General features: G+C 35.6%; 1 long non-coding RNA gene across 1 annotated transcript, besides 2 other annotated features; it reads right to left on the reverse strand.

Annotated features, from left to right (window-relative positions):
• Window positions 3563–4133: an enhancer, noted in NCBI's record as "H3K27ac-H3K4me1 hESC enhancer chr6:142066906-142067476 (GRCh37/hg19 assembly coordinates)". NCBI's record gives its function as "activates a minimal SCP1, AML or CMV promoter by ChIP-STARR-seq in primed H9 embryonic stem cells {active_cell/tissue: H9 hESC(primed)}" and the evidence as "EXISTENCE:reporter gene assay evidence [ECO:0000049][PMID:30033119]".
• Window positions 4134–4703: an enhancer, noted in NCBI's record as "H3K27ac-H3K4me1 hESC enhancer chr6:142067477-142068046 (GRCh37/hg19 assembly coordinates)". NCBI's record gives its function as "activates a minimal SCP1, AML or CMV promoter by ChIP-STARR-seq in primed H9 embryonic stem cells {active_cell/tissue: H9 hESC(primed)}" and the evidence as "EXISTENCE:reporter gene assay evidence [ECO:0000049][PMID:30033119]".
• LOC105378030 (uncharacterized) lies at window positions 21373–59739 on the reverse strand. The gene is made up of 3 exons (XR_001744392.2): window positions 55877–59739; window positions 31280–31381; window positions 21373–30813 (listed from the first exon to the last, which is right to left on the reverse strand). It is a non-coding gene; the product is annotated as an uncharacterized LOC105378030 (long non-coding RNA).
• Window positions 59740–65943: the final 6204 nt, after the last annotated feature.

A 65943-nucleotide genomic window follows, 5' to 3' on the forward strand; every position in this document is an offset into this window, starting at 1 on the left:
GGATGCCATTACCCTCAGCAAACTAATGCAGGAACAGAAAGTCAAACATCATATGTTCTCACTTATAAGTTGGAACTGAACAATGAGAACACACGGATACATGTGGGGGAACAGCACACACTGGGGCCTGTCATGGTGGAATGGGGAGGAAGAGCATCAGTAAGAATAGCTAATGGATGCTGTGTTTAATACCTAGGTGATAGGTTGATCTGTGCAGCAGACCACCATGGCACACGTTTACCTATGTAGCAAACTTGAACATCCTGCACATATATCCAGGAACTTAAAATAAAATTTGAAGAAAAAAGTTTGTTGTGAGTAGTATCTCATCGTTGTTTTGATTTGCAATTCCCTAATGACCAATAGTGTTTAACATTTTTCCATATGCTTATTTGCCCTCTATATATTTTCTCTAGTGGGCTATCTGTTCAAATTTTTTGCCCATTCTCAATTGTTTTTAGTTTTGTTCTTAAATTGTTGGCTTTAAGAGTCCTATTTTTTTAGATTTTAGATAAAAGTCCCTTATAAGATACATGGTTTGAAAATATTTTCTTTGTTGATTTGTGTTTTGATTCTCTTAATAGCATCTTCGGCAGGAGACCAATTTAAATTTTATGGTTATTATATAATAAATGGATAAATTACAAGTTAATAATTAATGATTAATACATTATTTATTAATATTAATAGTTATGTTGTTTTTCTCTTCTTGGATAATGCCTTTAGTATTGTTTTAAAAATTTATTGCCAAACCTAAGGTCACTTAGATTTTCTCCTATGTATCCATTTAGATATGTAATTTAATCTAATAATTTACTTTATTTAATCTGATGCATATCACCATACAAAAAACACACAGATTACTACTACTATTGTAAGTGTTCATAAATATTTCAGTTAGATATTTTAAGTGGAATAAGTAACTTACATAATGTTCAGCAATACCTGAAGTCCATAAGAGCTTACTGCTTTTGGAAGATACCAAATAATAATATTTAATTAAATTGTTCACATTATTTTTACATTTTTATACCTTTAAACCATTTGTGGGGAAAAAATACCACAACCAACAAAACTTAGCCAAAAATTTAACTGGGGAAATTGACATAATTTAAATTAATTTGATAAGAAAATAAATTGAAGTTTATTTGTAAATTATACTATTTACCTTTGTAAATTATAGTATTATGCTAATACTATTTTTTTTTTTTTACATTTTATGCAATCAGGGAAAACTTACCTACTTGATTTTAAGAGAAAATGTTTAAACTCATTTAATTTGTTCAAGGGTTCACACATATTAGGATATATAGAGACAGATCAACACAGATAGACAGATAGATAGATAGAATTTACAATTTTTAAAATAATTGTCATTATTGTTTTGATTAGCAACCACTGTTTGCATTTTCACATTCCACTTACTAGCCTAATATCACTTCAAATGTACTTACTCCTTATTACTTAACAGCCATGTTCATTTAGCTATTTCTCTGCGAAACTGCCATTTGCTCTCTGAGTTACTGCTTCAGCAAGTGTCTAAAGCGTTCATAACAATCCAGAATTTCCAAAGCAAGAGGTGTTATTTTTCCTTTCCTCAAAATTCTTAAATTCTTATATTTTAAATTTATGGATGCACTTTATCATTTTCTGTTATCTAATCAGAGGTTTTTTTACATTTAAAAGGCTTTGTAATGTGTAATAACTATTAGTTTTATTTTTATAAAAGAGATAGATTGAAATGGTCATAAATTCATTGTTACTCTGTTTTCTTTTACTTTAAATCAGGCCAAAAAGTTTTCATGCCACATTTGCTGTATGAAATCTGAGAGTAAGTCACCAACTGTTTTTCAGTTTCCCTCCAAGCCTCTTGAAATATTTGTTCTTAGGATGTCCCCTGCTTGTGCCACCTCTTCGAAGTTAGCTGCCATGTAATAAATAAGACTACCCGGAGACCAAAACATTATGAAAAATTCAAGTTTTACAGGACAAAAATCAAATCCAAGGGGTCATCAGTAAAATGTGGTTTTGGATAAATCCCTGATCCAAGTGTGGCTGTAACATGTTTTGTTAAGGTTTTAGAAAGATTTAAGGCACTCTTAGACTATGACAATTAACCAAAAAATTTCTGAGACTCTTGTATACCCTCTATTCCTTCTCAGCTAGTTAAAAGTCTCCTAAGAATATGAACTATGTGCCCTCTTGACTTTTGCTAAACCAAAGGTCTTCTAAAAGTTTTTAAGGCTATGATCTCACAGCACCCTCTCTCCCAAGACACAGAACTGTCTCAGAGATTTATGGCAATGGCTTTTATAAAAGAGAGTGAATCCCAATAAGATCCTTAGGAAACTCACAACCTTTCTAAGAGTGTTTTACTTGTAGAAACACTGCCTGTCAGCTTAGACTGAAAAGAGTCAGAGATAGTTCAAAATGAAAACATGCTCCTGAACCTTCAACACGCAGCTGTGAAAAGTCGACCATTTCTTATAAATAGAAAGGATGACTCACAGTGGAGAGTAATCTGGTTCAAGGATCTGCACTTGAAGAACCCTACCTGAGGGATTGCATCCATATCTGGGCTTAAGATGATGAGCTGCTGGCCCTCAAGTCTGGTCTTAATATTATAGATGAAGCTTCTAGGGACTGTGAGAGGAGATAAGTGTCCTCCATGCATGAGGAACACAAATAATTTGTGGCTGACTGTGGTTTATTATATATGACCACAACTGATTTGCAACATCTGCATTGGGAAGTGGAATCTATTTCCCCTCTCCATGAAACTGGGTTGGGCTTGTGAGTTGATTTGACCAATAGAATGTGGTGGGAGAGACTCAGTGTGATTTCCATGTCTGGGTCACAAGCCTTCTGACTTCCACTGCGCCTCTTGGAACACTTGCTTTTCAGATATTCCCTCTCAGAACCCAGCTGTGAAACCGTAAGAAGCCCAAGCCATTTGATAGGCCAAGTATAGATGTTCCTGCCAAAAGCCCCAGCTGAACTTCCAGATGTCAGGAAGCTTCAACTGCCAGCCATGTGAAAAAACTATTCAGTTGAGCCTTCTGCTATTTGCAGCCCTAGCCACCATCTGACCTCGATTTCCTGAGACACCAAAAATTTGAACTACCTGCCAAGTCCAGTGAACATGCAGACCCAACAAACATAATAAATTGGTGTTTTTAGCTGCAAAGTTATAGAGTGATTTGCTAAGTAGCAATAGATAAGTAAAACAACAGAGAAAGTTACAGTAATTTGCTCAGAAAATATTTTCTATTCATAGGATAGATGAATCTTAAAATTTAGAGTAAGCTGTGGAAATCTGGGGAAGTTTAGAACTGAATTTCTATAAACTGCATTATACTGTAGTTGTTTTCTTTAGTAATTGTTCATTTACATTGTAGGTCAAGCTGAAGTTTCAAAATTAAATTTATTTACATCTTATTTTCAGCACATAAAACATTTCCTCACATATGTATTTGCTATATTTATGTATTTCTATGGAGATTTTCTATTTACTTTGGAGATGAGAGAGAGGAAATCTTGTGCACTCAGAGCCCTTCAACTGTCTTGAGAGATGATAAAGCTCTTGGCAGGCCAAAAGCAATCAATTTTGTATCATTTAGGTTCTTATTCAAAAACACATTCAGCCAGATCCTTACAATTGCTATTTTAATCAGGCAGATTCTTATGTTAGAAATCAGAGATCTCCATTTTCAAAGCTAAATTTTTTTAAAGTTACAAAGTTTCCCTCTGTTAATAATAAATATGGATCTTTGAATTAGGTGCGCTTAAATGTAGTAAATGTATTAAAAGTGTTGACCAGAGGAGCCAAGATGGCGGAATAGGAATAGCTCCTGTCTACAGCTCCCAGCGTGAGCGACGCAGAAGACGGGTGATTTCTGCATTTCCCTCTGAGGTACCGGGTTCATCTCACTAGGGAGTGCCAGACAGTGGGCGCAGGTCAGTGGGTGCACACACCGTGCGCGAGCCGAAGCACGGCGAGGCATTGCCTCACTTGGGAAGCGCAAGGGGTCAGGGAGTTCCCTTTCCCAGTCAAAGAAAGGGGTGACGGACGCACCTGGAAAATCGGGTCACTCCCACCCGAATACTGTGCTTTTCCGACGGGCTTAAAAAATGGCACACCACGAGATTATATCCCACACCTGGCTCAGAGGGTCCTACGCCCACGGAGTCTCCCTCATTGCTAGCACAGCAGTCTGAGATCAAACTGCAAGGCGGCAGTGAGGCTGGGGGAGGGGTGCCCGCCATTGCCCAGGCTTGCTTAGGTAAACAAAGCAGCCAGGAAGCTCCAACTGGGTGGAGCCCACCACAGCTCAAGCAGGCCTGCCTGCCTCTGTAGGCTCCACCTCTGGGGGCAGGGCACAGACAAACAAAAAGACAGCAGTAACCTCTGCAGACTTAATGTCCCTGTCTGACAGCTTTGAAGAGAGTAGTGGTTCTCCCAGCAAGCAGCTGGAGATCTGAGAACGGGCAGACTGCCTCCTCAAGTGGGTCCCTGACACCTGAGCAGCCTAACAGGGAGGCACCCCGCAGCAGGGGCACACTGACACCTCACACGGCCCGGTACTCCAACAGACCTGCAGCTGAGGGTGCTGTCTGTTAGAAGGAAAACTAACAAACAGAAAGGACATCCACACCAAAAACCCATCTGTACATCACCATCATCAAAGACCAAAAGTAGATAAAACCACAAAGATGGGGAAAAAACAGAACAGAAAAACTGGAAACTCTAAAACGCAGAGCACCTCTCCTCCTCCAAAGGAATGCAGTTCCTCACCAGCAACGGAACAAAGCTGGATGGAGAATGACTTTGAAGAGCTGAGAGAAGAAGGCTTCAGACGATCAAGTTACTCTGAGCTACGGGAGGACATTCAAACCAAAGGCAAAGAAGTTGAAAACTTTGAAAAAGATTTAGAAGAATGTATAACTAGAATAACCAATACAGAGAAGTGCTTAAAGGAGCTGATGGAGCTGAAAACCAAGGCTCGAGAACTACGTGAAGAATGCAGAAGCCTCAGGAGCCGATGCGATCAACTGGAAGAAAGGGTATCAGCGATGGAAGATGAAATGAATGAAATGAAGCGAGAAGCGAAGGTTAGAGAAAAAAGAATAAAAAGAAATGAGTAAAGCCTCCAAGAAATATGGGACTATGTGAAAAGACCAAATCTACGTCTGATTGGTGTACCTGAAAGTGATGGGGAGAATGGAACCAAGTTGGAAAACACTCTGCAGGATATTATCCAGGAGAACTTCCCCAATCTAGCAAGGCAGGCCAACATTCAGATTCAGGAAATACAGAGAACGCCACAAAGATACTCCTCGAGAAGAGCAACTCCAAGACACATAATTGTTAGATTCACCAAAGTTGAAATGAAGGAAAAAATGTTAAGGACAGCCAGAGAGAAAGGTCGGGTTACCCTCAAAAGGAAGCCTATCAGACTAACAGCGGATCTCTCGGCAGAAACCCTACAAGCCAGAAGAGAGTGGGGGCCAATATTCAACATTCTTAAAGAAAAGAATTTTCAACCCAGAATTTCATATCCAGCCAAACTAAGCTTCATAAGCGAAGGAGAAATAAAATACTTTACAGACAAGCAAATGCTGAGAGATTTTGTCACCACCAGGCCTGCCCTAAAAGAGCTCCTGAAGGAAGCACTAAACATGGAAATGAACAACCGGTACCAGCCACTGCAAAATCATGCCAAACTGTAAAGACCATTGAGACTAGGAAGAAACTGCATCAACTAACCAGCAAAAGAACCACCTAACATCATAATGACAGGATCAAATTCACACATAACAGTATTAACTTTAAATGTAAATGGACTAAATGCTCCAATTAAAAGACACAGACTGGCAAATTGGATAAAGAGTCAAGACCCATCAGTGTGCTGTATTCAGGAAACCCATCTCACGTGCAGAGACACACATAGGCTCAAAATAAAAGGATGGAGGAAGATCTACCAAGCAAATGGGAAACAAAAAAAGGCAGGGGGTGCAATCCTAGTCTCTGATAAAACAGACATTAAACCAACAAAGATCAAAAGAGACAAAGAAGGCCATTACATAATGGTAAAGGGATCAATTCAACAAGAAGAGCTAACTATCCTAAATACATATGCACCCAATACAGGAGCACCCAGATTCATAAAGCAAGTCCTGAGTGACCTACAAAGAGACTTAGACTCCCACACAATAATAATGGGAGACTTTAACACCCCACTGTCAACATTAGACAGATCAACGAGACAGAAAGTCAACAAGGATACCCAGGAATTGAACTCAGCTCTGCACCAAGCAGACCTAATAGACATCTACAGAACTCTCCACCCCAAATCAACAGAATATACATTTTTTTCAGCACCGCACCACACCTGTTCCAAAATTGACCACATACTTGGAAGTAAAGCTCTCCTCAGCAAATGTAAAAGAACAGAAATTATAACAAACTGTCTCTCAGACCACAGTGCAATCAAACTAGAACTCAGGATTAAGAATCTCACTCAAAACCGCTCAACTACATGGAAACTGAACAACCTGCTCCTGAATGACTACTAGGTACATAACGAAATGCAGGCAGAAATAAAGATGTTCTTTGAAACCAACGAGAACAAAGACACAACATACCAGAATCTCTGGGATGCATTCAAAGCAGTGTGTAGAGGGAAATTTATAGCACTAAATGCCCACAAGAGAAAGCAGGAAATATCCAAAATTGACACCCTAACATCACAATTAAAAGAACTAGAAAAGCAAGAGCAAACACATTCAAAAGCTAGCAGAAGGCAAGAAATAACTAAAATCAGAGCAGAACTGAAGGAAATAGAGACACAAAAAACCCTTCAAAAAATTAATGAATCCAGGAGCTGGTTTTTTGAAAGGATCAACAAAATTGATAGACCGCTAGCAAGACTAATAAAAAAAGAGAGAAGAATCAAATAGACGCAATAAAAAATGATAAAGGGGATATCACCACCGATCCCACAGAAATGCAAACTACCATCAGAGAATACTACAAACCCCTCTACGCAAATAAACTAGAAAATCTAGAAGAAATGGATAAATTCCTCGACACATACACTCTCCCAAGACTAAATCAGGAAGAAGTTGAATCTCTGAATAGACCAATAACAGGATCTGAAATTGTGGCAATAATCAATAGCTTACCAACCAAAAAGAGTCCAGGACCAGATGGATTCACAGCCGAATTCTACCAGAGGTACAAGGAGGAACTGGTACCATTCCTTCTGAAACTATTCCAATCAATGGAAAAAGAGGGAATCCTCCCTAACTCATTTTATGAGGCCAGCATCATTCTGATACCAAAGCCGGGCAGAGACACAACCAAAAAAGAGAATTTTAGACCAATATCCTTGATGAACATTGATGCAAAAATCCTCAATAAAATACTGGCAAAACGAATCCAGCAGCACATCAAAAAGCTTATCCACCATGATCAAGTGGGCTTCATCCCTGGGATGAAAGGCTGGTTCAATATATGCAAATCAATAAATGTAATCCAGCGTACAAACAGAGCCAAAGACAAAAACCACATGATTATCTCAATAGATGCAGAAAAAGCCTTTGACAAAATTCAACAACCCTTCATGCTAAAAACTCTCAATAAATTAGGTATTGATGGGACGTATTTCAAAATAATAAGAGCTATCTATGACAAACCCACAGCCAATATCATACTGAATGGGCAAAAACTGGAAGCATTCCCTTTGAAAACTGGCACAAGACAGGGATGCCCTCGCTTACCACTCCTATTCACCATAGTGTTGGAAGTTCTGGCCAGGGCAATCAGGCAGGAGAAGGAAATAAAGGGTATTCAATTAGGAAAAGAGGAAGTCAAATTGTCCCTGTTTGCAGACGACATGATTGTTTATCTAGAAAACCCCATTGTCTCAGCCCAAAATCTCCTTAAGCTGATAAGCAACTTCAGCAAAGTCTCAGGATACAAAATCAATGTACAAAAATCACAAGCATTCTTATACACCAACAACAGACAAACAGAGAGCCAAATCATAAGTGAAATCCCATTCACAATTGCTTCAAAGAGAATAAAATACCTAGGAATCCGACTTACAAGGGATGTGAAGGACCTCTTCAAGGAGAACTGCAAACCACTGCTCAATGAAATCAAAGAGGATACAAACAAATGGAAGAACATTCCATGCTCATGGGTAGGAAGAATCAATATCGTGAAAATGGCCATACTGCCCAAGGTAATTTACAGATTCAATGCCATCCCCATCAAGCTACCAATGCCTTTCTTCACAGAATTGGAAAAAACTACTTTAAAGTTCATATGGAACCAAAAAAGAGCCCGCATCGCCAAGTCAATCCTAAGCCAAAAGAACAAAGCTGGAGGCATCACACTACCTGACTTCAAACTATACTACAAGGCTACAGTAACCAAAACAGCATGGTACTGGTACCAAAACAGACATATAGATCAATGGAACAGAACAGAGCCCTCAGAAATAACGCTGCATATCTACAACTATCTGATCTTTGACAAACCTGAGAAAAACAAGCAATGGGGAAAGGATTTCCTATTTAATAAATGGTGCTGGGAAAACTGGCTAGCCATATGTAGAAAGCTGAAACTGGATCCCTTCCTTACAACTTATACAAAAATCAATTCAAGATGGATTAAAGACTTAAACGTTAGACCTAAAACCATAAAAACCCTAGAAGAAAACCTAGGCATTACCATTCAGGACATAGGCATGGGGAAGGACTTCATGTCTAAACCACCAAAAGCAATGGCAATAAAAGACAAAATTGACAAATGGGATCTAACTAAACTCAAGAGCTTCTGCACAGCAAAAGAAACTACCATCAGGATGAACAGGCAACCTACAAAATGGGAGAAAATTTTCGCAACCTACTCATCTGACAAAGGGCTAATATCCAGAATCTACAATGAACTCAAACAAATTTACAAGAAAAAAACAACCCCATCAAAAAGTGGGCGAAGGACATGAACAGACACTTCTCAAAAGAAGACATTTATGCAGCCAAAAAACACATGAAAAAATGCTCATCATCACTGGCCATCAGAGAAATGCAAATCAAAACCACAATTAGATACCATCTCACACCAGTTAGAATGGCAATCATTAAAAAGTCAGGAAACAACAGGTGCTGGAGAGGATGTGGAGAAATAGGAACACTTTGACACTGTTGGTGGGACTGTAAACTAGTTCAACCCTTGTGGAAGTCAGTGTGGCGATTCCTCAGGGATCTAGAACTAGAAATACCATTTGACCCTGCCATCCCATTACTGGGTATATACCCAAAGGACTATAAATCATCTGCTATAAAGACACATGCACACGTAAGTTTATTGCGGCACTATTCACAATAGCAAAGACTTGGAACCAACCCAAATGTCCAACAATGATAGACTGGATTAAGAAAATGTGGCACATATACACCATGGAATACTATGCAGCCATAAAAAATGATGAGTTCATGTCCTTTGTAGGGACATGGAAGAAATTGGAAATCATCATTCTCAGTAAACTATCGCAAGAACAAAAAACCAAACACCGCATATTCTCACTCATAGGTGGGAATTGAACAATGAGATCACACGGACACAGGAAGGGTAATATCACACTCTGGGGACTGTGGTGGGGTGGGGGGAGGGGGGAGGGATAGCATTGGGAGATATACCTAATGCTAGATTACGAGTTAGTGGGTGCAGCGCACCAGCATGGCACATGTATACATATGTAACTAACCTGCACAATGTGCACATGTACCCTAAAACTTAAAGTATAATTAAAAAAAAAAAAGTGTTGACCAATTAATAAATATAAATTACCCAAAAATGAAAGAGAATAAAGATAGAAAAAAATAGCAACATATAGATTCAGAAAGAACTAAAAATATAAAGATTGTTGTAAGAAAGAGGAAAATTATCTTCCTTTTTTGAGAAGAGCAAAATATTATTTTTTTCCAGTTTAAGCAAAAAGTACAGAGAGAGAAGTTGGTAGCCTCAGTGTTCAAATTTCATCAATGGTTTGAAAAAATATATAGAACATAATTTGTTGTACATCAGTAAAATTGACTGATTGGGTACATCAGTTCCAGAACAGAAGGTCAGAGAGGCACAGACCATCTCAAAGGCATACTTACCCTGATAACTTCATGATTTAATGGCTGCTCTTTATTCTCGTGAATGTTAATTATTTTTGTCTTGTTTTATTGTTGTGAATTACTTGAGCTTATAGTGGAACAGAAGAAACCTAATAACAAAGAATTTTATTGATAATTGGAAGGAAACTAGGCAGTGCTATAGGCAGTGACAGGAGCTTGTCTTTCCACTTGACTAAACCATAATTCAATGACATGGTAAAACAGAGGCAGGTGACTCAAAGGTTAGGAAAAATCAGAATGTTCAAGACAAACAGGAAAAAAGAAACCTGCAAATATTGAAAGGTAGAGATGGTTGGATTGTACAATCAACAGCACCAAAACAAAAAGTGGGAATTAAAATGATGGCCAAATAAAAGCCAAACTAAATTTAGAACCTTGGGGAAAAACTAGAGGTCATCCAAAACAGTCAGTGAGGGACAAAGCACCTGGTTTGGAAACTGAAACTGAATCAGAAACAAAGTGGAGGCTTTCTAGTAGAATGATGAAATCCACTATGTAAACTGAAAAATGTGCATCTTGGTGCAAGAGACTAATGGGAGGTACTGTTAAAGGCAAAGCAATATCATCAGAGCTGTGGCTAGATCCATTTTCGTGCCTCAATGGGAATGTATCTGTAAAATAAAGATTAGAAAAAAATGATTCAGGAAAAAAATACTTTTAAATGTTTATTGCAGGAAGTACAAATTTCAGAAATTTGTTATTACCAAATTACATGCACACACACACCCACACAGGAACACACACAGCAAGTACTTTAAAGTAAATGAGTTTACCAAGGATATTAGTAATCTGTTCATAATGAATCAATACTAGTTTTATAAAATTAAGTCTGTCAATGATTGTCGGGGGTTACAAAAACCAGGGATAAAGTTGTTTCTCCTAGTCAACATACAGAAAATGACTCAATCTTTCATCTGTTTTGTTATCTTGATTTGAACATTCCAGGAGGAAATCTCCCTCTCACTCTGTAATGCTCTAATAATGCTACGTGATGAAAGAGATCAATTGGGTTGGTTAGTGCAAGTTGTTAGTTTGCTTTTCCAACAAGCTCTGCCACTATTTCTAAATCATGTCACTCTGTCAGGGTGCTAGATCTGCAGCATTAACATATGATGTGCCCAAATCTTCCATTTCAATCCAATCCGTCTGTCTATGTGTTGAGTTCTGTTCATCAGTTCAAAACTTAGCCCCCATCTTGATGAGTTCTTGTTGGGACCACTGATGTCCATTTTCCCCTTTTCTTCCAATAAGCCTTATCCAGGGCCACCCTTTGTTTTTCAACATAAAGCATTGGGTATCTGGTTTTGATCACTTCCTTCACAAAGAGTAAATTGGCTTCTTATGCAAAATGTTCTATCCCCTTCCCTAAGAATATCATGACAGGCAATTTTTACTGAACACCAGAACAAGTCCTAATGTAACACTCCCTCAAGATGGAATGTTTTAGGTACCTTACATATTTGCACAATGAGGTCCAATAAAGTTGTTCTATTCAAGTCAAGAAGATCTGCTCCATTGTAACTATCTTCTGGACAGCTCATAAAATTTAATACATGGTAACAAGTGAGGTTGCAAAGTTAGGCAGAGACAAGAATATAACAATCACTTGTGCTAACAAAAATAATGATGGAAAATCAAATAATTATGAGAAATCTGTATCAATGGTTACTAATGCTGGATATATATTACGTGGCAAAAATTTGCATGCATAATCACATTTTTCCTTACCATGACAACATGAATTATATGTATGATTTTAAGTTATCTCACACTGCTGATAACAAACTCTCCAATATTCAATTTGCCAAGTGACCAATTTGCTGAAGACCCAATTAGCTAATGATTAGTTTGTAGATTTTCAATTTTCCAAATTTGTTAAATTAAAATATTTACTACTTTACCAAAAATGGTCTTAACAAAAACTAGAGATACAACAGCAAGAATATGAAATATAATTATAAGCAATATGAGATATTGAAATAATAAATTTAAGAATATTATTTATAATAAATATATTTCATCATTTTTAAAAATCACTTTTATGGGAATTTTTAGTCAGTAATTATGTTTAGTCCTCTGTATCACTTAGTCTTGCCAAACTTTATCTACCAACTTTGTCATTTTTATGATTTAACTGCATTTTTATTATTTTATTTTCTATCTGTAATTAAATTATATCAAATTTGAACTAGAAAACAGATAGCATATTGCCATTTTTTTACCTGCATTTAACAGTTTCTTTTTTACCTGTAAAAGGCTTCTAGTTGGCATATTCAAACTGCACTCTGATAGAGGCATGAAATTTTAATACATCTGGTTTATCCCAGGTAATTTAACTTAATTGTGATGTATATTTTTACTTATGAGAAATAAAATTAAGGATGGTACTAAACATCTCAGATTTGAAAAAATAGAAAGGGGCATTAAACCATTTAAAGTTAATGAGACATAGATAAACAATCCAATTATATCTGTTAAATCATCCATGTAATGGTATTTTTGCAAGTTGATTTTTCCCAAATTAATTTTAACAAATTTTCTCTTTGGAAAATGTTATTTTCAGGAGTTGGCTTTTAGCAAATTCTTTTAAAGGAATCATTTTGCTTACAATTTTTACCCACTCTATAGAAGTAAAAACTGAGTTGCAAAGAGTTTTGGTAGCTTGTCCAAGGTAACCCAAGAAGTAAAGGGCAAATCAGATTTTCTTATCTGTTTGATTAACATCTGTGTCCTTAATCACTACTCTATGTTGCTTCTCATATTATTAAAATTCTGATTTTTAAAAATTAATTCATCTCAGTTTTCACTTTATTGTTTAGAATTCGTGGATTTAAATGGCATCATGAAGTTAAAGAATGTGCTGCTTCCTAGTGAGGAATTATTCAAAGACAACCTGAATATATTCATTAGGTAAGCAGACAGCCAGCAGAAGCATAAGTTCACCTTGGAGATGTTTGATTAAAGAGCTGGTACTAGTTGATCGAAGATGACTAATGGTGTTAGATTTTATCCTAAAAGTGACAAACACTGAAATATGCATATAGACATAATAGCATAAATGCATTTGTATTTTAGAAAAATCCATTTGGTACCATGGTAAAGAAGGAAGGTAAGGCTGGATACAAAAAGGCCAGATAGAAGATGTTGACCACATCAATGACAAGGGCCAACATAAGGTATGATACACAGTAATGGAAAAGGGTATTAGAGAGGAAAAATATAAAAATAGGATTTAGTAATTTTTTGGAGATAGGTTTTAGGAAAGGGAAAAAGGATATAGTCTTATTATTTAGGTAAATAACCCAGCTTTCCATCAGGTTAGTAAATTGAGATGGAAGGACTGTAAGATCAGTTTCATATAAGCTGAATTTGAATGTTTTGTGATGTAGGTAGTGGAAATGCACAGAAGGTAATACCAGTAGGTATCAAGTGTGTGTGTGTGTGTATGTGTGTGTGTGTGTGTGTGAAAGAGAGAGAAAGAGAAAGAGAGAGAGAGAGAGAGAGAGAGAGAGAGAGAGCATGTGAGCTCAGAGAGAAAAATCTCCCTATAAATGTGTCATTGAATGATTTGAATCATTGACATATACGTAGTAATTAAAGCCATGGACATGGATGAGATTGCAAAAGGACAGGAAGAAATTTAAGCCTAAAGAGAACTTTGAAAAATCAAATATCTAAAGCACAGAAGGAACTGAAAGATCCTGAAACACTGAAAATAAGCAGAGAAAAAAAAGGAAATTGATGATGAAGTGGAGACTTACATGCCAAGCAATAAGAATGAGCTATTTCTCAGTTTGAACCCAACTGACAAAATAAATTTCCACTGTTTAGTGGACAACTGTATGAAATGATAGAGAAAAGTCAAATAAGAGAGACACAGAGAAATGTTCAATGTGTTTCTCTATAAATCATTGGTAATATTAGCAAGAGTAATTACTTCCATAGGGTGATGCTAGCTGTGGATTTCTAACTAAATCCTAAGAGTCTTCTTTTATGCCCCACCTAAGCAGAAACAGGTTTCCAATGAATTTCTTTGACAGAAATTCTGATTTTTAAAAAATATTTTTGATAGAAAGATACAGAATGGATCAGATAAATACTGGATATTTCAAAGCTACTGAATATTTCTTTGTCCTAGATTTTGAAGTTTCAATGTCATATATTCCTGAGAAATATAATAGTTAACTAAAAATATACCAAATGAATATCAGGAAATTATTAAGTATGAAATAAAGAATTATTGCACTTTGGTAAACATAAATGATGAAGAGTAAAATAGACTTATTTCCCTGCCAATTGATTCTTTATAATAAGCATTTATATAGCTCTTGCTAATAAACCACTAGTTGTTAATGATGAATGGTCATCTATAGAAGGTATAAATTTATGTCTCTATTTCCAATGTGAGCAACCTATATTTTAAAATAAAAAAGCATTAAGAAATATATATGTAAGAAATAAGCACAATTGGCATCACGTGATTTTTAAACGTTTATAACAAAACTGTATTTTAAATATACTGTGTAAAAATCTATCAATTTCACAATATCAAGGGTTTCTTGAGTTGCTAAGCTTAAAGCTTAACAGACAATAGGTTTCACCTTCTTCCACTTAGACTTTAAGCTAACTTATTTTGTAAATGACATTGCACCAATACTTAGAAAAAAGAATAAAAAGATGCTATGTTTCTCCTTTTTGTAAAATTTGCTAGTAACTTGAGGAGAAAATAGAAAGACATATATTTATAAATATATACAATTCAGTGTGATCTGTGCTGTATTAATAGGCAACTATAAACTGGAGTTTTATTTACTTTATCATATTTGTCAAAATAAGTCTAATACAGACAAATATTTTATCTGTTTCATAGATGAGGAAACTGAAACACACAGAGGTTAAGAAGCTTCTTCAAGATTGTTAAAAAGTCTTCAGGGTTTATATTTTATACAACACTATTCGACAAGAAAACCAACGCTCCCAACCACTAATCTATGGTGCAAATTGGAGAGAAAAAAAAAAAGGTTAATGGTAAGTTGATGTATAACTTATACCCCAAAGGAGGTCCAAGTGAATACATCATCTGAACGTCCTCCCCTAAGAGTCTTTGTAAACATGCTAATGGCATAGATAACAGAAAGTTTCTATATGTAAAAGGATTTGGGTAAAACATACCAAATGTGTCCAAATTCTTTATTGTAAATAAGTCTGGAATATGAATATATGGGGCACAGCAGTTTGAAAAAATAAGTTAGTCATGTAAGCAATTTTCTGTCTGTGCAGTGGACAGTAAAAACACCAAAAAGGCAGAATAATATTTCTATATATGTTACACAAATTCTCAACTTGTCTGTTATTCAAAAACCAAAATACACTTGGTGCAGAAGAGAAAGGGTATTTCCAAGGAGCCGTGGATGACCGTTTTACACTCCTTAAGAAAATAAATGTTTTATTTATGGCAATTTTCCTATATTGTTTGAGTCATTAGCAGGTTGGGTATGGGCAAGATTTGTGATTCCTGTGGTTTGATTTGATATCTGAAGTAGCCTTGGAAGCACATATGAGACAACCTCAGTTGTGCCTGAAGCAGATTTACAAATAACTTCACAGATTCATGGCTATTTATTAGATTGTGAAGCATGAGTACAGTTTGCCAACTAAGGAAGCAGATATGGAGTGCAGGTGGTAGGGAAAACCATGGTAAAGAATCCTTGATTATTTGTGATGAAATAATACAATACAACTTCAAATAAAAACATGCTTAATAGTCTTTTTCTTTCCAAAAAAAAATATGTTTCTAAGTGATAAAGATGGATGGTTCTCTCAGGTTGAAATATTCATCCATGGAAATAATTTGTAAACATGATCAAGGTCTAAATGTAAAACAAAATAAAATTAAGTGATGACCTCAATAGCACTTATAATTCATCACCATTACAATTATTATGTGCTGTGGTTTGAATGTGTCACCCAAAATTTTATGTGTTGGAAACTTTGCCATTTTAATAGTATTAAGATGTGGGGTCTTAGAGGTAATTTGACCATGAGGGCTATGACCTAATAAATGGATTAATGTCATTATCACGGGAGTAAGTGAGTTCTCACAGGAGTATGCTCCTGATAAGCCTGGCCCTGTTCCTCTCTCTCTCTCTCTCTGTCTCTGTCTCTGTCTCTCTCTCTTCCTCTCTCATTTCCTCTCTCTCTCTCTCTCTCTCTCGCGGGCATGTGCCCATGCTTCCTCACCATGTGATGTCTTCTGCCATGGGATTACACTGTCCAGCTGCTGGTGCTATTTTTTTGGAGTGAGACAAATTAACTTCTGTTCTTTGTAAACTACCCAGTGTGTGGTATTTTCTTATAGTAGCTGAACTTGGACTTGAACACCAGTTTAACTAATATTAATTACATAACACTTAATCTTTAAAATATTTATGTGCATTTGTGATACTTTTAGACTGTATTTTACAAGTGAAAGAGAAAGTCATTTAATAGAATCAAACATCCATTAAAGGCAAAAACTATTCACACTATCAACAGAAAAGAACGTTCTCAAACTCAAAGTCTAGCTACAAAACAAAACAAAACTTACAGCTAACATCTTAATAGTGGAACATGAAAACAATATCCTTGAGCATGGAATGTTTTTCCATTTGTTTGTGTCATTTCTGATTTCTTGGAGTAGTGTTTTGTAGTTCTCCTTGTGGAGGTCTTTCATCTCCCTGGTTAGCTGTATTCCTAGGTGTTATTATTTTGTAGCAATTGTGAATTGGATTGGATTCCTGATTTGGCTCTCGGCTTGACTGTTGTTGGTGTAGAGGAGTGTAGTGATTTTTGCATATTGATTTTGGATCCTGAGACTTTGCTGCAGTTGTTTATCAGCTTAAAGAGTTTGTGGGCTGAGACTCTGGAATTTTCTAGATATAGGATCATGTCATCTACAAGCAGGGATAGTTTGACTTCTCTTCCTATTTGAATGTCCTTTATTTCTTTCTCTTGCCTGATTGCCTGGCCAGGACTTCCAATACTATGTTGAATAGGAGCAATAAGAGAGGACATCCTTGTCTTGTGCTGGTTTTCAAGGGGAATGCTTCCAGCTTTTACCCACTCAGTAAGATGTTGGCTGTGGGTTTGTCATAGATAGCTCCTATTATTTTGAGGTATGTTTCTCCTATACATAGATTGCCGAGAGTTTTTAACATTCAGGTGTTTAATTTTATCAAAAGCAATTTTTATATCTATTGAGATAATCATGTGGTTTTTGTCTTTAGTTCTATTCATGTGGTGAATCACATTTATTGATTTGTGTATGTGGAACCAAACTTCCATCCTAGGGATAAATCCTACTTCACTGTGGTGGATGCTTTTTGGTGTGCTGCTGGATTCAGTGTGCCAGAATGTTGTTGAGAATTTTTGCACCACTGTTCATCAGGATATTGGCCTGAAGTTTTCTCTTTGTTTGTGTCTTTGCCAGGTTTGGGTATCAGGATGATGTTGGCCTCAAAGAATGAGTTAGGGAGGAATTCCTCCTCAATTTTTGGGATAGTTCAGCAGGAATGGTACCAGCTCTTTCTTGTACATCTAGTAGAATTCAGCTGTGAATCTGTGTGGTCCTGGGCTTTTTCAGAGCCCATTATTGGTCTGTCTAAGAATTCAATTTCTTCCTGGTTCAGTCTTGGAAGGGTGTCCAGAATTCTTTTCATTTCTCCTAGCTTTTCTAGTTTATGTGCATAGAGGTGTTTGTAATATTCTCTGATGATTATTTGTATTTCTGAGGGTCAATAGTAATATCCGACTTGTCATTTCTGATTGTGTTTATTTGGTATTTGGATCTTCTCTATTTTCTTCTTTATTGGTCTAGATAGTGGCATATCTTTTTTTTTTTTTTGAGACGGAGTCTCATTCTGTCGCCCAGGCTGGAGTGCAGTGGTACGATCTCGGCTCACTGGAAGCTCTGCCTCCCGGGTTCATGCCATTCTCCTGCCTCAGCCTCCTGAGTAGCTGGGACTACGGGCGCCCACCACCACGTCCGGCTAATTTTTTGTATTTTTAGTAGATACACAGTTTCACCGTGTTAGCCAGGATGGTCTCGATTTCCTGGCCTCATGATCCGCCCACCTCGGCCTCCCAAAGTGCTCGGATTACAGGCATGAGCCACCACGCCTGGCCTAGTTGATCTTTTGAAAGTTTTTTGGTGTCTCAGTTTCCTTCAGCTCAGTTCCTATTTTGGTTATTTATTGTCTTCTGCTAACTTTGGAACTGGTTTGCTCTTGATTCTCCAGTTCTTTTAGTTGTGATGTTAGGTTGTTACATTGAGATATTTGCAACTTTTTGATCTGGGCATTTATAGCACTAAATTTATAGTGCTAAACATTTGTAGCACTAAATGCCCAGATCAAAAAATATAATTCCTCTTAACACTGCTGTAGCTGTGTCCTAGAGATTCCAGTATGTTGTATATTTGATCTCATTAGTTTCAAAAAACTTTTATGTCTGCTGTAATTTCATTATTTATCCACAAGTCATTCAGGAGTGGGTTATTCAATTGCCATGTAATTGTATTGTTTCGAGTGAATTTCTTAGTCTTGATTTCTAATTTGATTGCCTTGTAGTTTGAGAGACTGTTCATGATTTCAGTTCTTTTGCATTTGCTGAGGAGTGTTTTACTTCCAATTATGTGACTGATTTTAGAGTATGTGCCATGTGATGATGAGAAGAATGTGTATTATGTTGTTTTGCATTGGAGAGTTCTGCAGATGTCTATCAGGTCTATTTGATTCAGTGCTCGGTTCAGGTCCTGAATAACTTTATTAATTTTCTGCCTCCATGATCTGTCTAGTATTGTGAGTGGGGTGTTAAAATCTCACACTATTATTGTGTGGGAGTCTAAATCTTTACAAAGGATAAGAAAGCAAAGAAGCATTATTGCTGATATGGAGAAAGATGGGTGGTCAGCACAGAAGATCAAATCAGCCACCACATTATCTTAAGCCAAATCCAGATCCAGAGCAAGTCCCTATCTCTTCAATTCTATGAAGGATCAGAGAGGTGAGGAAGCTGCTGAATAAAAGTTGCAGGCTAGCAGAACTTGGTTCACAAAGTTTAAGGAAAGAAGCCATTTCCATAGCATGAAGGTGAAACGTAAAGCAGCAGGTGCTGATAGAGAAGCTGCGGCAAGTTATGCAAATCTAGTAGAGATAGTTGGTGAAAATCTAAACAGATTTTTCATGCACATAAAATTGGCTTCTTTTGGAAGAAGACGATTTCTAGGACTTTCATAGCCAAAAAGGAGAAGTCAATGCCTTGCTCCAAAGCTTCAAAGGATAGTCTGATTCTTGTTTGGGGCTCAGACAGCTGGTGACTTTAAATAGAAGTTAATGCTCATTTATCATTCCAAAAATTCTAGGATCCTTAAGAATTATGCTAAACCTACTGCACCTATCCTCTATAAATGGGATAACAAAGCCTGTATGACAACACATCTGTTTTTAGCATGGCTTACCGAATATTCTAAGCCCACTGTTGAGATTTAATCCTCAGAAAAACAGGTTTCTTTCAAAATGGTACCATGTAAAATAGAAAACCAAATACCACATCTTGTCACTTATAAGTGGGAACTAAACATTAAGAATATATGGATATAAAGATGGGAACAATAGACACTATGGACTACCAGAGGGGGAGAGTTGGAGAGGGGTGGGGGTTGAAAAACTACTTATCGGGTATTATGCTCACTACCTACATGATGGGGACATTCCTACAGCAAAACTCAGCAACATGTAACTTACTCATGTAACAAACCTATACAGGTACTCCCTAAACCTAAGATAAAAGTTGAAAAAGAAATGCCTAAAAATAATTACTGCTTATTGGCAATGCATCTAGCCACCCGAAGATATACAAGGAAATTCATGTCGTTTCCATGCCTACTAATACAACATCCATTCTGCAGCCCACAGATCAGGAAGTTTGGACTTATAAGTCTAATTATTTCAGAAATACATTTCTTAAGGCAATAGCTGCCACAGATAGCATTTCTCCTATATCTGGGCAAATTAAATTGAAAATCTTCTGGAAAAGATTCACCATCCTAAAGGCCATTAAGAACATTTGTGATTCATGGGAGGAAGTCAAATATCAACATTATCATGACCTTAAAAGAAGTGAATTCCAACTGTTATGGATGACTTTGGGGGTTCAAGACTTTAGGGGAGGAAGAACTTCAGATGTGGTGGAAACAGTAAGAGAACTAGAATTAAAAGTTGAGACTGAAGATGTGACTGAATTCCTGCAATCTCCAATAAAATTTGAATGTATGAAAAGTTGCTTCTTATGGAAGATCAAGAAAGTGGCTTATTGAGATGAAATCTACCTCTGGTGAAGATGTTGTGAATGTTGTTGAAATGACAACAAAAGATGTAGGATATTACGTAAACTAAATTTATAAAGCAGTGGTAGGGTTTCAGAGGATTGACTTCAATTTTGAAAGAAGTTCCACTGTAGGTCAAATGCTATCCAACAGCATCACAGGCTACAGAGAATTTTTTTGTGAAAGGAAGAGTTAATTGATACAGTAGAGTTCATTCTTATCTTATTTTAAGAAATTGCCACTGTTACCCCAACTTTCAGCAACCACCACGCTAATCAATTAGCAACCATCAACATTGAATCAAGACCCTCCACTAGCAAAAAGAAGGTTCAGAAGATTATTAGCATTTTTTAGCAATAAAGTGTGTTTAAATGAAAGTAAGAGCATTGTTTTTCAGACATAATGCTATTGCACACTAAATATAATATCTTGTAAACATAACTTTTTTGTGCACTGGGAAGCGAAAATATTTGTGTGACTCTCTTCATTTTGATATTTGCATTATTGCAGTGATCCGGAGCTGAACCTGCAAATCTCTGAGATATGCCTGTATTAAAAATAAGTAATATAAAAAGTAATGACCTACACTATCACATTAAGAAAGGGTAAAAAAACCATTAAACCCAAATTCAGTAGAGAAAGAAAATATAAAAATGTAACATATAAATAAATGAAGTAGAAAATAGAACTGTATATTTAAAATACACCTCAATGAATTTGATTTAATAATAAAAAGCTGTGAACATGTATATAACTAACTGGAAAATTAGTTTGGTGACTGTAGGTGTGGATTGTTTGACCCCAAGGCAAAAAACTGCATATACAGAAGTGTTTTATTATTTTTCAAAATTATAGTCCTCATTTAACAGAAGAAATAGGAACTAGAATGCCAATAGCAGCTCTCCACACCATTCCCATCTTGTGTGTTTTGCCATCAGTTGATTTTATTTCAGCCCTCTAATTTGACCTTGGCTTTCTTAGCTGAACGTTTAAGAGGGATCCAGAAAAACAGGTGCCACACCAATACATAGATATACATATATTTGTTTAAGATGGCCAAGTAACACATAGACTTCATTAGTTTGTTAACATACCAAACTAAAGCTTTATGTAGAATAGAAAAATACAAATAGAAGGTTTACCTTCCAGTTACCAATTTATATATATTTTTGTTCAACCCTCATAATTCTTTTTACTGTTAAATCTACTTCTTAAAATGAGGATATGAAATATAATCAACCTTAAGCAATTTACCCAAATCATATAGGAGATTCTGATTATCTGTTCCCAAACACCACAATCCACCTGCTATATCACATTTCCTTTTTCTTAACATATTGTATTTGCTCTCTTTTATAAAACAGAGATACATATCATAATTAGACCATAATAACAACCTTATATACACAAGTACAATAGATTTTTTAAAATATCATTATCAAAGGAAAATTCAGGAAAAACTTAAATTATATATTCCATTTTTGCATCCAAAAGTGCTCATAGACCCAGGTTGAGTTTGTTTTTGTTTTGATGTTATTTTTTTCTAAACTTAACTGAAAGAAAATTCCACTTGTTAATTCTGCTGATTTAGAGGCAATAGTTATGTCTTGGACATATAACCTCAAATTAATTGATATAATGTGTGCATTTTTAAAATCCAGCTAATCCTAAAAAAAAGATGAGTGCCAGATGCTAGAATTATTTTACCAATGTGCCAGTTATGGAAAACACACTGAGAATGTTATTTCTTTTTTGACATGATTTGTTCAGGAATTTAAACATTTGACTCTCTAATACATCAGTCTATATTACTAAGGATACAAAGTTAATCAAAACAGGCTGGCAGAGTTAGCTCACAGGCATATGAAGAGAAAAAATAGTAGAAACAAATCATTGAATTAGAATGTGGTATGGATTATACTAAAATATGAACATTACATAATGTTGATGGCAAAGAGGAAGTGATTAATTTTATATTTCAGCCTTAGGGGGAAACAGCCTGAAAAGCTGATTATTAATCTGAGTGAACAGATGAATTTCTTAATCCAAAAAGAAAACTCTAAAACTTCTAAATTCAGAAATTAATATTTTAAAATGTTGATATTAGTATTCAAATATGCTTTTCATTACTAGTAAATCCATCAATGAGATTGATTTTGAAGGTATACTTTCTTCTTTAAATATGTTCGCTTATATTCACTTCCCTGAATCTGACTTTGAACATGGCAAAATTTGTTTGTGGATCTATCTGCATTTGTAAACAATGTTCTATAGCTTGAGATCTTTATTCCACTCACGTTTGCCTTTTTCCGGGTAAGATTTTTCCACTGATTATTTAATAGACTACACACTTGTCTTGAATATTTTATCTGAATTATACTAAGCATTTTTCCATGGACATTGAAAACCCAGCTACAGACATGTATCATTAAATATTGGCTGTTTGGTATCATTATTTCATCCTTTCGGGACTTTAAGAAGGTATAAACATTAACCCAGGAGGGTGCACAATTTTGCAAGGAACATTACATGAACTTCCTCAAAACAAGTTTACAGGATAAATTTTATTATAATTTGATGCATATATTTACATTCAAGAGTTTCATTACTGTCTTTTAGTCTGTATCTCATATTGTAATGCTAGTCACAATCTCTGGGAACAAATGCAGAATATACTTGAAGATATGAATAACGTAGACTTCAAAAATTGTCAGAGCTGATTGTTTTAGGTAACTGGTTCATGTCCTCCAGTTCCTTCGACAGATACATTGATACATTTTTTTAAATTTTTTTATTCTGCTCTTTCTGTCTTTCCATGTTGGCTTACTGTCAAAGCATCTGTCACCCTGACACTGATGTGTTTTTGAGTGATTATAAGCTTATTAAATATATATGTATACATACACAATACACACACATATGTGTGTATATGTGTGTGTGTGTGTGTGTGTGTGTGTGTGTGTATTTGAAAAACGCTTTCAACATCTTGTATTTATAATTTTGGAGAAAAGAGGACTTACCCAGCAGCAAAGTATACATAAAGCCAGCAGCTCTGTTACAAAGATAGAAAATATACCCTGCAATCATTATAACTTCTGATAAATATAATTCTGATTTTTAAAAATGGCTCTAAAGCTAAATGATTATGAAGGTGGCACTTCTGTCAGAATAATTCAGATGGCATAATCAAGGATGAAGAAATTATCATTTCATAGAGAAAAAAAGAGTAATCATACATGTGCAGAATTTTTCTTACAGGAGTGATATTTTGTTATAGTATGAAGACAGAAATATGGGAAAAAGGTACCATTGGTCAGTTTACTATGAAACAATATTAAATGAAAAAATGTACAAAACACTGAAATTCCCATTGTAGCTTTGATTAATTATTTGGTATTCCAATTCAGCAATAGTTGTGGGAGATTATAAACACATATTAGATAGGATTAAAAAGATGATGATTTTAGTTAGAAGACTTTATTCCAGCAGGAATATATTTAAACTATGTTTTATTTATGGGGATTTTTTTATGCCATATTAGCTTGAATGAGCCTTGTTCTATGCAGTTCAGCAAAGAAGAGATTAGAGAATTGGTCTTGTATATTTCATTGACTTTCTAGAAAGTGCATTTCCATCACTGCTAGTGATTTCTCGAGCCTGTAAGATCGTTTCATTAACTTTTTTTTGCCATATCTGGAGCAGAAAGAAGCAGCTGAAGATAATGTTCTAAAGGCAAAATTTTGTTGTCTTTGGAATTCTGTTCTTTGTGATTTTATACCTTAAAAATTCAATTTACTGTAACTTACTTGTAAATTCACTATTGACCTAAAATACATGTTTGTGTTCAGTTCTCTAGCTTAATCCAAATATATGTTAATCTTTGTCAGACTACTCTAAAAACAATGTCATCTGGATGAAATTTATTTTCTTATTGTTGATTTTTTCATTGTCTTAGCTTTAGATATCTTTACGTACCTACTTATGTTTAGGAATTTCATTTGCGGCCTCATTTTTAGAAAGCTTTTTTTTTCATTTTCCTCTTTATTTTCTTCTCATTCTTTTTCTTACTTTCTCTAATTTCTTATGCTATGTTTGATCTCTTTCCTGTGTGTGTGTTTGTCCTTTGTGGTCTAGTTCCTAGCGACAAAGTTGGTTTTTAAAAATTTTGTAGGTACACAGAGGAGTATATGTTGACATATTTTGATATAGTCATATAGTGCATAGTAATACCATCAGGGTAAATGTGATACCTACAGTTTTGGTCTTTTTGCTTAGGATAGCTTTGACTACTCTGGATCTTTCATGGTTCCATATAAATTTTAAAATTGCTTTTTCTAATTCTGTGAAGAATGTCATTGGTATCATAGTCATTTTGATAGGGATTGCATTGAATCTGTACATTACTCTAAATAGTATGGACATTTAAAAAATATTGATTCTTCCAATCCCATGAGCATGGAATATCTTTGCATTTTCTTGTAGCATCTTCACTTTCTTGCAACAATTTTTTATAGCTTTCATTATAGAGATCTTTCACTTCTTTGGTTAATTCCTAGGTATTTTATTTTATTTTATTTTATTTACAGCTATTACAAATGGGATTACTTTCTTGATTTCTTTTTCAGATTGTTCACTGTTAGCATATGGAAGTACTACTGATTTTTGTATGTTGATTTTTTATTCTGCAACTTTACTGAATTAGTTTATCAGTTCTAATAGATTTTGGTGGTGTCTTTAGATTTTCCCAAATATAAGAATATATCATCTGTAAACAAGGAAGGAAAATTTGACTTCTTCCTTTCCAATTTGGATGTCCTTTATTTCTTTCTATTGTCTGAGTGCTCTAGCTAGGACTTCCAGTAACACATTAAATAATAATGTTGAAAGTGGGCATCCCGTTTCAGATCTTAGAGGAAAGGCTTTCAGATACTCCCCATTCAATATGATATTATGACAACTGTGTGTCTGTCAGATATGCTTTCTATTATGTTGAGGTATTTCCTGTTATACCAAGATTTTGGAGTGTTTTCATCATGAAAAAATGTTGAATTTTATCAAATGCCTTTTCAGTGTAAGTTGCAATGATCCTATATTTTTTCCCTTCATTCTTTGACATGATGCATCACACTGAGTGACTTGCATATGTAGAACTATCTTTGCATCTCTGGGATCAATATTACTTGGTCGTGATGAATGATCTTTTTCATGTGTTGTTGAATTTGTCTTAATAATATACTGTTGAGGATTTTTGCATTAATAGTAACCAATAATATTGGCCTGTGGTTTCTTTTTTGATGTCTCTGTCTCAGGTTGGTATCAGAGTAACACTGGCCTCATAGTATGAGAATAGAAGTATTCCCTCCTCCTCTATTTTTCAGAATCCTTTGAATAGGATGGGGTACTAATTCTTCTTTAAATTTTGGTAGAATTCAGTGTAAAACAGTTGGATTCCTGCCTGACTTTTCTTTACTAGAAGACTTATTACGGATTCAATCTTGTTATTATTTGTCTAGTCAGGTTTAGATTTCTTCATGGTCCAATCTTGATAAGTTGTATGTGTCTAGGAATTTATTTCTTCCAGATTTTCCAATTAATTAGCATATAGTTGCTCATAGTAGCTACTAAGGATTCTTTGAATTTCTATTGTATTGGTTGTAATGTCTCCTCTTTCATCTCTGAATATATTTATTTGGATCTTTTTTTTTCTTAGTCTGGCTAAAAGTTTGTCAATTTGTTTATCTTCTCAAAAAGCATCTTTTTGTTTCATTGATATTTGGTATTGTTTTCTTCATTTAAATTTATGTATCTCTATTCTGAATTTTTTTTCTTCTACTAATTTCTGTTTGATTTGTTCTTGATGGTCTAGTATTTTAAGTTGTTATTAAATTTACGTTATTAAATTTTTTATTTAAAATTGTTCTTGTTTTTTGATATAGGCACTCATAGCTATAAACTTCTATCTTAGTACTCCTTTTGCTATATCCCATAGGTCTTGGTATGTTGTGTTTCCATTATCATTTCTTTCAATAAATTTTTCAATTTCTTCCTTAATTTCTTCTTTGACCCACTGGTCATTCAGGAGCATATTGTTTAATTTCCATGTGTTTTTATATTCTCCAAAATTCATTTGTTATTGATTTCTAGTTTTATTCCATCGTGTTCAGAGAAGATACTTGACAGTATTTCAATTTTTTGAATGTTTTAGGACTTGTTTTGTGACATAACATATGGCTTATTATTGAGAATGACTCATGTACTAAGGAAAAGAATGTGTGTTCTGCGGCTCTTGGATGAAATGGTCTTTAAATATCTAACTAGGTTTATTTGATCTATAGTGTAGATAAGTCTGATTTTTTTAAATTTTCTGTCTAAAATCTGTCCAGTGCTGAAAGTGGAGTAATGGAGTCTGCAGCTATTATTGTATTGTGGTCCATCTCTTGCTTTAGCTCTAATAATATTTGCATTAGATGTCTAAGTGCTCCAGTTGTTGGGTGCATATATTTTTATAATGTTTATATCCTCCTGGTGAATTGACCCCTTATTCATACATAGTGACCTACTTTGTCTCTTCTTATAGTTTCGTCTTGAAACCTATTTTGTCTGATGTAACTATACCTACTCCTATTCTTTTTTGATTTTCATTTGCATGAAATATATCTTTCCATCCCTTCATTTTCAGTTTTTGTATGTCTTTATAGGTGCAATGTGTTTCTTCTAGGCAACAGATTATTGGATCTTGGTTTTTTATTCATTCAGTCACTCTATTTTTTAATTTGTAAGTTTAGTCAATTTATAATCAATGTTATTATTGATAAGTAAGGACTTACTCCTACTATCTTGTTATTTATTTTCTGGTGGTTTTGTGGTCTGTTCTTCCTTCTTTTCCTCTTTCCTGTCTTCCTTTTAGTAAAAGTGATTTTCTCAGGTGTGTGATTTAATGTCTGGCTTTTTCTTTTTCATGTGTACATTATATGTTTTTTGATTTCACGTTACCAAGAGGCTTGCAAATAATATAACACATTTTCAGTTGATAACAACTTAACACTGCTTGCATATGTAAACAAACTAATAAGCAAAAAGAAAACTGATAAAAACTCTACACTTAAACTTCCTCTCCCACTTTCTAACTTTTTGTTGTTTCTATTTATATCTTATCGTACAATCTATGTCTTGAAAAGTTGTAGTTATTATTTTTGATTGGTTCCTGTTTTATTCTTTCTACTTAAGGCAAGGATACTTTACACAACACAGCTACAGTGTTTTTATATTCTGTGTTTTTCAGTGTACTTACTATTACCAGTGAGTTTTGTACCTTCAGATGATTTCTTTTTGCTCATTTACATCTATTTTTCTTGTGATTAATATATTCCTTTTAGCATCTCTCGGAGGACAGGCCTGGTGTTGATGAAATCCCTCAGCTTTTGTTTGTCTGAGTCTTTATCTCTCCTTCATGTTTGAAGAATATATACCCTGGATGTACCATTCTGTGGTATAAGCTTTTTTTTTCTTTTAGCACTTTAACTATGTCATGCCACTCTCTCCTGACCTTAAGGTTTCCACAGAAATGTCTGCTGCCAGACATATTGGAGCTCCATTGTATGTTAATTGTTTTTTATCTTGCTACTTTCAGAATCCTTTCTTTGTCCTTGACCTTTGGAAGTTTGATTATTAAATGCTTTGAGGTAGTCTTCTTTTGGTTAAATCACATTAGTATTCTATAACCTTCTTGTCCTTGAATATATATATATATATATAGCTTTCTCTAGGTTTGGGCTTCTCTGTTATTATCCTGTTGAATAAACTTTCTACTCCATCCCTTCCTCTGCCTCCCACTTAAGGCCAATAACTTAGATTTTTCCCTTTTGATGCATTTTCTAGATCCTGAAGGCATGCTTTATTTTTATTCTTTTTTTCTTTTGTCTCCTCTGACTGTGTATTTCAAATAGCCTGTCTTCAAGCTCACTAATACTTTCTCCTGCTTGATTGAGTCTGCTATTAAAAGACTCTGATGCATTCTTCAATATGTCAATTGCATTTTTCAGCTCCAGAATTTCTGCTTGATTCCTTTTAATTACTTTAATGTCTTTGTTAAATTTACCTGATAGGATTCTGAATTCCTTCTCAGTGTTATCTTGAATTTCTTTGAGTTTCTTCAAGACAGCTATTTTCATAATAATACTCTGTCTGAAATGTCACGTGTCTCTGTTTCTCCAGGATTGGTTCCTTGTGCCTTATTTACTCTATTTGGTTAGATCATATTCCCTGAATGTTCTTGATGCTTGCGGAAGTTCTTTGGTGTCTGAGCATTGAAGAGTTAGGTACTTATTATAGTCATCGCCATCTGGGCTTCTTTGTACCCTTTCTCCTTGGGAAGGCTTCTTAAGTATTCAGAAGGACTTGGGTGTTGTGATCTAAACTGTATATGCATTAAGTGGCACCCCAAGCCCAGCAATACTGTGGTCCTTGTAGACTCACAGAAGTACCACTTAAGTGGTCTTGGATAAGATCTGGAAGAATTATCTGGATTACCAGGCAGAGACTCTTGTTCTCTTTCCTTACTTTCTCCAAAACCAATGGAGTTTCTCTTTGTATGCTGAGCTTCCTGGAGCTGGGGATGACATAACACAAGCACCTTTGTAGCCACCTCCCCTGGGACACTGCTGAATCAGAACTGAAGTCAGCACAGCTCTAGGTCTTGCCCAACGCTCAACGTGACCACTACTAGGCTACTACCTATGTTTGTTCAAGGTTCTGGGTCTCTACAATCAGCAGGTAGTAAAGCCAGCCAGTATTGTGTTCTTCCCTTCAGGGTAGCAAGTTCCCCCAGGTCGTGGGTGGGTCTAGAGATGCCATCTAGGAGCCAGGTACTGGAGAAAAAACTTTAAAAATCTACCTTGCATTCTGTTCCCCTGGAGCTGAGCTGGTACTCAAACCACAAAATGGAGTCCTCCCCATTCTTCCCTCCCTTTCTAAAGGCAAAGGAGCCTCACCCCGTAGGCTCCACCATCATAAGCCCATGGGAAGTACTAACAGCCTACTGCCAATGTTCAGTTGAGGCCCAAAGGATCTTTAGTCAGCTTGTGGTGAATGCTGCCAGGCCTGGGACTCATTCTTCATGGTAGTGGTCTCCCCTCGGTCCAGGGTAGGTCCTAAAATGCCGTGAACCAAGGCCTGTAACTGGGGACCTGATGAGCCTGCTTGGTGCTCTACCCTACTGTGGCTGAGCTGGTACCTAAGATGCAACACAAAGTCCCCTTTGCTTTTGCCTTTGCTTTTCTCAAATAGAAGGAGTTTCTCCTCATAGCCTCCACAGCTGGGAATGTGCTGGTTCTTTCCTGAAGCCAGCATGTCTCTGAGTCTCACTCAAGTCTCACAGCTGGGTATTGCTGTGAGATTCTTCAGGTCCCAAGTGCTCTTTAGTCAGGAGGTGATGGATTCTGCTTGTACTGGATCCTTTCTTTCAAGGCAGTATGTTCCCTTCTGGCCCAGGGTGTGTCTAGAAATGTTATCTGGGAGCTAGGGCTTGCAATGGGGCTTATAGGCCTTATGGTGCTCTAATCTACTGTGGCTGAGTTTTTATTCAAGATACAAGAAAAAGTCCAGTTTTCTCTTTCCTCTCCTCTCCTCAAGTAGAAGGAAGGGGTCTCTTTTGCAGCTGTGAACTGTGCTGCCTGGGGTTGGGAAAGGGAAGATGCAAGCATTCCCTTAGCACCCTTGCTGGTATCTCAGTAGGTTGCATATCCCCCAAGTCCACTGGCTCTGAGACCAGCTCAGCACTTAGGAGCTAGGCTTGCTGGAACTCAAACTCTGACCACTGGGATGGACCATTCCCATCTGGCTAGGCTCTGTCCACACATTCCCTCTGTAGGAAAGCGTTAGATAAGTACAGTCTGGTTCTGCTTTCCACTGTGACAGGGAAGCACCAAGTTCAATGCAAAGCATCACAATCACTGCACTTTCCCTCCCAAGTGCACAAATTCTCCATGCCACACAGCTGCTGCTGGGGAATGGGAGAGGGATAATGTTAGCAGTTTAAGACTATTTTGCCTACCCTCTTCAGTGCCTCTTTCAGAAATATTAATTCAAAACCAGGCACTGTCAGTGCTCACCTGATTTTTGCTTCCTTTGAAGGTGCTCCCTTTGTGTGGATATCAAACTTGGTGTTCCCGTGGAAGCGGTGGGAAATGATCAGTAGAAACTTCTATGCAGTCATCTTGCTCCACGTCTCTGCCAAAGTTGATATTTTAATGATGTGCCTAAGATAAGAGTATTTTTCAAAGTTTCTTTAGTTTTCGGCCTGTACTATTGTTATCTTATAAGTTTGTTTATTCAACAAACATTTATTGAAAACATACTGTATTTCAGGAAATGTCCTAGCTTTTGAGGATATATCAATGAAGAAGACAAGTTACAAATCACTTTTTCCTACTTTCACAGAGATTACATTTTAGTAGATCTAACAGTCTAATCTTAAAAATGTAGATCCCTGCACATCACCATGGAGCTACTGAAAGAGATCTATTGGAAACAAGAGATATGCATATTTAATGAGTAACCCATGTAATTCTTGGGCAGACTAAAGTTTCAAATCTAAACTACTTTCCTCTTGCTATTTTCTTTCCCATGCTCTAGAGCTCTCATACTAGCTGTCTTTATTTGCTTTTGCTGCTATCACAAAATACTTGAGACTAGATAATTTAAAAAGAAAAATTTATTTCTCACAGTTCTGGAGAGTAGGAAGTCCAAGATCAAGGCACCAGCAGGACCAGAGTCTGATGAAGGCCCTTTCCTCATAAATGACATCATCTAGGTGTCCTCACATGGCTGAAGAGCGAAAAAGGGATGAACACCGTGTCCAGATCTCTCATGGTCTAATCACCTCCTAAAGGCCCCACCTCTTAAAAACTGTTCCATTGGAGATTAGCTTTCAACATGAATTTTGGAGGTACACAGATATTCAAACCATAGTACTTGCTGAGATTTTCCTAAAATCTGCTAAAATATCATTTAAATTTGGACTATGTATTGTGTTTATTGTGTTGGTCAGTGCATTTTTTGGGATCTCCTTACTACTCTATGCATTACGGTTTTTATTTTACTTATGTAACATTAAAACATGCCCTTCAAAATACTCTGTAGTTACATTTTATCTTTCTTCACCTTCTAACACAAGAACATGGATCTTCAAAATCTCCACTTACAAGTTTAAACATGTAAAACACATTAAAATGGTTACTATTATCAATTTTATGTATTATACAGAGGGAATTAATTATATGTAATTAATTAAATAATATTAAAACAAACCTAAAAGTATGTAATACTTCTATGCTTTCTTCAGCTAAGCTTAGAGGTAGCAAATCAGGACATTAAAATGGTCTGTATCTTGCACTTTTCTTACGGTGAGAGGATAAGGCATTATAGAGAGTACTATACCATACTATTTATATAAAACAAATGAAAAATGTATTTTTTGCATATTAGATAAGCAGATCTTTGGACATATTCCATCAGACATGATTACAGGAAAAGAAATGGGAGCAAGAGTAAACACCAATGAACCTGTAAAAGTGAAGCATTCTAGCAAATTTAAAGTGACCAGCCATGTTTATTTGCTCCTTCTTCTATCTTCTCTTCTCTTTTAAACACTATTTGAACATCTTCCCTGTGAAGTTCCCAGACAGTTTATATCTAAATAAGTAGATTTTATTCAGGATAATAGCCAACCCCACTTTAGAACTTCCTCAAATTATTGGTTAAGAATCACATCTGAGATTTCATATCTAATCAGGTATTAGAATGAATGAATATAGTTGATTTTATTTTCATTTTATACAGTAGATCCTCTCTTAAGTAACATTCACTTAATCATTTAACAAAGAAGTTCATCCTATCTGTTCCTCACTGAACACCAGCTAAGAAACCACGAGACATTAAACCATGATGCCTTACTTTCCCATAAACCTATGTTCTTCTGTTTCCACTAACTCTACACCTTTATGTCAAGTTGCTGTGACTACATAGCTTTGTTAAAAATGTATAAAATAAGTAAATATGAATAGAAAAGGATAGTTGTTTGAAGGAAACTAAGTTGAGTATTTGAGACAATATTGTCCTTACCTGTTAGCACCAGAAAACAGTAATTCAAAATGCACTACTTAAATCCCATTCACAATTGCCACACATAGAAAAAAAATACTTAGGAATACAGCTAACCAGGGAGGTGAAAAATCTCTACAATGAGAATTAGAAAACACTGCTTGAAGGAATCAGAGAAAACACAAACAAATGGAAAAACATTTTATGCTTATGGATAAAAAGAATCAATATCATTAAAATGGCTATACTGCCCAAAGCAATTTACAGATTCAATGCTATTCCCATCAAACTACCAATGACATTCTTCACAGAACTAGAAAAAAATATTTTAAAATGTATATGGAACGAAAAAAGAGCCCAAATAGCCAAGGCAATCCTAAGCAAAACAAAAACAAAAACAAAACAAAACAAACAGCAACAACAACAAAAAGCTGGAGGAATCACATTATCTGACTTCAAGCTATACAAGGCTACAGTGACCAAAACAGCATGGTATTGGTACAAAAACCGACACACAGACCAAAGGAACAGAATAGAGAGCCCAGAAATAAGGCTACACATCTACTACCATCTGATCTTTGACAAAGCTGACAGACACAAGTAATGGGAAAAAGACTCTCTGTTCAATTAATGTTGCTGGAATAACTGGCTAGCCATATGTAGAAGATTGAAGCTGAACCCCTTCCTCACACAATATATAAAAATCAACTCAATATGGATTAAAGACTTAAATGTAAAACTCAAAACTATATAAACCCTGGAAGACAACCTAGGCAATACCATCCTGGACATAGGAATGGGCAAAGATTTCATGACAAAGACACCAAAAGCAATTGCAACAAAAGCAAAAATGGACAAATGGGATCTAATTAAACTAAAGAGCTTCTGCACAGCAGAGGAAACTATCAACAAAGTGAACAGACAACCTACATAATGGGAGAAAATTTTTGTAAACTATGCATCGGACAAAGGTCTAATATCCAGCATCTATAAAAAACTTAAACAAATTTACAAGAGAAAATCAAACAACCCCATTAAAAAGTAGGCAAAGGACATGAACAGACACTTCTCAAAAGAATACATACGTGCAGCCAACAAGCATATGAAAAATAAGCTCAATATCATTGATTGCTAGAGAAAGGCAAATGAAAAACCCAGTGAGATAACATCTCACACCAGTCAGAATGACCATTAGTAAAAAGTCAAAAAATAACAGATGCTATTAAGGTTATGGAAAAAGGGAACCCTCATACACTGTTGGTGGGAGTGTTCATCCATTGCGGAACGCAGTATGGCAATTCCTCAAACAGGTAAAAGCAGAACTACCATTCGACCCAGCAATCCCATTACTGGGCATATGCCCAGAGGAATATAAATCATTCTACTATAAAGACACATGCATGCCAATGTTCATTGCAGCACTATTCCCAATAGCAAAGACATGGAATCGACCTGAATGCCCATCAATGACAGACTTCATAAAATGTGGTACATATACACCATGCAATATTATGCAGCCATAAAAAAAGAGAACACGATCATGTATTTTTCAGGAACATGCAGTAGGAGGTTATCATCTTTATCAAACTAATGCAGGAACAAGCAACCAACTACCGAATGTTCTCACTTATAAGTGGGAGCTAAAGGATAAGAACTTATGAACACAAAGAAGGAAACAGCAGACCCTGGGGTCTACTTGACAGGGGAGGGTAGGAGGAGAGAGAGGAGAAGAAAACATAACTATTGGGTACTGAGCTTAATACCTGTGTGATGTAATAATATGTGCAACAAAGCCCCATGACACAATTTGATGATTTAACAAATTGTGTTAACCTATTTAACAAATCTTCACGTGTATCCTCAAACCTAAAATAAATTTTTAAAAATGCACTACTTAGGAACAAATGTATAAAACTGGAAATGATTTATAAAATTAATGAATGATAATGCCAAGAATTACTTTGCAACTCCTTTTAATTTCTCACTCCCCTCTAAATAAAAATAACACTGGAAATGGCATATATTATGGATAAGCACACACAAGAAATATCAAGGGGAAGTATCAATGGACTCATGTTAAAAATTGGTAAGAGTGTGCACGTGTATACTTTAAGTTAACATCTAGGTCTGAATCAAAAGTCCAGTCACTGTGGGTTCACAAGGTAGGATCCAATGACAGGTGTCCTGTGTGTCCCCATTCTCTCAAGATATGTTTCCTGTCTGAGTTTTTATTTTCTACAAAATTAGTTTCTAAGAACAAGTGAATAAAAAGGAAAGGATATCACAGGTAGTAGTGATTAACTTGGTAAAAGCCATAATCCTGCTTTGAATTACTTAATACAAATCTCTTGATAATAACAGTTCACTCATTAATCAAAGTAATTATTCTAGTATCTCATGGATAAACTAAGAACTTTAAAGATACTATTTGTTAGGTGGTGACATGGAAAGCCTTTTATTCTTGGTAGCTTGACTTTAATATCAAGCCACATTTGGTCTCCCTTAGTCACTGAATTGGACTGCATCTATTACTCATGGGTCAACATGAAAAGTAATGACTTAAAAAATTGTGATTTTTGTCAGGAACAGTAAACACATTGTTTTGAAAGGGCTTAAATTCAAGATAAAATAAAAAGATTCATCTGGGTCTTTCTCACCAGATTTTTTCATCTTCCCCCACCCTTTTCTTCAGTGTTGAAGAAAATTGAAGTATTGAACATTTCAAAAGGTTTTATTTGTAAATGCTTTTTATTTTTATTTCGAAGATGAACAGTGCCTAATATCATCACACCAGCTTCACAATTTTGCTTGCTGGAGGTGGATATAAATGACAACTCTTCTGGAAGCAAGGCGGTGTGGGCCTGTCTCCTGAACTGCTCAGTAGGAAGCTGACATTTCATCACTAAAGTTCAGTGCATTGGAACATTGTTCTAGTCATAACAAACTGTATAAATTACAAAATCCTGGCAACACATTCTAGCCATTAAGCTGCATATCGCATATCCTTTTATTTTCATTCTGGAAAGCTTTTATTAATTCATAAAATGATTTTTCTTGATAGACAGAAATTGGAAGCTGGGAGAACAAACAACAAAAACAGGCCCACTTGTTTCCCAGCTGAACGATTTGACCAGATACATTAGCATTTAAATTTTTTCTGAAAAATTCCACCCATCACCAATTAGTATATATATATATATTTTTTAACATACCACTGCAAATTCATATCTCCCTGCCTTTTCATCCAATGGTATTTTGCAAAATATTTTTCATTTTAATATTCTAAGCATAGTTTATTACACATCATTTCAACATTATATTTTTTCTCTTTTGGAATTACAAATGGGGTCACCATAAGAGTATTAGAGCAACAAATTATATCCTTAAAACCTGAAGCTGTTCAATATTTGCCCAATAAGCTTTTTCTTACCCATAATCCCATCAAGGTTGAGACAACAAAAGAGTGAGACATTGTATTATTTGCAGTTAAATCATTATTGATAAGTACAGAAAGAATAATAAAGAGTAATTTTTATATAACCATTTTAGTTATAAAAAAATGGACTACTTTATACAGTTTGTGATAAAATTTCACAATATAACAACAAATTGGGCTCTTTTTACAAGACATTATATATACAATAAGTTGCATAAAGTGTACCAATCCTTTGTGTGTGTCTCAGAGATGCTAACATATAAATATATACATTTATATAATCACCAAACCGATGAAGACATAAAACATTTCCTTAAGATGATGCTTTTCCATGCATGCACTAAGATGACGCTTTTCCATGTATGCCATCTTCCAGAATACCTCCAGTTATTCTTACTGTAGACTAACCTGTCTGTTGTGACCTGTGATCATCCCTATATGTTACATCTTCTTAAAAATATGTAAATGGACCAGGCACGGTGGCTCACGCCTGTAATCCCAGCACTTTGGGAGGCCAAGGTGGGCGGATCAGGAGATAGAGACCATCCTGGCTAACACAGTTAAACCTCGTCTCTATTAAAAAAAAATACAAAAAAATTAGCCCGGCATGGTGGCAGGAGCCTGTAGTCCCAGTTACTCGGGAGGCTGAGGCAGGAGAAAGGCGTGAACTCGGGTGGCGGAGCTTGCAGTGAGCTGAGATCGCGCCACTGCACTCCAGCCTGGGCGACAGAGCAAGACTCTGTCTCAAAAAAAAAAAAAAAAAAAAAAAAAAGCGGAAGAAGAAAAATATGTAAATGAAGTAAAACAGGATGCGCTCTTTTTTTTCTGTTTCTCTATGTCAGTATATTTTTGAGATTGATCCATTTTGTGATGAGTCATGGTAGCAATTCATTCTCTTTAATTGCTGTGTAGTAGTCCATTTTATTATTATGTTTGTTCTTTTAACAGCTTTATTGAGCTAAAGTTTACATACCTTTAAATTCACCCTTTTAAATCACTAACTTAAAAGGTTTTGAGTATATTCTCAGAGTTGTACAACTATCATCATTATTTAATTTTAAAACTTTTTCATTGCTCTAAGAAGAAGTTCCAAACCCTTTAGCAGTCAGTCCCCATAACTTTGCTCCTCAGCCCCTGGAAACCACTCACCTATTTTCTGTCTCTATGAATTTGTCTATTCCGGACATTTCAAATAAATGAAGTAAAACAAGTTGTACCACAGTTTACCTATTAATTCACCCATTGATGGCATTCATTTGCTTCCAGTTTGGGGCCATTATGAAAAATGCTATGAAAATTCTTGTCTCTTTGACATAATTTACATTAATTTCTGGGTTACATGAATTGTAAACTTGTACAACTAAAAGCTGCTAAACATTTTTCCAAATTGGTTGTACAATTCTTCAATATCTCTAGTAATATATGAGAGCCATGTATAATTGGTGTATATTAAAATTGTACCATAATCTCTAAAATACTTGGTATTGTCAGTACTATTAATATTAACCATTATAGAAGTTGTATAGTAGAATTACATCATAGATTTAATTTACATGTCCTTGATAATTACTGATATTAAACATCAGTAATTTAAATACTGGCTAATTGTTACTCTTCCTTTGTGAAACATGTACTCAAATACTCGATTATTTTCATTGGATTGTTTTTCTTCTCCATATTGAGTTGTAAGAGTTTTTTATATATTCATGACATAAGACTTTAGAACATATATGCATAATCTGTTTTATTTCAATACATGTAACTTGCCTTTAAATTTTCTTAATGATAACTTTTGAAGAGTAGAAAATTTTTATTTGGATCAAGTTAACTTTATGTTTTCTTCTATATATAGTACTTTTTTCTGCGTCCTGTCTAACAAATCTTCGTCTATACCATTCTAATTTTTTTCTTCTACATTTTTATGTTTTACCTCCACATTTCAGTGTATAATTATTTTTATTATACTATCTCAGAATAATAAAAATGAAGTGAAAAAGCAATGAAAACGTTTTAAAATTAAATAATGATGATAGTCACACAACTCTTGAGAATATACTAAAAACCTTTTAACTTAGCGATGTAAAAGAGTGAATTTAATGATAGGTGAACTTTATCTCAGTAAAGCTGTTAAAAAGAACAGGCTGTTACAATAATAAAACGGACTACTACACAACAATTAAAGAGAATGAACTGCTGCAATGACTCATCACAAAATGGATCAATCTCAAAGATATACTGACATAAAGAAATAGAAACAAAAGCCTCTTTTTGTATTTTGTGTGAAGAAGACGGTGTGGTTTATTTTTTAATTAATATTTAATTGTTTCAGCACCACTTGATCAAAAGACTATCCTTTCCACATTGAATTACTTTGATACCATTGTTGAAAATCAATTTGCCAGATAGATAGATAATAAGTAGACAGATAGATAGATGATAGACAGATAGATAATAGACGGATGGATAGATAGATAGATAGATAGATAGATAGATAGATAGATAGATAGATAATGAGTGTACTTGTAGATCCCCTATTTTGGAGAAATTCATTGAGCTATATGTGTTTATTTATGCCAACACCCTACTGTCTTGAATGCAACAGCTTTTTACTAAGACTTTTTTCAGACAGTGAAATCCTCCAACTTTGTTCTTTTTCAAAATTTCTTTTGGTTACTTATTTTCCTTTGCATTTTCAAATGTAAATAATTTAGTCAGCATGTCAATTTTTAAGAAAAAAGATGCCAGAAATTTGGAATTATTTTAAATCTGTGAATCAGTTTTGGGAATGATTGATAGCTTAGCAATATTGAGTCATCTAATCCATGATCATAATAAATCTTTCCATTTAGGTCTCTTTAATTCTATAAACATGGTGCATTAGTCAGTGTTCTCCAAAGAAACAGGACCAGTAGGATATGGACATATATATGTGTGCACATGTCTGTGTGTGTGTGTGTGTGTGTGTGTGTGTGTGTGTGTGTGTGTGTGTGTGTAGTTATAAGGAAATGGCTCCTGTGATTATGGAAGGGCTAGGAAGTGCTATGATCTGCCTTCTGCAATCTGGATCCCAAGAAAACCTGAAAGTGTAGCCCTGGCCCAAGGCCAAAGGCCTGAGACACCAATAATATAAACTCCAGTTTGAGGTCAGGAAACAAAAGTTCCAGCTCAAGTAGCCGAGTAGAAAGAGTGAGTTCTCTTTTCCTCTGGCTTTTTGTTGGGCTCAGACCCTCAGTGAGTTGGATTATGCCCACCCATATTTGGGAGGGCAATCTGCTTTACTCCATCTACTGATTCAAATACTGATATCATCCAGAAACACCTGTGCAGATAGACTCAGAAATCATTTTTAACTGAGTCTGTGGGCACCCCATCATCCAGTCAAGTTGACACATGAAACTAACCATCATGCATGGTTTATGCTTTACAGCACACAGGTCTTGTACATAATTTGTCAAGTATCTTCCACCTGTTTGATGAGAAGCAACTGACTGGGAGAAAATATTTTGAAACCACATATTCAAAATAGGATTCAATCCTGAATATGTAAAGAACTGTAAAATATATAAGGACGCTTGGGGAGAAATTGCTCTGTAACCTATTTGTGGTCATGGTTACATGAATCTATTTTCAAAAACTCATAGAAAACATACAAAAAATGTGTATTACCATTATTATTTTGAGAAGAATTTTTAAAAAATAAATAATCCATAAAACATCACAATTGTTCCTTTAATAAATTATTGACATCATTTCTGGAAATCGGCATACTTTTCTATTTTAGTTGTTATTTATTTTGTCTTTAACTTTCCTGCCTCCACCTGGGATCTTTATTAAACTTCTGTTCAAAGATCTTTTAGTATCCATAGTAGTATGACTCTGTTGGTGACAATTTTTCTCAACTTGTGTTTTTTTGAAATCTTTATATTGCACCTTGGTGTTTCAAGTATATTTTTGCTGGTTATAGAAGTCTAGTCAGCAAAACTTTTTGCTTATCACATTAAAGGTGTCCGTTTATTGTTTTTTGACTTTCATAATTCTGTTAGAAAGTCTGTTGTCAGGTTCAGTGTTGCCCTTTTGGAAAGAATTTATCTTTTTTTCCCCTGACTGGTTTTGGGTTTTTTTTGTTTTTATTTTTTCCAGATTTTCTCTTGATCTTTCATTTTCAGCAATTTGATTTTGATGTGTTTTAAAAACTAATTCCAAAATTCTTTTTGAAATGTAATACAATTCTTTTTTTTTTTTTTTTTTGAGACAGAGTCTTGCTCTGTCGGCCAGGCTGGAGTGCAGTGGCACAATCTCTGCTCACTGCAACCTCTGTCTCCCGGGCTCAAGCAATTCTCCTGCCTCAGCCTCCCGAGTAGCTGGGATTACAGGCGTGTGCCACCATGCCTGGCTAATTTTTGTATTTTTAGTAGAGACGGGGTTTCACCATGTTGGCCAGGCTGGTGTCGAACTGCTGACCTCAGGTGATCCACCCGCCTCGGCCTCCCAAAGTGCTGGGATTACAGGTGTGAGCCACCGCACCCAGCTTGAAATGTAATACAATTCGTTAACATGTAGTTGATTACCTTCATCAGTTTTGAAAAAATATATATAATTATTTCTTGAACCATAGTTTCTTGCCATATTCTTTCTCTCCTTTTCTTCTAGAACTCCAAAGTGTATATGGTAAAATCTTTTACAGTGTCTCTTTATGTATTTCATGCTGTTTTGTTTTACTCTGTTTTTCATTTTTTTCACTGTTTTTCTCTAAGTTTTAGTTTTAATAGGTTCTATTGATTTTCTTTAGCTGTTTGTTTTTAATGCTGAACACATCCAGTGAATGCTTACAAATATTGGATTTTTCAGTGTTAGTTTATGTACTTTTTTAATGCATATCATTTCTCTGGTAAATTTATTAATTTTTATGCAATATAATTAAGCTTCTCTTCATGCTGTTTTACATGTTTATAGTAGTAATATTAAAGCTCTTTTTGTTCATTTAGCATATAAATCTTGTAAATATATGGTTTTATTGGCTCTATTTTTCAATAATATATGCACTGGGTCACATATTATTGCTTCTTAATATGTCTACCCAATTTAGTCTCAATGCCAGACTGTTCCTAAAATGACATAAAAGCTGAATTTGATGTGTATTTCCCCAGAGATATCAAGCCTTTTTCTTGTACAGGCAGCCAGAGTGATGGATGGATCACCTTCATCCAATCAAGAAATAAGCATCTCAGGGATGGGTTACAGCTTGCATTTACCTCATTTTCACTCTGGTTTCAAAGATCTTAAGGGCACAACTTGTCTGATGTTATTAAACATCTTTCCATCTGCCAGGACTATGACTTTTAAGCACTGTTCAACTGTACGGAACTTCATTGCATGTTTCTATCCAATCCTTAAATGCCTCAGCATTCAGCTAAAGTCCAGTGGGAGAAAATTGGCAGCCCTATATTTAGGCCTTTCCAGGTTCCAAACTGTCACACTAGCCAAAGCAGCAATCAAAAGCTCCACTGGTTTATCTTTAGCCCAGCAGACTCTTCCTACTTAGGCAAGCCTGGTCCACAGTCCATGCCCAGATTTGCAAATGTTCCCTGAGGAAAAAAACAATAAAATCCATTGAGAGGGGGGCGGTAAGAACTTCTACTCAACTGGGAAAGAATCTTTTCTGTCTAATGTCTTCTAAAATAATATGACATTTGTAACAATCATTTTCCCACTTTAAACAGTGGGAATTATGGCTTACATAATAATTGGAGTACAAAACTATATAATGGAAACTTAAGACAGTTATTGTAAATATTTCAGAAATATGACAGCATATCTAAAGATGAGCCATCACATCACCTACCTCTAAAATGAAACTTATTAATAAATTGAGATTGAAGAATATGACTCAGAATAATGCAGAACTTTCTCAATGCAATTACTTCTTTTTTTTTGTTTCGAGACGGAGTTTCGCTCTGCCACCCAGCATGATCTCGGCTCACTGCAAGCTCCGCTTCCCGTTTTCACGCCATTCTCCTGCCTCAGCCTCCCGAGTAGCTGGGACTACAGGCGCCTGCCACCACACCCGGCTAATTTTTTGTATTTATAGTAGAGACGGGGTTTCACCGTGTTAGCCAGGATGGTCTCGATCTCCTGATCTCGTGATCCGCCTGCCTCGGCCTTCCAAAGTGCTGGGATTGCAGGTGTAAGCTACCGCTCACGGCCGTTACCTATTCTTTTTTTTGTTTTGTTTTGTTTTCTTTTTGCAAACCAAAGAATTTTATTTGGAGTAATAGCTAAGAAAACAGCTTTTTATGGAAACTGAAAAAGAGAGTAGAGGAAATGTAAGAGCTACTCCTTAAGAAATAACTTTAATAGTTAAAAAACTTTCGTAGAATCTTACTAAAAAGGAGACAACATTAGTTTAACTTTTGACAGAGATAAAAATAACTGAGCAAGAATCTGGCCTAATAACCAGACCTTGGATTAGTATACTTTCTAGTTATAGATGTAAAACCTCAAAGTACATATATTCAGTACAAGTCAAAAAAATATAAAATAGTGCTAGAACATCCTTTACTTTTTCATGTCCTTGAAAATGAGAAGAGTAATATACTTAAGTAATTCCTTCTTAAGAATGTCCCTTAAACTGTAACAACTTCATAGCAGCTTGACTTAGTGTACTTATTCCTTAAAACAGCAGTCCCCAACCTTTGGGCACCGGGGACTGGTTTCATGGAAGACAACTTTTCCACGGATGAGGGGGGTGGTTTGGGGATGAAATTGTTCCACCTCAGATCATCAGGCATTAGTTAGATTCTCATAAAAATATGCACAACCTAGATTCCTCACATGCGCAGTTGACAATAGGGATCACACTCCTATGAGAATGTAATGCCGCTGATCTGACAGGAGACAAAACTCAGGCAGTAATGCTGGTTCACCTGCTGCTCACCTTCTGCTGTGCAGTCCAGTTTCTAATAGGCCACAGACCTGTACCAGTCCGCGACGCAGCATGTGGGGACCGCTGCTTTAAAAGTCATAAAGATGATAAATTCAGAAATAATTTAAGCAGCCTACTCTCAAATAAATACTTGTAAAATATTGAAATGTCTAGGAGCCAAGTGGTCCAGAAATGAGAAGTACATCATATTATACGTTCCTTTTGTCACTAATTTAAATCATTCTTTCATTTACAGCTCAGGGTCCTTTAATTGTCTGCCTAGTCTATACATATAAGTTATAAAGTACCTACTATGATCTACATGAAAGGAAAGTATTATAGAGAACAAACAGAGCCAATGAAATCCCCAAATTAGAAATATTCCTTCCTTAGGTAGATTTGGTAAAATAAAATAAAACAAAATAAAATAGCCACTGTTTAGCTTATGTTGCCAAGTCAATTGACTAGAAACTATAGTTTTTTGTTGGTTTGTTTGTTTGTTTTTGTAAATAGTGTTTCACTTTGTCACTCAGGCTGGAGTGCAATGGTGCAATCTGGGCTCACTGCAACCTCAGCCTCCCAGGTTCAAGCGATTCCCCTGCCTTAGCCTTCCAAGTAGCTGGGATTACAGATGCCCACCACCACGCCCAGCTACTTTTGTTTCTGTATTTTTATTAGAGATGGGGTTTCACCATGTTGGCAAGGCTGGTCTTGAACTCCTAACCCCAAGTGACCGCCCACCTCAGCCTCCCAAAGTGCTGGGATTACAGGCATGAGCCACTGCGCCCAGCCTAGAAACTGTAGTTCTTAAATGTTTCTCTGGTAGACTCAGAAATAATTAGCTCTGTCTTGTTTTCCTTCCTCTTTCTTCCTTCTCTTTCTCTTCCTCCCTTTTCTTATTTAAATATTAACCTTTGAAATGATTGTAGTTAACAACAATATACTGTATTCTCGAGAAATGCTGAGAGTAGATTTTAAGTGTTCTCATCACAAAAATGATAACTACATGAGGTAAAGTATGTTAATTAGCTTGATTTAGCCATTCCACAATGTATACACATTTCAAATTACCATACTGTGTACACTAAAAATATACAATTTTATGTCAATTTAAAAAAATAAAAAATTTAAAAACCTAATGAAGTAACAGAATGAAGCAAATAGTATCCTCTCCTGATTTAACTCAGAGGCTTTACTTTAGCATTTCTTCATTATTGGATCAAATCAAAGTTCACAGTAGCTCTTCAATAAATATTTCTTGAATAAATGAATGGATCAAATTCAGGGAATATGGGAATAAATAATGGAGTGAGTTAAAATATGTATCACTTTAAGATTTGGAACCTCTGGGAAAATTATTTTTTATTTCTGATCACATAATACCCTCAAGTTATTTCATTCCTTCATTTTTTTTTATTTGGACAGAATAGAATATTTTTCATCCATGCTACTTAAACGTTCTTTTGGGTCCTTGCTGTCTTTTGCTATAACCTGAATATCAATTGTTCTTTAATATTTTATCTTTAGTGTTTGGCTAAGTTATATTTCATGGCATGTAATAACATTTGTAATGCTATTCATAGTAGATAGATTCAATTTGCCCTCTCAATGGCTTTATACTTGAATAAGCACCTGTGCTTTTTCTACTGAGCCTATGAAAAGTTTCTCATCAAAATATATACTTTGTTGGTAAGCATATCCTGTTATTTGGTATTTTATTTGACATTAAATATATGAACTAGTATAAAAGTACAAAAATATGAAAGAAAGAAATAATAATTGAAATTTAGCATAATTAATGCTCTATTTTTCAAAAGAACCATTAAGAAAATGAGTTGGCAAGCCATAGAGTGGGGAAAATTATTTCCAATCCATATATCAGATAAAGGACTCATAATCAGACTAGATAAAGAATTGTACATAAGAAATACAAAGAAAAATCAATAAAAATGGTCAAAATTTAGAACAGATGTATGAAAAAGAATGACAAAATATCTAAGAAGCACATAAAAATGTGCCCAACATTATTAGTTGTCAAGGAAGCATAAAATCAAAATAGTTGACTACTATACATTCCTAAAATGGCTAAAATTTTTAAAGACTGACAAAACCAAAGGTTACCGTGAATATACAGCAACTGGAGCTTTTCTAATTAGTAGTGGTTGAGTAACATAATAAAAATAAACAGGAAAATTAATAATTTCTTATAACAATGCATATTTACTTCTTCTGTGATCTAGTGATTCCTCTTCTATGTAGAGTGCAAGATAAATTAAAATATATGTACATAAAATGTTCATACAAAACTATTTACAATAGCTGAATTCATCCTAGCCAAAACCCAGAATACTTAAGAACAGAAAATGGATAAACAAACAATTATAATATGGAACACTCCTCACCAACAGTGAATGCATTTCAAAATTATTAAGGTTAAAGAAACCAGACACAAAAGATTAGATATCATATGATTCTACTTATATGAAGTTCTAGAACAAGTGAAACAAAGCTATAGTGATAAAAGCCCAAATTTGCCTCAGGATGTAGGGGTGGGGATTGACTAAGAAGGGGTGCAATGGAACTTTATGGAGTGATGAAAATTTTCTATGTAATAGTGTTGTGGGTTACACATGTGTAAGAACTTGTCAAAGTCGATTAAACTATAAACATAAGGTATACATATTTCACTGTAAATTTCATTATATAATGTCAATTTATAATATATATCCCAATTTATAATACATAACTAGAAATATAGAACAAATTCAGAAGAAACTGTTGTTGGATTTTGGAGGTGGAGCAAGACAACTGAATAGAATCCTCCACTGATTGTCCTCCCTATAGGAACACCAAATTCTACAATTATCTACAGAAAAAAAAGCACCTTCATAAGAAACAAAAATCAGGTAATTGATGCCAGTACCTGATTTTAACTTTACATCACTGAAAGATGCACTGAAGAGGGTAGGAAAGACAATCTTGAACTGGCAAAGTCAGCCATCCCCGCAACCCCAGCAGAAGACACTGGGCAAAAAGAGAGAATCTGTGTGCCTGTGGGAGGGAGAGCATAGTAATTGTGGGACTTTGCACTGGAACTCAGGGTTGCCAACACCAGGCAGAAATCAGCAAACACTCATGAAGGGAGTATTCAGACAAGCCCTAGCAAGAGCGGAATCGCCCATCCCAGCAGTCAGAACTTTAGGTTGTGAGCTTTCCCATGGCAGCCTAAAAAGTGCTCTGGGGTCCTAAATAAACTTGAAAGACTGTCTAGGACACAAGGAATGCAACTCTTAGACAAGTCCTAGGGCTCTGCTGGGCTCAAAGCCAGTGGCTTTGGGGGGCATATTACCTAGTGAGATACCAGCCTGAGCAGCTAAGGGAGTATTTGCACCACCCCTACCCCAAACCCAGGCAGCGCAGCTCACAGTTCCAAAAAATACCTTTTAATTCAACTTGAGGAGAGGAGGGGGAAAAATAAAGAGGATTTTGAAGTGCAACTTGGATATCAGCTCAGCCATAGTATGATAGGGCACGGAGTACAGCCGGGAGGCCCCCCTTCCAGGCCCTAGACCCCAGTTGACATTTCTAGACACAACTTGGGCCAGAAGGGAACACATTGCCTTGAAGGGAAGGACCCAGTACTGGCAGAATTCACTACCTGCTGACTAAAGAGCCCTTAAGCACTGAATAACAGCAGCAGTAACCAGGTAATACAAACCATGAGCCTTGGGTGAGACTCTGAAACACACTGGATTCAGGTGTGACCCAGCATATACACAGCTGTAGTGGCAATGAGAGATATCCCTTCTGTATGAGAAATATAGAGTGAAGAATGAAGGGGACTTTGTCTTACTGCTTAGGTACCAGCTCAGCCACAGTGGGGAAGTGAGTTCTTGGGTTCCCTGATTCCCAATTTTTGCTCTTGGACAGCATTTCTGTATGCACCCTGGGCCAGAAGGGAGCCCACTGCCCTATAAAATGAGTCACAGGCCTGGGAGAATTCACCATAAGCTGACTGAGGAAACCTTGTGCCTTAAGTAAATACCTGTGGTACTCTGGCAGTACTCCCCACGGGCCTGTGGTGGTGGTGAACATGGGGAGAAACTCCTCTGCCTGGAGAAAAGGGAAGATAGATTGGGAAGGACTTTGTCTTGTGATTTTGGTGCCAGCTTAGCCACAGTAGAATAGAACACCAAGTAGATTTCTGAGGTTTCTGACTCCAGCTCTAGCTCCAAGATAGCATCTCTGAACAAACCCAGGACCAGGGAGTGCTCACCATGCTAAAGGGAAGGACACAAGACTGGCTGGTGTTGCCACCTGCTGATTGTAGAGCCCTAGGTCATTAGGCAAACATAGGCAGTGGCCAAGTGGTGGTTACAATGGGCTTTGGGCGAGACTCAATGCTGACCTGGCCGCAGGTCTGACCCAGTGCAGTCCTAGTAGTGGTGGCCAAAGGTGTGCATGTGTTACCCCTCTCATAGCTCCAAACAACTCAGCATAGAGAGAGAGGAAGATTCAATTTGTTTGGGAGAAAGTAAAGGAAGAGAACAGGAGTCTCTGCCTGTAATCCAGGGCATTCTAGCGACGCTTATCCAAGATTACCAATGCAGTACGTCTACAAGTATGCAAGAACTACAGCATTACTTAGCTCTGGGTACACCCTAATTTAGATACAGCTTCAGTGACCAAAGCTTAGATCACAACACCCAAGTCCTTTGAATACCTGGAAAACCTTCCCAAGAAGGATGGATACAAAAAAGCCCGGACTGTGATGACTACAATAAATACCTAACTCTTCAAAGACCAGACACCAGCAAACATCCACAAGCATGAAGAACATCCAGGAAAACATGAATTCACTAAATGAACTAAATAAGGTACCAAGAACAAATCTCAGAGACACAGAGATAATTGATCTTTTACACAGAATTTAAAATAGCTATTTTGAGGAAACTCAAAGAAATTCAACACGATGCAGAGAAAGAATTCAAAATCCTACCAGATAAATTTAACAAAGAGATTAAAATATTTAAATACAATCAAGAAGAAATTCTGGAGTTGAAAATGCAATTGACCTACTGAAGAATGCATCAGAGTTGTTTTCTTTTGCTTTTGAGACAGAGTCTCATTCACTCTACAGCTCAGGCCGGAGTCCAGTGGCATAATCTTAGCTGACTGCAGCCTCCATCTCCCAGGTTCAAGTGATTCTCCTACCTCAGCCTCCTGAGTCGCTGGAATTAGAGGTGTGAGTCTCTGCACCAGGCTCATCAGAGACTTTTAACAGCGGAATTGATCAAACAGAAGAAAGAATTAGTGAGTAACAGGCTATTTGAAAATATACATTCAGAAGAGACAAAATGAAAAAGATTTTTAAAAAATGAAACACACCTACAAGATCTAAAAAATATACTTAAAAGGGCAAAACTAAGTGTTATTGGCCTTAAAGAGGAGGTAGAGAAAGGGATAATAAAAAGTTTATTCAAGGGAATAATAACAGAGAAATTTCCAAATTTAGAGAAAGATATAAATATCCAAGGAAAAGAAGGTTATAGAACACCACTGTGACTTAACCAAAAGAAGACTACTGCAAGGTATTTAATAATCAAACTCCAAAATGTCAAGGATAAAGAAAGGATTCTGAAGGCAACAAGAGAAAAGAAAAATAATAATATGCAATTGAGCTCCAATATGCCTGGCAGAAGACTTTTTGGTGGAAATCTTACGAGCCAGGAGAGAATGGCATGACATATTTAAAGTGATGAAAAGAAAAATATTTTACTCCAAAATAGTATATTTTGTGAAAATACATTTCAATTGTGAAGGAGAAATACTTTCCCAGACAAACAAAAGCTGAAGAATTTCAACAATACCAGACCTGTCCTGCAGGATATGCTAAAAGAAGTACTTCAATCAGTAGGAAAAAGATGTTAATTTCCCCTGAGAAATCCTCTTAAGGTAAGAAACTCACTGGTAATTGTAAGTACACAGGAAAACACAAAACATAATAACACTATAACTCTAGTGTGTAAACTGCTATTAAGTAGAAAGTATAAAACATGAACCAATCAGAATTAATAACTACAATAACTTTTCAAGATGTAGACAATAAGATGTAAGTAGGAAGAACAAAAAGTTTAAAAGTGTGGAAACAAAGTTAAAGTGTAGAGTTTATTAGATTTTAATTTGCTTGTTTGTTAGTTTGTGTGTTTATGTAAGCAGTGTTAAGTTTGTTATCAGCTGAAAATAATGGGTTATAGAAAACTATTTGCAAGCCTCATGGTAACCTGAAATAAAAAAACACACAATGGATACACAACAAACAAAAAGTAAGAAATTAAATCATACCACCAGAGTAAAACACCTTCATTAAAAGGAAGACAGGAAGAAAGGAAAGAAGAAAGAGAAGACCACAAAACCACTAGTAAACTAATGAGAAAATGGCGGAAGTTAGTCCTTACTTAATGATAATTACGTTTATTGTAAATAAACTAAATTTTTCAATAAAAAGACAAGGAGTGGCTCAATAGATTTAAAAAAACAAGAACTCTATAATCTGTTGCCTACATGAAGTACACTTTACTTATAAAGACATATATACACTGAAAATAAAGAGATGGAAAAAAAATATTCCATGCCAGTGAAAACCAAAAAAGACCAGGATTAGGTATACTTATATCAGACAAAATAGATTTCAAGATAAAACTATAAGAAGAGACAAAGAAGGTCATTATGTAATGATAAAGGTGTTGATTCTTCAAGAGGATATAAAAATTATAAAAATGCTTGCATTCAACACTAGAAGACCAAGATATATGAAGTAAATATTATTAGAGATGGACCAAAATACAATAATAGCTAGAGAGTCCAACTCCCCACTTTTAGCATTGGACTGATTTTCTAGACAGAAAATCAACAAAGAAACATCAGACTTAATCCGCATTATAGACCAAACATACCTAATATATATTTATGAAACATTTCATCCAGTGGCTTTAGAATACACATTATTTTCCTCAGCACATGGATCATTCTCAACAATAGACCATATGTTAGGCCACAAAGAAAGTATTAAAATATTTTAAAAACACTATCAAATATCTTCTCTGCCCACAATATAATAAAGTTAGAAATCAATAACCTGAGAGAATTTGAAAACTATAGAAACACATAGAAATTAAGGAATATGTTCCAGAATGACCAGTAGATCAATGAATAAATAAAGAAGGAAATTGAAAAATTTCTTGAAACAAATTACAATGAAAACACAATATACCAAAACCTACTGGATACATCAAAAGTGTCAATAAGAAGGAATTTTATAGCTCTAAGTGCCTATATCAAAAAAGAACAAAAATTTCAAATAAACAACCCAATGATGCATCTTAAAAACCGAAAAGCAAGACCAAACCAAACCCAAAGTTAGTCAAAGAAAAGAAATAATAAAGGTCGAGCAGAATCAATGAAATAGAAACAAAGAAAACAATACAAAAAATCAAAAAAATAAAAAGTTGGGTTTTTTTTAAAAAGATAAAATTGACAAACCTTTAGCCAGAGTAACTACAAAAAAAAGAGTGGAGATCCAAATAAATAAAATCAGAGATGGAAAAGGAGACATTACAACTAACACCATAGAAATTCTAAGATCATTAGAGGCTATGATGAGCAACTACATGTCAATCAATTGCAAAACCTGGAAGAAATGGATAAATACCTGACACATACAAACTACCAAAAATGAACCATGAAGAAATCCAAAACATGAACAGACCAATAGCAAGTAACAAGATCAAAGCCATACTAAAAAGTCTCCAAGAAAAGAAAAGCCCAGGACCCAATGGCTTCACTGCTGAATTCTACCAAACATTTAAAGAAGAGTTAATACCAATTCTACTCAAACTATTCCAAAAAATAAAGGCAGAGGGAATACTTCCAAACTCCTTCTATGGGGCCAGTATTACCCTGATACCAAAACCAGACAAAGACAAATCAAAAAGGAAAACTACAGGCCAATATCTCTGATAAACATTGATGCAAAAATCCTCGACAAAATACTAGCAATTTATATCAACAACACATTAATAATATCATTCATCACGACTAAGTGAGATTTATCCCAGAGATGGAAGGATTTTTCAACGTATGCAAATTACTCAATGTGACACATCGTGTCAGCAGAATGAAGGATAAAAACCATATGATCATTTGAATTGATGCTGAAAAATCATTTGATAAAATTCAACATCCCTTCATGATAAAAACCCTCACAAAGCTGGGTTTAGAAACAACAAAATAATATATCAACATACTAAAAGCCATATATGACAGACCTACAGCTAATATTATGCTGAATGGTGAGAAACTGAAAGCCTTTCCTCTAACATTTGGAATACCATTAGGTTGCTCACTTTCATTGCTGTTACTCAACATTGTACTAGAAGTCCTACCTAGAGAAATTAGACAAGAGAAAGAAATAAAGAGCATCAAAATTGAAATAAAAGAAGTCACATTATCCTTATTTACAGAAAACATTATCTTATATTTGAAAAAAATGGTTCAAACTGATAACAAATTCAGTAAAATTACAGGAAACAAAATAAACATACAAAAATCTGTAGCATTTCTATAACCAGAGAGCAAACAATTGGAACAAGACATCAGGAAAATAATCCCATTTACAATAGCTACAAATAAAATAAAATACCTAGGAATTAATTTAACCAAAGAAATGAAATATCTCTGTAATGAAAATATTTACACATTGATGAAAAAAATTGAAAGGGACAAGAAAAAATTGAAAGATATTCCATGTTCACGGATTGGAAGTATCAATTATGTCAAAATATTCATACTACCCAAAGCAATCTACAGATTCAATGCAATCTCTATCAAAATATCAATTACATTTTTCATAAAAATAGAAAAAAACAATTCTGAAACTTATATGGAACCACAAAACATTCAGTACAGTCAAAGATCTCCTGAGCAAAAGAAAAAAAATACTGGAGAAATGATATTATATGACTTCAAATTCTCCTACAGAGGTATAGTAGTAACCAAACAGCATGGTACTGACATTAAAACGGACACATAGACCAATGGAACAGAATAAAGCACCCAGAAACGTAACAATACATTTACAGCGAACTCATTTTCAACAAAAGTGCCAAGAACATGCATTGGGGAAGGACAGTGTCTTCAATAAATGGTATTGGGAAACCTGAGTCTCCATATGCAGAACGAAATTCGACCCCTATCTTTGGCCGTATGCAAAAATCAAATAAAAATGGATTAAAGAGTTAATTAAGTCTAAGACTTAAAACTATGAAACTACTATAAGAAAATATTGGGGAAAATCTCCAGGATATTGAACTGGGCAAAGATTTCTTGAGTAATATCCCACAAGCACAGGTAACCAAAGCAAATATTGGCAAACGGGATCACACCAAGTTAAAAAGCTTCTGCACAGTGAAGGAAACAATCAACAATGTGAACAGACAACCCACAGAGTTGGAGAAAACATTTACAAAGTATCCATTTGACAAGGGTTCAATAATGAGAATATATAAGGACCTAAAACAACTCTATGGGGAAAATATAATAATTTAATTTTAAACTGTGCAAAAGATATGAATGGACATTTCTCTAAAGAAGACATTCAATGGCAAAGAGATATACGAAAAGGTGCTCAACACCACTGATCATCAGAGAAATGCAAATCAAAAGTACAATGAGCTATCACTTCCCAGTTGAAATGGCCTCTATTCAAAAGGCAGACAATAACAAATGCTGCAGAGGATGGATGTTTAGAAAAGGGAACCATTGTACACTCTTGCTAGAGATGGAAATTAGTGCAATCACCATGGAGAACAGTTTAGCAGTTCCTCAAAAAACTAAAATTGAGCTATCATACGATCCTGCAATTCTACTCCTAGGTATATATCCAAAAGAAAAAAAAATGGTATATTGAATAAATATCTACACTCTCATGTTTATTGTGGCACTATTCACAATAGCCAAGATTTGGAAGCAAACTAAGTGTCCATCAACAGATAAACGGTTAAATAAAATGTGGTACATATACACAATGGAGTACTATTCACCCATAAGAAAAATGATATCCTGTCATTTGCAACAACATGGGTGGAACTGGAGATCATTATGTTAAGTGAAATGAGCCAGGCAAAAGAGTGAAGGAGAAACAGCCACATCTTACATGGGCAGAGCAGGAGGAAGAGAGGGCAGGGAATGTGCTACACACTTTTAAACTGAGCACTCACTATCACAATAGCAGCAATGGGGTAGGGGGGATCTGCCCCCATGACACAATCACCTCCTACCAGGCCCCACCTCCAACACTGGGTATTATCATTCAACATGAGATTTGGATGGGGACACAAATCTAAACCATATCGCTTACCAATCCACCAGTTCATGTTATTTCTAGTATGTGATATTATCAATAGAGCAGCTCTAAATATTGGCATACAGGTTTTACATGAACATGTGTCCTCATTGCTCTCGGTTAAGTACCTAGGAGAGGATTTCTGGGTAGGATGGTAATGTATAAGTTTATAAGAAAGGCTCTGTCAAACCGATTTGCAATATGGATGTAACATTTTGCATTCCCACCAGCAAAATCTGAGAGTACTGTTATTCTTCATCTTCAACAGCATTTATTAGTGTCAGTTTTTATTTATTTGATCCATGCTAATAGGTGCGTGGTACTATCTATTGGAGTTTTAATTTCCATTTCCTTAATGACTTATGACATTTATGTTCTTATTTACTAGTTGTATGTCTTCTTCAGTAAAATACTGTTACAAACATTCACCCTTTAATTGGATTGTTTGTTTTCTTTGTAATGAGATTTGAAAGTTCTTTACATAACTTGGTTATCAGTCCTTTGTCACCTCTGTACTTTGCAAATATTTTCTACCTGTCTGTGGCTCGTCATTTCTTTTTCTTTGGAAAAAGTAGTGTATTTTGAAAATCAGAATTTTTTTTTTTTTTTTTTTTTTTGAGACGGAGTCTCGCTCTGTCGCCCAGGCTGGAGTGCAGTGGCGGGATCTCGGCTCACTGCAAGCTCCGCCTCCCGGGTTCACGCCATTCTCCTGCCTCAGCCTCCCAAGTAGCTGGGACTACAGGCGCCCGCCACTACGCCCGGCTAATTTTTTGTATTTTTAGTAGAGACGGGGTTTCACCGTTTTAGCCGGGATGGTCTCGATCTCCTGACCTCGTGATCCGCCCGCCTCGGCCTCCCAAAGTGCTGGGATTACAGGCGTGAGCCACCGCGCCCGGCCCAGAATTTTTAAACTTTGATGACCTCTATTGTATTAGTTTTTTCTTTTATGAATTATGCTTTTTGTGGCCTAAGAAACTAAAATTTATGAATATTTATATTTCCTGGAAGTTTTACAGTTTTAGGTTTTAAATTGATGCCTATGATTCATTTCAATTTAGTTTCAAATTTAGTTCAAGGTATGAATTGAAGTTCTTTTTTGCATGTGGATATCTAATTGTCTCAGTGCCATTTGTGGAAAATGATGTTGTTGTTGGTTGTATTTCTAATTTTCTCTCTCATATTCAATCTATCAATGTATTTATCCTTTTACTAATACTACATTTTCTTGACTACAATAAATTTATGTTAATCTTGAATCAAGTAGTTTAAAAAATACATGTATTTTGAGTATTAACTCTTCTATAGTGTAGTATATTTAATTTCTAAATATACCTTATAGTCTTTCCATGACACTTTTCTTCTCAGTTTACCTGTTAAATATTTAATCTACAATTTGAAATACTACCATGCTATCAAATATTAGAAAATTCCATTCTGCATTCCTCATTTGACTTTTTACAATAAAATATATCCCTGAGATCAGTACATCATTAACATTATCAAATAAGACCTCCCATTTTTCTCTAACCTGAAAATATTTAACTATATGATTCAATTTACTCAATCTGAATAGTAAGTTATATAAAATATTTATGTCAGAGTATTTTCAAAGGGGATTTGAAGTTCATTACAAAGGGGACAATATGATTATAATAAAGCTAATAATTGAGATGTGCCTAAGTTTTTCCAAGGCTTCTTTTCGCTGGAGGTAAAAATAGGTTAATGGTAGTAGCTATAATCCTGTCAAAAAGGGTTTCTAACCCTACTTACTCATATAATAATTTCTAGTCACATTCAAAGTCACTCTCTGTCATCTCTGGAAATTTTTATGCAGTTGCTCACATGTAATTAACAACTAGAATATCAGCCAAAGTTATCCTGCAGTAGTAACCATATTTTCAATTTCTATTCTGATACTTAGTCTATGCCAATCTCCACTGCTCTCAAAATCACCTAACAAAATCTTATTATTGTATCTTTGGCACGTATTCAATTTAAAAGTCATAATCTCCAATAAGAATTGGATGTTAAAAACAGCAGTCTATTATATGAATCAAATGTATGGTTGGCTAAACATTTTTAAATCTTTATCCTTTCTTGGATTAGGAAACACAATGAGCACCTGATTCTCTCTACAATTTCCCCTTGATTCAGATTTTTTATGATCTGTCATCTGGAGACTTAGCAAACCTCTTATCTTATTTCCAAATCACCTGTCTCTTTTCCTTCTAGTTTTTCCCACTGTCAAAATGAAAATCTCCTGCAAAAATGGTTCTATTATATCAATTATTTCATAATTGTTGTATTTCTCTGTAGACATGGCAGATCAAATGTTTTTAATATATCACTCCCATGAATTCTATAAAAGTATAATAAATGGATTTACAATAATGGTTTAATTGACCCAAAGGTATTCAGTGGTGAATTCTACCATGTATTTAAGTAAGAAATTATACCAACCTTTTACAGTCTCTTCCAGAAGATAGACACAGGGGAAGTACTTCCCAATTCATTCTATGAGTTCAGTATTGCCCTAATACCAAAACCAAAGAAAGATATTACAAAAAAAGAAAACTATGGAACAATGTCTCTCATGAAGACAGATAAAAAAGTCCTCAACAAAATATTAGAAAACTGAATTCAGCAATGCATTAAAAGAATTATATACCACAACCAATTGGTATTTGTCCCAGCAATGCAAGACTGGTTCAAGGTTCAAAAAGAAAGTAATGTAACATATTACATCAACAAGCTAAAGAAGAAAAGGCACATGTTCATATCAGTTGATACAGGAAAAGCATCTGATACAACCCAGCAGCCATTTATGATAAAAACTCTCAGAAAAGTAGAAATAGAGGGGAACTTTCTCAACTTTATGAAGAATATCTATTGAAAACCTCAGCAAATATCCTACTTAATGATGAAAAACTGAAAACTTTTCTATTAAGACCAGGAAAATATAAGAATGTCGTCTTACCACTCCTTTTCAACATTGTCGTGGAAGCTCTAGCTAGTAAAATGAGAAAATAAAATATATGATATATAGATTGAGAAGAAAACAATTAAATTGTCATTGTTCTCAGATGGCATAAATGTCTATTTAGAAAATCTGAAAGAACTGACCAAAAAGAAAAGAAAACTAGTAAGCTTTTTATAGCAAAAAACTGGAACTAGTAAGCAATTATAGCAAAGTTTCAGGTTACGAAGTTAATATACAAAAGTCAATCACTTTCCTAACTACCAGTAATGAACAAATGGAATTTGAAATGGAAAATATTTAGTTAAAAATCTAACAAAATATATATAAGATCTAAATATCTATATGAAGAAAACAATGAAACTCTCATGAAAAAAATTAAATAGAAACTAAAAAATGGAGAGACATTCTAGTTCATAAATAGGAAGCTTCAATACTGTCAACATGTTAGTCTTTCCCAATTTCATTTATAAATTCCATGGAATCTCAATCAAAATTCTAGCTAATTGCTTTGTGGATATTGACAAACCAATAATGTTTACATTGAGAGACTAAAGACCCAGAATAGCCAACATAATATTGAAGGAAATCGAAGTCAGAGGACTGACACTACTCACCTTCAGACTTACTTTAAAGCTATCAATACACTGTATTGTTGATACAAAATAAAATAAAATAGACAAATAGGTCAATGAAGTAGAACAGAGAGTCCAGAAATATACCCACCTAAATATAGTCAAATGACTTTTTTTAAAAGGCAGAAGCAATACAATGGAGAAAATATAATTGTTTAAACAAGTTGTGTTGATATGGTTTGGCTGTGTCCTCACCCAAATCTCATCTTGAATTGTAACTCCCACAATCCCCACATGTTGTAGAAGGGACCCAGTGGGAAGAAACTGAATCACGGGAGTGGGTCTTTACTGTGCTATTCTCATGATAGCGAAAAAGTCTCATCAGATCTGATGGTTTTATAAAGGGGAGTTTCCCTCCACAAGATCTCTTCTCTTGTCTGCCACCATGTGAGACGTGCCTTTCACCTTCTGCCATGATTGTGAGACCTCCCCAGCCACGTGGAACTGAGAGTCCATTAAACCTCTTTCTTTTGTAAATTGCCCAGTCTCAGGCATGTCTTTATCAGCAGTGTGAAAACGAACTAATGCAGTAAATTGGTACCAGTAGAGTGGGGTGCTGCTGAAAAGACACATGAAAATGTGGAAGCAACTTTGGAATGGGGTAACAGATAGAACTTGGAAGAGTTTGGAGGGCTCAGAAGAAGACAGGAAAATGTGGGAAGATTTGGAACTCCCTAGACTCATTAATGGATTTGACAAAAATGCTGATAATTATATGGACAATGAAATCCAGGCTCAGGTGGTCTCAGATGGAGATGAGGAACTTGTTGGGAACTTAATCAAAGATACTGTTGTTATGTTTTAGCAAAGAGACTAGCAGCATTTTGCCCCTGCCCTAGAGATTTGTGGAACTTTGAGCTTAACAGAGATGATTTATGGTATCTGGCAGAAGAAATTTCTAAGCAGCAAAGCATTCAAGATGTGACCTGGATGCTATTAAGGGCATTCAGTTTTAAAAGGGAAACAGCATAAAAGTTTTAAAATTTGCAGCCTGACAATGGAACCTCAGCCTATATTTCAGAAGATGTATGGAAATACCTGGATGCCCAGGCAGAAGTTTGCTGCAGGGGCAGGGCCCTCATGGAGAACCTCTGCTAGGGCAGTGCAGAAGGGAGATGTGGGGTCAGAGTCCACATACAGATTCTCTTCTGGGGCACTGCCTAGTATGAACTGTGAGAAGAGGACCACCATACTCCTGACCCCGGAATGGTAGATCCACCGCCAGCTTGCCACGTGTGCCTGGAAAAGCTGCAGACACTCAACACCAGCTTGTGAAGGCAGCCAGGAGGGGGGTTATAACCTGCAAAGCCACAGGGGCAGAGCTGCCTAAGGTCGTGTAAGTCCACCTCTTGTATCAGTGTGACTTGGATACGAGACATGGAGTCAAATGAGATCATTTTGGGAGTTTTAAGATTTGACTGCACAGATTTTGGAATTGCATGGGGCCTGTAGCCCCTTTGTTTTGGCCAATTTTTCCAATTTAGAATGGTTATATTTACCCAATGCCTGTACACCCATTGTATCTAGGAAGTAACTAACCTGCTTTTGATTTTGCAGGCTCATAGGCGGAAGGGACTTGCCTTATCTCAGATGAGACTCTGGACTGCAGACTTTTGAGTTAATGGTGAACTGAGTAAAGATTTCAGGGGACTGTTAGGAAGGCATGATTGGTTTTGAAATGTGAGAACATGTGATTTAGGAAGGGCCAGGGGTGGAATGATATGGTTTGGCTGTGTCCCCCCACAAATTTCATCTGAATTTCTATGTGTTGTGGGAGGGACCCAGTGGGAGGTCATTGAATCATGGGCGTGGGTGTTTCCCATGCTGTTCTCATGATAGTGAATGAGTCTCATGAAATCTGATGGTTTCATAAGGGGGAGTTTTCCTGCATAAGCTCTCTTTTTGCCTGCTGACATCCATGTAAGATGTGACTTGCTCCTTCTTGCCTTCTGCCATGATTGTGAGGCCTCCCCAACCAATGTGAAAGTGTAAGTCCACTAAACCTCTTTCTTCTGTAAATTTCCCAGTCTCAGGTATGTCTTTATCAGCAGCATGAAAACAGACCAATGAAACCATCTGCATGCAAAAATTAATAAATCTAGGTACAGGTCTTTTATCTTTCACAAAAATTAACTCAAAATGAATTATTTACCTAAATGTGAAGTGCAAAACTGTAAATCTCCTAGAATATAATATAGAGGATAAACAAAAATCTAGTTGACCTTTGGTATAAAACGTTTTTTCCACACAGAAATCACCATATGAGTGTTTATTACAGCTTTATTCATAACTGCCAAAACTTGGAAGTAATCAAGATGTTCCTCAGTAGTGGAATGGATTTCTAAAAACTTGTGGTACATCCAGACAATAGAAGATTATTCAGTATTAAAAAGATACGAGCAGCTGGGCGTGGTGGCTCACGCCTGTAATCCCAGCACTTTGGCACTTTGGGAGGCCAAGGAGGGCGGATCACCTGAGGTCAAGAGTTCGAGATCAGCCTGGCCAACATGATAAAACCCCATCTCTACTAAAAATACAAACATTAGCCGGGCGTTGTGGCAGGCACCTGTAATCCCAGCTACTCAGGAGGCTGAGGCAGGAGAATCACTTGAACCCAGGAGGCGGAGGTTGCAGTGAGCCGAGATTGTGCCATTGCACTTCAGCCTGGGGACAAGAGCGAGACTTCGTCTCAAAAAAAAAAAAAAAAAAAAGATACGAACAATCAAGCCATGAAAAGACATGAGGGAAACTTGAATAAATATTACTAAGTGAAAGAAGCTGATCTGAAAAGATGACATACTGCATAATTCCAACTATATGACATTCTAGAAAAGGCAAAACTATAGAGATAATTTAAAAAGCAATGATTTCCAGCAGTTAGAGGGAAGGGGAAGATAAGTGAGTGGAGCACAGGATTTGGGGGCAGTGAAAGTATTCTGTATGATATTGTAATGATATATACATGTCATTATACATTTGTCAAAACATGTAGAATGTACATCAAGCATGAAACTTAATATGAACTATGGACTTCAGATAATTAAGATTTGTCAATGTCAGTTCATCAGTTGTAAAAAAATGTACCACTGTGATGTGAGATGTTGGTAGTAGGGGAAGCTTGCATATATGGGTACAGCGGGTATATAGAGAATCTGTGTACCTTCTAATCAATTACTCTGTGACCATACAGCTGCTTTGAAAGTAAAGTCTGTCTTTAAAAATAAGATTTAAATTGGCTAACTCTTCACAGTAAAGAGAACAGGAAAGAAAAAAGCAGCAACACAATTCTGAAAACTGAAAAATAGAGAGACAGTGGCTATTGATGTAGCTGACTAGAGAAAGTGGATTTCATTCAAGTAGCAGCAAGAACAAAAATAGAGTTTGGCAAACTCACAATATGATTAAAATAATTTACTTTTCACCAGAGGGTTTGGAAGATAAATTTGAGAACAACTACTCATGGGCAAAACTAAAACAAAAGAGATAAGATAAAATACAAAATAATACTAGTCTATGAGGTAGAATACTTTAAAAGACAACTTCAAAGAAGAGAGGAAAAGGAACTGGGTCAATTTGTGAATAAAATTTCAAAGACTAATATCCTAAATTGAAGGACATTTTCTTTTTATATTTTTTATTTTTATGGGTACATAATAGCTGTATATAGTTCTGGGGTACATGAGATGTTTTGACATAAGCATGCAACGTGAAATAGGTACATCGTTAGAATGGGATATCCATCCCCCTTAAGCATTTATGTATTGAGTTTCAAGCAATTCAATTACACTCTTTAAGTTATGTTAAAATGTACAGTTATTATTGACTATACTCACCCTTTTGTGCTATCAAATGGTAGAACTTATTCATTCATCTATTTTTAACCTATTAATAATCCTTCTCCCAGGCCCCATTACTCTTCCCAGCCTCTGATAACCATCCTTCTACTCTCTATATCCATGAGTTCAATTATTTTGATTTTTAGAACCCATAAATAATTCATGTGTTAGAATTCTGAATTCCTTGTCTGTGTTATCTTGAATTTATTTGTGTTTCTTCAACCAGCTATTTTGAGTTCTCTGTCTGAAAGTTCACATATCTCTGTTTTTCCAGGATTGGTCCGTGGTGCCTTATTGAGTTCATTTGGTTAGGTCCTGTTTTCCTGGATGGTGTTGATACTTGTAGATGTTCTTTAGTATCTGTGCGTTGAAGAGTTAGGTATTTATTACAGTCTTCCCTTTCTGGGTTTATTTGTACCTGTCCTTTTTGGAAAGGCTTTTCAGATATTTGCAAAGACTTGGTATTGAGATCTAAGCTGTTTTTATTTAAGGGACACCCCAAGCCCAGTAATGCTGTGATTTTTGCAGACTCATAGAGGTCTTGCCTTGAGGGTCTTGGACATGATCTGAGAGAATTCTCTAGATTACCAGGCAGAAACTCTTGTTCTCTTCCCTTCCTTTTTCAAAATATATATAGTCTCTCTCTCTCACTTTCTCTGTTCTGAGCCTCCTAAAGGTTGGGGTGGAGAGACACAAGCACCCCTGTGGCCACCATCACCACTACAATTGTGCCGGGTCAGACCTACAGTCAGTACAACACTAAGTTCCCACCAAGGCCTGCTGTAACCACTCCCTGGCTACTACTTATGTTTGCTCAAGGCCCTGTGGCTCTACAATCAACCAGTCTCAAAGCCAGTCAGGTCTGTGTCCTTCTCTTCAGGGTGGTGAGGTCCCCCAGGCCCCAGGTTCGTACTGAGGTACCATCCAGGAGTCAAAGCCTTGAGTAAAAAGTCAAAGAACTCTAACTGCTGTTCTATTTTCCTGTAGCTAAGCTGGCATTGAAACCACAAGCCACAGTCCTTCCCACACTTTCTTCCCCTTTCCAAAGGCAGAGGAGCTACTAGAGTTATTTTGGGTAAAAAAACTAATACATGGCCCATTACGTTATCGCCTATTGAACTGATGAAGACGTCATCCAAATAATCCAGCTACCACGGGTTTTTAATTAATGGAGTCTCACATCCTATATCTGCTTTTTAATTTTAGATCTCGTAGAAATTACTAAACTTATAAAGTCATTTCAAAATTCCAGACAGCCACTGCCCGGAATTTAAACCAGCACTTTACTTGTCAGGTGTCGTGCAGGTCATTGGAAATGAAAGAATACATCAGGAAAAAAAAATATATATATATATACCTTAAAAGATACAGTATTAAAATATACAGTAGTCCACCCTTATCTGTAGGGGATGTGTTCCAAGACTCCCAGTTGATGTCTGAAACCGCAGATAGTACTGAGTCCTATATATACTACATTTTTGCCTATATATACTACATTTTTGCCTATATATACACACATATGAATAATTTTCATTATAAATTAGGCACAGTAAGAGATTAAAAATAATAACATAGAATAATTATGACAATATGCTGTTCATAATTTCACACAGAAGGTTTGTTCTTACCTTAGATCTTAGAAACGTCAGCATATGTGGTTTTTTCTCTCCTTAAGTCAGAAACTTTCACCATTTTACTTAAAGGAAGCACTGTACAGCTTCTCTTTGGCACATCCGAATTGCCAGCATCACTATTCTTTCACTTAAGACAATTATTAAGTAAAAGAGAGTGACTTGAACACAGGCACTTCATTCCCGAGACAGTCAATCTGATAACTAAGATGGCTACAGAGTAACTAGCAGGTGGGCAGGATATACAGAATAGCTCCTCCAGACAAGGGGATAATTCACATCCTGGTGGGATGAAGCAGGACAGCTAGAGATTTCATCACACTACTCAAAACAGCATACAATTTAAAACTTGTTGTTTATTTCTGGAATTTCCCACTTTAACATTTTTGGTCAGAGAGTAACCAAAACTGCAGAAAGCAAAACCACAGATGGAGGACTACTGTAGAAACAACTGAACTTATCACTTACAGGAGCAATTTTAAATATTTATCACTAATTTCTACATCCATATATTAATCTTACAAAGTAATTTTTTAACCTAAAAAAAGATCTGTGAAAAGAATAATTTTAATGCAACATTTTATTGCAGACGCAGGCTTTAAATGTTCCAATGACAGAAAACAGGTGTCCAACAACTACTTTAGATTTAGTTACATATTTTACAGTAATCATGGATGATCTGGATAACCTAAACAAGAGAGAAAGCAAGATGTTGAAAGGTATGGAAATATTCTCTTTTAAAAAGTTGAAGAAATGGTTTGTGTTTGGCTTTAAGAGGAAGTAAGTCTAGGGAGACTCCTGAGTGATGTACTGAAATGGCTCACAAGTTCCCATGAAAATAAATGAAGAGACAGAATGTACATTATCTGGAAAGTTGAACTTAGTCAAATGGTGACAGAAGCAGAATTTGTGTAGTTTTACAATTCTGCAAAATTTTTTCACATAATAGACAAGAAAAGTCAAAAGCAGTGGTTCTCAGCCAAGGTTGATTTTGTGTCCCATGTAACACTGTTAAGTCTGGAGACATGTTCTCACAATTCTGGATGGGAGAAGAGAGCATTACTGGCACCTAGCATGTAGATGCTCCAGATGCTAGTAAATATCCAACAACGTATACAGCCAACAGCCCAAAACAATTATCCAGCCCCAAAAGACCGCAGCACCACGATTGAAAAACTTCTTGTAAATTATGGAAATGTACTGAAGGAGACCAGATGCCCAACAGGTTCTGAGGTTTTTTCAGTCTCATTAATCTAGCAGAAACTTAGCAGCTCCTTCAGTATCATTACAGGATTCTTCTCTGTGTCCTTGTATTCAAGAAATTTACACTCTACACCCTTAAGTACAGATAATTGTATGAAAAAGATAAATAGCAGCATAAAATAAAAAAAGAATAAAAGTTTAAAATAGAAAGGTGCCCTAAGACTTCAAAGAAAAAGATGGAATGTAAACATATGAATTAAGTGTACTCATTCTGGGTGCTCTGTGAATTCCAATCCCAATTTTAACAGTTTCTAGTTATGAAGCTAAAGGTCAAATCCTTGCCTTCCAGAAACCTCCACACCCTCATCTGTAAAATGGAAACCTTTTAGGTTAGATGTGAGAATTCAGTAAATTATTATTTTGAAAATGCTTGTAAAAATGCCTGGCACATCATGTCAGAAGTAAATATTGCTATGATGATACCAATATCATATGATATGGATATGGATATAGATATGGATATGGATATGGATATGGATACCAAGCATCCAGACATATTTTTATGGAGAAGATGAGATTTGATCTGGAATTACAGAGGAAGACTTTAGATAGGTGAAAAAGAAAAAGAAATGGCATTTTATGTAAGGAGAGCATCATGCTATGCTGAATGAAATGAACAGGCTTCCCCTCCCCTGTCTCTTTTAAAGTGCATTCCTGGCAGCTTCTCCCTCTTTCCGTTCTCCCCAGAACCTCCTCGGTAGTCATTTTCAATCTGAACCAAGGTGCTACATAAGGTGGCTTCATTAAATAGGATAGGACTAAAATAAGACAAAAACTATCTTTCTATACTCTCAAATATTTTTTCTGCATTTCACAGGTCAATTTACTTATTTAAAAAAACTGTTTTTTCATGTTTTTCATCAATTTTTTAAATTGACTCACATGTCAATTATACATTTCACAAGCATTAAGGAAGAAGAACTAAGCTATATAAAAGGCATCCTATTTTCCATATGCATTAAACGTCTATAACAGAAACAAAAAATTGGTGCATGGTTTCCAATGTTATGGTAAGCTGCATGACGTCCCTGGTGTGGGTTTCAATCTATTTTGGAAGGGGAATAAGTCATACGTTAAACTGAAATCCAAAATAAAGCTGTGTCTCATTCAAACATCACATAAACATCATAATACATTTTCATCTGGGAAAAAGAAAAAATTTCTAAACATATCCTAAATTGAGGCAGCATCATAAATAACAAAATGAAGCCACTGCATTCACCTACATGCAGGTAATTTTTAAAATAATCTAGTCACAATAACATGTATTGTTTTCCTAGAAAATAAATAAGACTGGAGAACATAAGCAATTTCCTCCAAGGTCATTCAGCATATTTTTAAGGGTAGAATCAGAAATGCAATAAGCTTACAACAAGATTTTTAAACTTGTTGGTTCTAGAAAGCATAAAGATTGCTTTTGGGGTCAGAGACTATAGCCCCTGGTGTAAAACGATAACATAGGTAAATCAATGCCTGTCACAGGCCATACTCTATTTTTTGGAATTAATGCTTCCAAAAATTCACAATCTCTAGAGCATATTGCTTTGTTTCTTCTGTATAGTTTCTGTCTACCTATTATCTACATGAGTGAAAATTGTAAAATCTTTCAAATGCCATTAATACCTGACTTTAACATTCTCAAAACAACTTTAAACATTCTCAAAAATATATTTGACAAAAAGTTTGTAATCTAAACAACAACATCACTGGAGTGAACATAAAGCAAATAAATATGGTACAAATGGAGGGTTTTAGGAGATAAATAACTTGGAATGGTGATTTAAGAAAGCCTATGAAGGAGAGCATTATGCTATACCTGTATGTATGTATGCATCTTTTATGTTTTAATTTTGTGGGAAACTGCCAACATTTCCTCTTTTAGCTCTACAGAATAGTTGAATCACCAGTGTCTTTCTACTTTAAATGGTCTCAGGATATTTTGAGAGAACACTTTAAATTCATCTTACTGCTCTGCCAACATAGCTAGAGTTGAGAAATAGAGTAGAAAATGCATATAAATTAGGTTATTTTGCAAATTGGTAACATCTTCAATATTATCTTCCCCTTCTTAATGGATTTAAATTAGAAACACTAATGACTATATTAGCATATTTTGTGCTCAGTGGGAGACGCCAATGGAAGGGTTCTTTGGGTACATTTGGAGAGAGATAAACAGTTGAGTATC

This window comes from Homo sapiens, chromosome 6 (assembly GCF_000001405.40).
Source record: "Homo sapiens chromosome 6, GRCh38.p14 Primary Assembly".
NCBI lineage: Eukaryota > Metazoa > Chordata > Mammalia > Primates > Hominidae > Homo > Homo sapiens.